The sequence below is a fragment of the Molossus molossus genome, unplaced genomic scaffold (assembly GCF_014108415.1).
Source record: "Molossus molossus isolate mMolMol1 unplaced genomic scaffold, mMolMol1.p scaffold_m16_p_13, whole genome shotgun sequence".
NCBI lineage: Eukaryota > Metazoa > Chordata > Mammalia > Chiroptera > Molossidae > Molossus > Molossus molossus.
In genome coordinates this window covers 2,468,364-2,540,452 of record NW_023425348.1, presented here as the reverse complement: position 1 = coordinate 2,540,452, position 72,089 = coordinate 2,468,364, and the positions used below count along the sequence as shown (strand labels likewise).

The 72,089-nt window shown below is 38.3% G+C and overlaps 1 protein-coding gene across 1 annotated transcript; it reads right to left on the bottom strand.

The window, feature by feature from the left end:
- Positions 1 to 25,899: 25,899 nt before the first annotated feature.
- Positions 25,900 to 51,865, bottom strand: CARD18 (caspase recruitment domain family member 18). Its single transcript, XM_036258185.1, has 3 exons — positions 51,733 to 51,865; positions 27,165 to 27,437; positions 25,900 to 26,050 (listed from the first exon to the last, which is right to left on the bottom strand). The coding sequence occupies exons 1-2, from the start codon at positions 51,863 to 51,865 to the stop codon at positions 27,166 to 27,168; spliced, it is 405 nt and encodes a 134-aa protein (XP_036114078.1). The 3' UTR covers positions 25,900 to 26,050; position 27,165.
- Positions 51,866 to 72,089: the final 20,224 nt, after the last annotated feature.

The window sequence follows — 72,089 nt, the reverse complement described above, 5'->3', positions numbered from 1 at the left end:
TTAGGAAACCGTTATCGTCACAGCCCCAGTACTCCAGCCCGTCCCATGTGAATGCTGCTGTTGGGGGGCATTCCCATTGTGGCCAGTTCCCCACACCCAGAGGCTGTGCCCTGGGTTCTTTCTGATTTTCTTCCTAGGGATGTTCACCAAAGTATTGAGGACTGCTCAGCTGTGAGCATGCACAACCAGAAAAGTGAATGTAAGAGCTCCCACTGGGGACAAGCTTCAACCAGAGGAGGAGAGCAGTCATTTGATAAATGCCCCTCCCTGAAATTCTCCATCTTCTAGAAGGGTAGACTTTAAACCATTTCAGAGGATCCCCAGGAAGATTGAAATCTGGTTGCTTAGAATAGTAGTTAATTCATTAATGCAATTTTGGAGAGTAATTTTCTCCTTCACTACTGCTTCCTGGGAACCACTTCCAAATAAGCTACCTGCATACAGGCCTCCATCTCTGTGTTTGCTTTCAGAGCATCAACACTGAGACCTTTAAGATCACCACCACCACCGCCATCATCATCATTTTTATGGAGCACTTTCTGCGTGGAAAGCATCTTCATTTCCTACATATGTCATCTATTGTAACCCTTACTACACTATGAGATCGGTAGTATTAACTACCTCACAGATGAAAATCTGTAGCTAAGATGAATCACTCCTATAATCACACATCTAATAACAAGGATGTGGCAAAAGTGGATCTGAATACATATCTAGATTAGTTTAATTCCCAAGGTCCAATCTAAACAAAGCACTAGATTTATTTATTGTTAATAACATACATCTCAGCACTACTCTTTTTACCTTAGCTTTTAAAGTCTGAAACTATGTTTCTAATGTGTCTTATGAGATGTATTCATCCCCCAGTGCACTCCACAATATTTATTCATTAACTTTAGGGAAACCAAAATGCTACATAATCTCTATAGTAATTGTCTTATCTGACTAATAAGCTCTAAACTTTTAGATTTTTAAGTTTTGTTTTGATTTTGTCTGAGGGACCTCTATGTATTTATTGGTAATTCTTCCATTACTCTTAAAACAGACTATTAAATGACGGCTAAAAAACATGTAGCAGGAACAGGTAGGCTTATTTTATGTGAATAAGCAGAATCAAGTACAACACAGGGAGGAATATATAAAATAATATGCGAAAGTCACTGAAAAGTAAGATGCCCCTTTCGGCTGTGTAAGGCTCTGCAGGTATGCCTACACATTGCATGGCATCCTGCTCCTTCCATTTGGGATTCATTGATGTTAGAGTATTGGTGACTTCAACTCACAGAAGATGTCTAGAAAACTGCTTCCTTGAGATTGAAGAAAAAAGAGAGAGAAAGAGGGAAAAAAAACAAAACAAAAAAAACTTCTACCCATGAGTTTGGTTAATGGAATCATCTGGGTCTCCAAGGAAGTAATGTAAGGTACTTAAGTGACTTCCATATCCCTACATGTGTGTGCTTTTGTTCAGAGCAGATACTTTTTATTGCTTACTAGCTACTTAAAAGAATCAAGAGAATGATGTCATCATTCTCATATTTTCTTTATCTCTCATGGTCTTCTTTTTTATTTTAAATCCTCACCCAAGGATGTTTTTTCATTTATTTTTAGATAGAATTGGAGGGAGGGGGAAAGAGAGAGAGAGGGAGAGAGAGAGAGAGAGAGAGAGAGAGAGAGAGAGAGAGAGAGATATCGATGTGAGGGAGACACATCAATTGGCCACTTCCTGCACAACCCCGACCAGGGCCAGGGATAAACCATAACCGAGGTACGTGCCTTTGACTAAAATAAAACCCGCAACTCTTTGGTTCTCAGGCCAAAACTCTAACCACTGAGCAAAATTGGCCAGGGCTCTCATGGTCTCCTTTTATCTTCATCATTGCCTCCACACTCTTTCTCCAAGCTCCCTTCTCTCTCCCACACACACACATGCACATACACACCCACTCACTCAAAACCTGCTGCCACACTCTCACAAGTGGTTATATTTTATTCTTCTCCCCCTTAGAAGAATGTTAATTTACCACAATAAACTTTGAAACCAGATATAACAAACTCATGTCCAATACAAAATACTGGATTAAACATTCATCCCCAAGTTTCTCAGTTACTCAATAGTGAGATAAATGCAGCAGGAAGGTGAGGTTGCCAGAGGCACTGGACACATTCTTTAATCTTCACCGGACTGTAAATACCATTAGATCCATTGATAAACACTGGATGACAACAGGAAAATTGCAAATTTTATGTCCCCCGCACTAAAGTAACAGCACTCACCCAACATAGGACTAGATGATGATAATCTTGTTTATATTTAAAATTGGGGACAGTTCAAGGCATCCCATATTTAGAAGTTGGTGTTGCAGCAATATTGGAACATCCACTACATCCTTAGTAGTCAAACTCATGCTTGCTCTGGCAGCACTGAAATCAGCCATAGCTCAGTAGAAATGCAGAATCCCACACCCCACCAAGACCTGCTGAATCTGAGTCTGCATTTTAACAAGATCACCTGGTGGCTTTGTTGTCCATGTACATTTTTGAGAACTATTTTACATGCTTCTTCCCACTAACACCCCGAGATAGTACAAGATATAAATACAAGAAAAATTACCAATAGCAATCCAAGGTTCTAGGCAGGTGGCAGAAATCTTTAACATGAGAGTCAGATCTTGCAAAGATTCCAGAACCACTGAATTTTGATGCACCCCAAGTACAATTTACTTGTTAAAGAGAATAGAACAAATGGTGAATGAATCTTAAATTAGTAAATCTTCTCACTTAATATCAACGTTCCATTTATCCACTTCCTGATGGACAACTGTGTTTTCTATTAAATAACTCAAAAGACAAAGAGTTATTTGTTTTATATTTTATTTCACTACAGCAAGAAATAACATAGACTTAAAAGATTGGCAAATTTTCTTCTAAGAAAATGGAACTATCTTTCATTTCCTGGAAAAAAAAAAAAAAAAGAGGGAGAAAGAATTAATCTGGCAATCTTGCCTTAAGCCATTTCTCGAAATAACAAAACATGCACTATTAGTTTTCCATCACCAAAAGTGTCATTATTAATTTAACAATTATAAGAATTGACAAAAAGAGATTTGTAGTGTTGTGTAGCAACATTAACCTCAAATGACTAGGAATGTTCATTAAATCTTGACATAAATGCTAACAGATGTTCTGGACTGATTATTTCTGTGACTGAGTGATTGATGAGAGACACTAGGAGGCACACAGGTGACTGAGGAGCGTGAATTTAAGATGGTGGCATAGAAAGAACCTGACCTCACCTTCTCTCACAGACACACCAAATATACACAAACATACAGAGAAGTTCCTTGTGAAGAAGGACTGAGGGCTGATTGAACAGCTTCTGCACAAACGAGAGGGACCACATCAAGAAACATCGGAGAAATGAAGGCATCGTTATCATAGAATACCACTCCCAACTGGCAACTGGCAATAGGGAGGGATATCACTGAGGAGCCCACATGTATGCTTGTCTGCCCTGGAGCACAGCAAAGAGAAGAAAAGACATGAAAGAAAGAAAGAGAGAAAGAAAGAAAGAGAGAAAGAAAGAAAGAGAGAAAGACAGAAGGAATGAAGGAAGGAAGAGGAAAGAAGAGAAAGAAAGAAAAGAAGGAAGAAAGGAAAGAAGAAAGAGAAAGAAAGAAGGAAGGAAAGGAAGGAAGGAAGGAAGGAAGGAAAGAAGAAAGGAAGGAGGAAGAAAGGAAGCAAGAAAGAAAGAAAAGAGAAAGAAAGAAAAGAAAAGGAAAGAGAGGAAAGGAAAGAAGGAGAGAGGAAGAAGGAAAGAAGAAGGAGAAAAGAGAAAAGAAAAAGACAGAAAGAGAGACAGAGAAAAGAGAGAGAAAGAGACAGAAAAGGAAAAGAGAAAGAAAGGAAAGAGAGGAAGGAAAGGGAGAAAAAAGAGGAAAAGGGGGAAGAGAAGGGGAAAGGGAAGGGAAGGGGGGGAGGGGAAAAGAGGAAAGACAGAAAGAAAGAAAGAAAAGAAGAAGAAGAAAGAAAGAAAGAAAGAAGAAAGAAAGAAAGAAAAAGAAAGAAAGAAAGAAAAGAAAGAAGAAAAAAAGAAGAAAGGAGGGAGGGAGGGAGGGAGGGAGGGAACCTGGACTTCCCTGGACAGATTGATTCAGCAGTTAGAGCATTGGCCCAGGGACCAGTGAGACCCAGGTTCAGTTCCCACTAAGGGCACGTACCTGGGTTGCCATTTGTCCCCAGCCCTAGTTGGGGTCGTGAGGGTGGCAGCCACTCAGTGTGTCTCTCTCACATCACTGTTTCTCTCTCTTTCTTCCTCCCTCTCTCCCTCTCACTCAAAATAAATGCAAATATGTCCTCGGGTGAGAATTAAAAAAAGGTATCTTGACTGTACCGGAAATCCATTTACTAACTTCATCTACTAAGCATGTGGGAGCTGCTGGAACTGCAGGATCTGAGGTGTGGAGGTGGATGCCCCCCTTTGTGTGGCCATGGCATACTGGGATGCTCTGGCAGTCTCTAAGCAGGTGCAGGGCTCCTGGGGCCTCTCATGTCCTCCCTCTCCAGCAGTCCCCTTCCCCTGGCATGGTGGGCTCTTCAGCTCATGCCTGCTTCAGACACCTCTTCCCACACCTGCATCATCCAGCCCTGCTGGGGCAGCTTGGTGCAGTGTGCCCCCGTACGTCAGACTGTGCTGCTGCATCTCTAGCTGCCCCCTCCCCGGGAGGCTCGCACTCCCTCCAGCTCAGCCAGCTCAGCCAGCGCTCGGGAGCAGTTCGCCCGGGTCTGCTAAACTGCTGTCCACTCCAGATCAAAGTCATTTTTAAAAAAGTTTTTGTTGGAGTAAATTAGTGCATTGCCATAAAGTATAGTGAAGATTTATTTTTAATTGTTGGGAGAGCGTAACTGCTTATGGATGATTTCTCTTTCACAGAGACTCTCACAGTAGACCACAGGTGCCTAAAACAGAATGGCAAAGTGGATTTAATTCTGTTGAAGAAAGTCCCAACTTCTTTTCCATGATAAATAAGGAACTTACCTTTTCTATGCTTGTATTTTTTTATTCATTCTTCCTTGAATACCTATGTCTAGAATTTTCACAGGTGGAGAACAAGGGTGTCATTCTATTGGTCATCATTTCTGTAATGATCAGTTTATAATTTATATTCCCCACAACTTATCTTTGGATATTTCAGTGGCTTCATGCCACTCACCATTATTACGTCAACAAAACTCACTGGGTTGAACTTCCTCCATGTGCTCCCCATGGGCTTTTCTGTTCCTTTTATATTGTGTATGTCTTTAGAAAGTTTGTTTTTAGAGAAACATCAGTTTCTATCACCACTTTATGTATATCAATGTATTTAAAGTTTCTTTTTTGTGACAGGTATACAACTTGAATGACTTATCTTAGAGAAGATGGCTGCAACACTCAAAATCTTTGTTTGTAGGACACCGGGATAGCCAGGTATTAAGTAAAGGCAAAAATGTTTCTTATACATGTTAAGTTGACTCTCAATTAACATTTGGTACTTAGTTATTACAATTTCACACACTGTTTCTGTTCAACCAGTTTCAGAACTTCATGAAAACATTGAGCGGTAGGTTGGGTAACAGGAGGGCAAGGGGAGCCTTCTTCCTAAGGCTGGCGTGGGACTCGGGTGCCAGGGCAAAGGGGAGCCTTCTTCCTAAGGCTGGCGTGGGACTCGGGTGCCAGGGCAGGGGAGCCTTCTTCCTAAGGCTGGCGTGGGACTCGGGTGCCAGGGCAGGGGAGCCTTCTTCCTAAGGCTGGCGTGGGACTCGGGTGCCAGGGCAAGGGGAGCCTTCTTCCTAAGGCTGGCGTGGGACTCGGGTGCCAGGGCAGGGGGAGCCTTCTTCCTAAGGCTGGCGTGGGACTCGGGTGCCAGGGCAGGGGGATCCTTCTTTCTAAGGCTGGCGTGGGACTCGGGTGCCAGGGCAGGGGAGCCTTCTTCCTAAGGCTGGTGTGGGACTCGGGTGCCAGGGCTCCTCTCTCCTCGTTCTGCATTTTCTCAGCTCATGTCCGGCTGTGCCGCAGCCTCTCTTGAGGATGTGAAACTGCTGGGTAAACACAAGGAAAACAACAAGAAAGCAAAAACAGTTATAGGACATACCACAAAAAATCAATAAAATAAGAATAATTGGTGCTTTCTGTCAATAAGTACTTTAAATGTAAATGGATTAAACTCTTGAATCAAAAGGCATAGAGTAGCTGAAAAAACAATGACAACAAAATCACACACACACACACACAAAATAAGATTTAGTATATACTGTCAATAAGCGATCTGTTTAATTTTAAAAATATTGTTTTAGTGTGGCATGAGAGAACCGAGAGACCACCAGAGCCAAATTAAAGCCAAATAGAGAGCAAAGCCAGCCAGTAACTGATCCCAAGTTTTCGGAGATCAGCCCAAACTTCCAGCTACATTTTTATTTTGTAGGGGGCTTGTTACACATTTTTGCAATTGGCATTTCTTGTTGGCCTTGGGGGAGAGTGAGCAAGTACAGAAGCGGAGGCAGTTGGTGATAAGCAGGAGGGAGCAGAGGTGAAAGGGAACTGGGTGAACTGGTCATCACACATCTATCCTGCTATTTATCCTATTTTCTAAGTTCTAAAAACTAACAAATTTACTTAGAAATCAAATTTGTTTCGAGGAGTACAGGCCAGCTGGTACTTCCTCAGTTTGCCTCTGAAAGCCCCACAGTCGGCCTCTTGTTTATTTAATTCTTCTGGCATAGGAGTCAAAATATAAGTTCGGGGTTCCATAGGATGTGTTAGTGGTAATGACATGTCCACCATGGGTCCGACTAAGGCTTCACAGATATTGAGTCAGCTGATGAAGATTTCCCCGAGTCAGAGAAACAGAGGTCCCAAACAGCAGGGTCAGGATCAGAACAATTTTATCTTCAAAGGGTTGTCTGTCGATTGAAGGGTTCATTTTTCTGGTATCTGGTTGGGGTGTACCTTTTTTACCTGGGAGTGATGAATCCAGAAACAGCACCCTGTCACCTTAAGGGCCGATGGAGTGATGAACATTACAGGCAGGTGACCAGTCCATCTAGGTTCCAGTGAAGCAGGTTGAATTTTTTTGATCCAGATCCAATCACCGGGCTGAATATTGTGGAGATCTGAGTCACCTGGAAGAGCGGGCTTATGGAGAGAGTCTCTTATCATCTGATGTTTTTTCTGCTGGACCAATTGCAGAGCCTGTAAGGACTTAAGAAGATAATGGTTAGTATTTAGTTCAGTTAGGGCTTCTTCTCCCAATTTGGGGAGAAGCAGTGGTGGTCCCCTGTACATTATTTTGTAGGGAGAGAGACCCCTAATATAGGAAATACGTCGGACCCACAATAGGGCAAAAGGAAGGAAGCTGACCCAATTTTCGCCTGTCTCTAATTTTAATTTAGTAGTAGTCTCCTTTAATGTTTGATTCATTCTTTCTATCTGTCCTGAGCTCTGAGGCCTGTATGTACAGTGTAATTTCCAAGTAATTTTTAAAATTATAGCTAAGGCTTGTGTGATCTGTGTGATGAACACCGGGCCATTGTCGGTCCACATGGCTAAAGGGAGGCCAAATCAGGGGACTATTTCTGATATTAGTTTCCTAGTTATTGAGGTGTCTGAGGTGTCTCAGATTTAGTTGGAAAGCCTTCTGTCCAACCTGAAAAAATGTCAATAAAAATGAGGAGGTATTTGTAGCCAAACTTTCCTGGAACTATTTTAATAAATTCTATTTCCTAATGTTCCCCTGGGTTCTGTTCGCATAGTCAAATCCCCAATTGAGCATTTCCTTGTTCTTTTGTATTTATTTGAGCATAAGTAGGACAGCGGCTGCAGTTTGCTTGGCATAATGGCGAAGTCTTGGAATGTAATCATCTTGATGAAGAAGTTCAATCAGTTTAGTTCCCCCTAGGTGGGTACTCTGATGAGTCTTAAAAATAAGATCTTGTCTTACTGCCTCAGGTAATAGAATTCTTCAATCAGGAAGTAAGTACCAACCAGAAAAGTTTATGTTCCCTTTTAGTTTAATTCTGAGTTCTTTTTCCTCTTTTTTATAAGAGGGAACTTTAGGGAGATTTTATGGAGGTAGCACAGGTAAAATCTGGAAAGGTCCCACTGGTGTTTAGGCAGTCTCTCTTGCAGTCCAATCTGCAAAAGCATTTCCCTGGGCCACCAGGTCATTGGTTATCTGATGTCCTTTACAGTGAATAATGGCAACCTTTTGAGGTAGCCAGAGGCCCTCTAGTAGGGCTAGGATTTCATCTTTGTTTTTAATTTTCTTTCTCTCTGAGGTGAGGAGTCCCCATTCCTGATACAGGGCCCCATGTACATGAGCAGTAGTGAATGCATATCTACTGTCAGTGTAAATGTTTATAATCTTTTCTTTTCCCCAACGTAGGGCTTGTATTAAAGCTATGAGTTCAGCCCTCTGTGCAGAAGTCCCATGTCCCGATGCCTGTGCCCAGAGTACCGTGTGTTACCACAGCAGCTCCTGCATATCTGGTGCCATTTGACATGAAGCTGTTCCCGTCTGTGTAGAGATCAGCATCTGAGGTAGGCTTGAAGATTAGTCAAGGAAGCCAGGTCTTGGAGGCAGTTATGAACAGGTTCTGTTGGGTCATCATCAGGCAGCAAGGTGGCAGAGTTTAGGGCAGGAGTCTTTAAAAATGTAATCTTTAGGGGGTTTAACGAGCACTTGATGTTGGACAATTCTGGCATGGGACATCCATTGTTCAGGGGGATTCCTGAGTAGTGTTTCAACAGCCTGGGGTGCTATAATTTGTAAATTTTGTCCCAGGATCAGCTTAAAGGCTTCCTTAGTGAGCAGGGCTGTAGCCATTATAACCCTTAAGCAGTGTGGCCACCCAGAGGCTACTCGGTCTAGTCTCTTAGATAGGTAGGCCACTGGACGTTTCCAGGGACCGAGGACCTGTGTGAGTACCCCTTTAGTAATTCCCCAGTTCTCAGAGACAAATAATTGGAAAAGCTTATTGAGGTCAAGTAGGGTCAGGGCCGGGGCGCTGAGGAGAGTCTCTTTCAGTTCTTGGAAAGCCTTTTCCTCAGCATCAGTTCAAGTTAAATCGTCTGTCTTTCCCCCTGTACTGGTGTATAGGGGCTTTGCGATTCCCACAAATTGGGGTATCCAGAGGTGTCAGTGCCCAACTGCTCCTAGAAATTCCCAGAACTATTTCTTTGTTTGTTGTCAGGGTATTTTCATGGCACCAAATGGCTTGTGGAAAAGGACCATTTCCTCCTCTCAGTTCATAGCCTAGATAGATGGCATTCTCAGAGCATAACTGAGCTTTCCCTCAAAACCCTCTAATTTCTGTAGTTTCTTTCTAATGTCTGGGGTTGACTGGGTAACAAAAGCAATATTAATAGCTCTCTTATTATTAGGGGCTTCCGGGTCTATGGGTGTAGACAGCCGTAAGCTTCCATCAAACGCTCTAAGAAAGCAGCTGGTGGCTCTCCTGGCTTCTGAATAGTCTTGCTTACTTTAGATAAATTAGTTGGTTTTTTAGTTGCTCCCCAGATGTCCCATAATAGAGTCAAGCGATATTGTTTGAGAGCCTCCTTACCTTGGGGATGTGGGTAGCCCGTGATGGAGACGGTCGGGATCAGATGTGGGTTCTCCATCTGGCCTGAGAACAGCCTTAGCTGCTTCCCTATGGACTCTGTCCCTTTCTCCAGGGGTGAAAAGGACCTGCAGAAGCTCTGACGATCACCCCAAGAGGGCTGGTGGATGTGAAACATAGTTTCTAACAGAGATTAATCCTTGAGGTTTGTCAGAGAAAGAAGGGTTCTGTTGTTTCCAGTTATATAGGTCTTAGTGGAGAAGGGGACATACACCATAAAAGGCCGGCAGATGACAGAGTAATAAGTGATCCAGGGGCCAGAACATCAATAGGCCAACAGCTCGCCTGTGAGAATGTTAATGAGCTTGCAGAGAGGCGTTGAGCGCTCACTGCAAAGAAGCCGGTACATCCAAATACATCCATATCCGTGCAGAGACCGGGTCCTCCCGTACACAGGGGCCGCAACAGCTGAGGCTCTGAGGGAAGCCTCCCCGCGGGCGCGGCAGGAGGAAGCGGCAAACAGTCTTCATCTTTTTTCTTTCTTTTATGTCAATTTTTTATTTTCTCATTCATAAATCTTAAATCGTTATTTTTATAATTTCCTTTCATAAAGCCCCTCAGGTGGAAACCCAAAGTACATCAGAGATATCATTTTATCCATGCTATAGTAACCATAGCTCAGATCCATTTTTCCCTTTTTACATGTGAGTAAACTGTAGCATCAGGAAAGAACAAACTTTCTCAGTTAAACCATAAAGAGCTTGATCTTCAGGCCTCTGGGGCTTAATCATGTTCTTTCTTTAAATAACCCAAGCGTGACTTTACCAAATATCTTATATTATAAGCCCTTTGAGAGTGAGGACTGTGTTTGTACAGCCCACAGCATTAGCAGAAACCCACATATAAGATGCTAAGTGAACAAATAATCACTCTTAGTAGTGTGTATGCTCTTACATTTAGAGTTTGTGTTTGTTTGTTGTCTCCTTATCCATACTTCAGTGGGGAAACAGACTGTGTTAAGCCATCTGCACTGATTTGGTTTCCTTTCATAAGGAGAGAAAACAAATCTTTGAGGAATTCCAGGTCCTATTGGAATAATCCAAAACTGATTCTAGGTCAAGAAAAAGTTTCTTAAAATCCAAATCCTGGGAAGGCTGTCAAACATATTTGACCAAAAGATTACATAGTATTATTATGAAACAGTATTTAATTATTTATTCATTTAAAGTGATAACAGATGTTAAATATAAACATAGGTCAGTGAAACTTCAGTTCTTATAATTATGAAAATGGGTCTTTAAGGAATCAAGTACCTGATTAACATAACATAGAACCATTTCAATAATACATATAACTTCTTTCCCAGGCAAATACTGGGGAAAAAAACTTTTTCCCTTTTAATAGGCTGAAAAAGAACCAAATAAATTCTATATTAATTTATTTTAGATTTTATGTATCTTATTAAATTTATTATTTATCTTATTTATGATTTCTTTCCAAGATTTCTCTTATCAAATCTTTTAACTTTCATAACCCTTTTTATCCAACCAGAAATAACCAGTTTTAGAACAATTTTCTTTCAAAGAATATATATATATTCATATATATATGTTTATATATAGATATATACATATATATGTTTCTATATCATCTTTTTTCATTAAAACCATATAATTTCTTTCTAACTTAATTTGCACTTTTAATTCTTAGAAATGTTGATTTTCTTCTTTTTTGTGACAAGTAATTAACATTCCTCAGATTAGCAAATAGATTCATATTTTCAATAGACATTTTTTGAATCAATAGATCATTAACAGATCCAAATCAATCCTCTAGCTTTTCTGTAATAAGAGCCCAAAGTAGGCAAACTCAGGTTAATTAACATTTTAGTATATCCTCAGGAGGTCCTGAAGGACAGGATATAATCTCCTCAGGGGGCTGGGAGGAGTTAAGTTTCTTCAGGGCAGACTGAAGCATTGTTAACAAAACTGTTTTTTCTTTCTTTTGAACTTCTGGACACTGACAATTTTTAATATAATTGGGTTTGTCTGTAGTTATGTCAATCTAAATATCAATATATGGCATTTGATTTGGGCGTCCAGGGTGCCCGTATATTTTCTGATGGACCATAAAAGCCAATTGCAAATTGAAATTACCTTCGGATGGACAATTAATCATAGGTAGGCCATTCGAGTTCACATTGGGTCTGTAAGGTCCCAGAGCTTATTAAGACATTATAGCTTTTTGCTTGAGCTTTGAAATCTTTAAAATTATCCAATAGGCATTGGAATGGAGTTTTGTACCAGATTGACTTTGCCCATGCCAACAAAGGGAAGTGCAACCAGACAACAACAGACAATCAGGAGGGCCAATAAACAAACAGAAAAGCAATACAGAACTGACTGAAACCGAAGTTACTGAAACCAAAAAACAGAACTGACCGAAGTTTTAGAACTGACCGAAGTTCCAGAGCTGACCGAAGTTCCAGAACTGACCGAAGTTCCAGAGCTGACTGAAGTTTTAGAACTGACCGAAGTTCCAGAGCTGACCGAAGTTCCAGAACTGACCGAAGTTTTAGAACTGACCGAAGTTCCAGAGCTGACCGAAGTTCCAGAACTGACCGAAGTTTTAGAACTGACCGAAGTTTTAGAACTGACCGAAGTTCCAGAGCTGACCGAAGTTCCAGAACTGATTGAAGTTCCAGAGCTGACTGAAGTTTCCTGTGATGTCTCACTAAGGAACCTGGCTGGGGAGGTGATGCGGCATCCAGCCTTCCCTCTTGCCACTGACAGGCTCCCAATAGAACAGAAAGCAGTACTCACCGGTGAGATTCCAGATGACTCAGATGAGTCCAGACGCTCTCTCAGAATTCGACTTAGAGCAGGATTTGAGACCAGGCTAAGAAAGCTGGGAGGGCAGGCTTAATCTCGAGGCAGAGGAAACGTCCCTCCGAGGCCTTCCCCCAGACCAGCCCCATTGCAGTTTGGATAGCCGGTCTAGTGGTTCGGTCTGGGGCTTCCCAGTAAAGGAAGAATCTCGCTGAGTACTCCAAATGTTGTGGCGCGAGAGAACCGAGAGGCCACCAGAGCCAAATTAAAGCCAAATACAGAGCAAAGCCGGCCGGTGACTGATCCCCAGTTCTTGCAGATCAGCCCTGACTTTCAGCTACATTTTTATTTTATAGGAGGCTTGTTACAAATTTCTGCAACTGGCATTTCTTGTTGGCCTCAGGGGAGAGCGAGAAAGTACAGAAGTAGAGGCAGTTGGTGATGAGCGGAGGGAGCGGAGGTAGGAGGGGGCTGAGGCAGAAGGGAACTGGGTGAACTGGGTCATCACACATCTATCTTGCTATTCATTCTATTTTCTAAGTTCTAAAAACTAACAAATTTGCTTAGAGGACAAATTCATTTAGAGGAGTACCAGGCCAGCTGGTACTTCCTCAGTTTGCCTCTAAAAGCTTCATAGTTGGCCTTTTGTTTATTTAATCAGGACAAGGTGATAAGAGCAGGCCAATACAGTTCTATTTTATTTTTTTCCCATTGATTTTAGAGAAGAAGGAAGGGTGAGAGAGATAGAGAGAGAAATATTGATCGGTTGCCTCCAGTATGTGTGTCAACTGGGAATGGAACCCGCATCTTAGGTATATGCCCTGACCAGAATCAAACCTGTGATCTTCTGGTGTACAGGATATTGCTGCAACCAACTGAGCCACACTGGCCAGGGAGAGACTCACTTTGGATGTAAGGACATATGCAAGATGAAGGTAAAAGGATGAAAAAGATAGTCCATGCATCCCAGCCGGTGTGGCTCAGTGGCTGAGCATCGACCTGTGCACCAAGAGGTTGCTGGACCAATTCCCAGTCAGGACACATGCCCAGGTTGTGGGCCAAATCTCCAGTGGGAGGCTTGCAGGAGGCAGCCAATCAATGCTCTCTTTCATAGATGTCTCTATCTCCCTCTCCTTTCCTCTCTCTCTAAAATCAATATAGAAAAAAATAATAAAAATAAATAATAATTAAATAAAAGATAGTCCATGCAAATGTTAATCAGAAGAGAGCAGAGGTGGCCATATTAGTATTAGACAAGATAAACCTTAAATCAAAACTCTTACAAGAAACAAAGAAGGACGTTACATGTAGTCATGCGCTACATTAGGACATTTTGGTCAATAATGAACCGCACATTCAATGGTGGTATGTCATATAGCATAGATGTACCAAGGTCTGTGTAAATACACTCTGTGATGACCACACAATAATGTAAATGCCTAACAATGCATTTCCCAGAATGTATCCTCCTCATAACCTGCTGCATGACTATATTGACAAAAGTGTCATTTCACCCGAAATATAAAACAATTATAAATATATATGCTTCTAACATCAGAAAACTCAAATATATAAAGAAAACATTGACATAATCAAAAGGGAAAAAGGTAATATGTTGTAATAGTAACAAATTTTAATACTCAGTAATGGATAGAAGAACCAGAAAGAAGATCAATAAGGAAACAGAGGTCTTGAACAATGTTATAGACCAGTTGAACCTAACACACATGCAGAACACTTCACCCAACAACTGTAACACACATTCTTCTCAATCTCAGGCAGAACATTCATCACAACAGGTAACATGTTAGGGCCAAAACCAAGTCTTAACATATTTAAGAAGATTAAAATTATGTCAAATATATTTTCCAACCACAATGGAATGAAAATAGAAATCAATTGCAAAATAAAAATACTCATTCAAAAACATGAAAATTAACAAACTCCTAGACAACAAATGGATCATAGAAGAAATCACAAGGGACATTAGAAAACTTGAGACAAAGAGAAGTGAAAATATAGAAAACTAAAAATTATCAAACGCAGCAAAAGTGTTGTTGGTGGGTTGCCCTCTGCCCTCTGTTATCTGGTAGAAGTGGAGTTCCTGGAATGCTATGGGAACAAGAATTTCCTGAGGCCCCCATGGGAGGATGAGGCATTGTGGAAAGCTTTATCAATGATGTAACATTGAGGGAGTTCCCCTCCAAAGTCCCATCTCCCTCTGTCTTCCTATGGAAAAAGTTCAGCCTTGTCTTCAGCAGAGCTAGGATTAAAGCCACTGCCCAGAGTTTCCACTCTTTATTAAGCACAGTCCAGTCCAGCACCTGGATAGGTTAGTTTGTGTTCCCAGCTGCAGTCATTGCATGGAGTTATCTGCATGGCCATGGGCCATGTAGCTTCTAAAGCCACACAGCTATGGAGGCGAACAGGTGAGTGTGGATCATGGAGCAAGTGAGAAACAGGAGCACGAGAGTGAACAAACAAGAGAGAATTCTTTGTCTTGGGATTATAACTGGGATTTTAACCAAATAGCTCTTCAGGATTTCAAGTGCTCTCCGTGGCCCTGCCCCTCTAGCCAATTATCTCTTTCCCAGGTTAAACTGACAGGCAAGCACCTTCCCTACACCTACCCAACTTCACTGTTCATACGCCAATTTCCCACTTTGTTTGATCCCTTCCCCCAGAGATCTGCAGGGAATGGACAGGTGGTTCCTTGGAGTATAAAGCTGCAGCTTCCTGGTCAAGCTACCAAGATGGCCAGATGATCATGCCTGGCCTCCCTTTTGCTCTCTCCCCTTTATTAATATTAACTAGCTAGTAACAACAGTAACAAAAGCACTACTAAGAGTGAAGTTCATAGCAGTAATGTCTAGTTGGGGATATACCTGTAAAAAAGGCAGGCATGTTCATTGTCCTCATTCATTAGAACTTAAGAGTCTAGTGAAAAGAATAGATTTAAAAATGTAACTGCAATATATGTTATGGCAGAGGAAATGAGGCATGATACTGTAGAAACATGGATTCTAAAACAGGGTGATGGTAAGAAGGATGAAAAAAATGGGATACAGTTGATTAAAGAATAAAAAAAAAAATACCACTGTTTAAATGCTAAGAATGTGGGAGAAAGAAAAATCCAGGGTGAACCTAAAGTTTCTCTTTGGAATGCTGGGTAAATGATGGTTCCATTTGTAGATAGGGTAAATTGAAAAAGGGACAGCTTTGAGGAAAGATGATGAGTTTAGCTTTGGGCATGTTCAGTTTAAGGTGGTTGAAGATGTCTGGTAGGAAACTAAAGAGAGATGTAGGAAACTCTGAAATGTGGTCTAGTCTTGAGAATTTGATGTGGGAAAAAGTAATATATCATTGAAAACTTAAGCCATGGGAATGGATGAGGCAGTTCAGAGAAAACATCCATAAGTAAGGCTTTGAATCAATCTCTGAGAAACCTAATTTTTCTTCTCACCATGGGATAACATCATGGATAGGTGATTAATACCAAGTGAGAGGGCCTCCAATAGATGCATCTTGCTTTGGAAACACCGTTCACGACTGGCAAGGATGGATCATTGCTGGGGAGCCTTTGTACATGGTAATTTCCATAATGGGTTTCTGGGGAAATATAAATGTATTTAAATAGTAATTTATCAATTCAAAAGATTATTTCCCCCAGATATTCCTCATGGACAATTTCTTTCTTAGGCTGGCTGATAATCCATTACCAGGTAATAATGGAATTTGATGATGTCTTAAAACCCATCTCTTGAAATGAGTATGTCTTGGTAGTTCCAAAACTAACCTCCCGTTCATGACAATGATCTCTAACACAAAGCTATGAAGCTCAAGCCCATGAATAGGCTATGGGAAAGAGATATGAATAAAAGAGGCAACTTGGGGTTGATTAAAAGCACACATTGTTGAGCTGTGTCAGGACTGCAGTGATCAAGTCAGATTATGTAGCACAGGGCAACCAGGAATGTGCTGTTCCTTTATGTCCTTCTTTTCAGGGACTTGTACAAATATCACCGCTGATTGACTGCTGCTATCCAGCAGGAATTGCAAAGGCATGCAGCTCCTGTTGGCTCTAAAGTTGTCACTGATGATGGGATAATCTAGAGACACTGTAATCTTTGCATAAATTACATAACTAGAAAGGTTTTTATAATCTTGATTTGGTTATTTGTAATTTTTGTACTATACATGGAGTTAAGAAATAAATATTTGTGGTGTTTACAATATGGGTTACAATTCTTATTCCCTGGACTTTCTATCCTTCACTCAGTATCATGATTTTGTGTCTCTATGAACAAAAATAACAATCAAATGATTATATGTAAGTGCAAAATTTATTGCTTTTTAACTCAATGGGTTACAAGCTAATTTAATTCTTTCAGGAACTCTATGTGGATGGTGCTGTTAACTCCATTTTCTGAATGAACAAACTGAGCCTGAGAAAGGTTAAGTAACTTTTCAACTGATCATATTGCTATATACAGATCTGTCTTGACATCAAAACTGTACTCTGGAACACTGAGCACATTGGAAGACCACCCTCAAAATATGATTTCTCCAAAAGAGTGTGTTTCTTCAAAGAAACTATCTGATTACATGTGGAAATGGAGCCCTGACCACAATCCCTGATATCCCACAGTCAAATACAAGCTGTCAGTGACATATGCCTCTTACGCATGTAAGAAAAACAATGAAAATCTTCACCTATTGTATTTGGTATAAATGTTCAATAATTATTTTTCTCCCCTGGCCAGTTTGGCTCAGCGGTTGGAGCATCCGTCCACAGACCAGAGAGGCCCAGGTTCAGTTCCCGCTAAGGTCACGTACCTCAGTCGCAGTTTGTTCCTGATCCCAGTTAGGGTCGTGTGGGTGGCAACCAGTCAATGTGTCTCTCTCACGTTGATGTATCTCTCTTCCTCCCTCTCCCCCGCTCCATCTGAAGATAAATGCAAAAGTGTCCTGGTTGAAAATAAAAAATAATTATTTTTCCAACTTATTACTGACAAATTCAGAAAGGAAAAAAAACATGTTAAGTTTTACTTTAGCTTTGTAAAAAGCTCATTAAAACTGCCCAAACCTGAAAAATACAGTAAATATTTTGGTTTTAGTTTCTCGCACCCAATTCTTGCCTATGCTACAAATTTTAGAAATTAGCATGAGATAACAAATTAGAACCCTCTAAGGCTTCTTGAAGGTAATAATCTATTATTTATTACTATATGCACAATGAAAATACAGCCTAGGCAGAATGATTGGCCATTTCTCTTCTCTGAAGGGTGCAGAGCTATGACGTGCCATGATGCTGTAGTGACTCCACAAATTTCATGCCTTAGGCAACAAGCCACATGTTGTGTCCCCCTCCCGCCCCCAGCACATTTAGGCTTGAAAGCCTGTATTTACTATCAGAATTTTCATGAACACTTTTTTTCTTCTGCTTTTTAAAAAATCTTTATTGTTGAATGTATTACAGATGTTCCTCATTTTCCCCCATTGACCCCCTCCTCCTCACTCCTGCTCCCCCTCCTGCCTTTCCCCACACTGCTGTCTGTGTCCATTGGTTATGCATGTAAGATCTTTGGTTTATTTCTTCCCAACCCCAACCCCCTTCCCTTTGAGGTTTGTCAGTCTAGCAACTAATTTGTACTTCTTAATCCCTTCACTTTTTTCATTCATTCCCCCAACCCCCCTCCTATCTGGCAATCAACAAAATGTTCTCTGTATCTATGAGAATATTTCTGTTCTGCCTGTTCATTTTGTTTGTAGATTCAATAGTTGATAGATATGCATTCATTGCCATTTTGTTTGTTTATATATTTTATCGTTTTCTTCAAAAAGACCCTTCAACATTTTATATAATAACAGTTTTGTGGTGACAAACACTTTTAACTTTTTCTTGTTTGGAAAACTCTTTATATGACCATCGATTCTAAATGACAGCTTTGCATTATTTTCTTTTTGCTGTTCTGATTGGGTGTTTTTTGCTGCCTTCTATTCCAAATTGATGATCTGCTTCTTGGCTTTACCTACTCTACTATTGAATCTGTGTAAATTATTCTTTATTTCAGTTAGTGCCTCCTTCGTTTCTGACTGTGCATCCTTCATTTCTGTTTTTTTGTTTGTTTGTTTGTTTGTTTGTTTGTTTGTTTGTTTTTAATGCTCTTGGGGCCCTCACTAAGTTCACTGAGGTTCTCACTGAGTTCATTGAGCATCCTGATAAGCAGTATTTTGACCTCAGCATTTTTTAGGTTGCTTCTCTCCATTTTGCTTAGTTCTTTTTCTGGGGTTTTCTTTGTTCTTTCATTTGTGGCCTGTCTTTTGTCTCCTCATTTTGGCTGCCTCCCTGTGTTTGTTTCTGTGTATTACTGAACAAGAGGTTTGGGGCTAGCTGAGACTAGATGCTGCTTGTTTGAAAGAATTTAGAAAAACCTGAAGCAGGATCCAAGACTCCAATCCTATGGTTAAGCAACTGGCAACAGCTTGGGTGGGCCTGAAAGTTAGATGGGGCAGGGCCTCAGGGAATTACCAGGGCGGGGGAACCAATGTGAGCCAGGTGCTGGAGTCCCAGATATGGCAACTGTCTGCAGCCCCAGGGAAGGGCTCACCAAAGGAACAAAGATCTCTGACACCACGTTTGTCCCAGAGCAAGCTCCCTCTCCAGCCCTTGCTCCAGAGCCAAACAGCTCAGTTCTTCTCTGTATGTCTCTGGCACCCCTCAAGCTGCCTCCCCTCCAAGCTTAGAGGGAGTGAGTCCAATAAGTTTGTGAATAGGCCCTTTAAGAGAAGCTGCCGGTGGCTTCAGCCTCCTCAGCCTCCCTGAGCCTCAGTTCCTGGTGGTTTTTCTAGTCATAAGTTATGGGGACTTATCCTCCTGGCATTGGAAACCACCTGAGTGGAGTGCCTGGTGTGGGACAAGGAACCCTTAGTCCTCAGGGAGGACATTCCCAGCCGAGGTGTGCTCCTGATTTTTATCCGCCACACGTGGGTGTGGGACAAGCCTGTCCACTTCTACCACTCGCAACAGTCTTGATGTGGCTCCTTCTTTAATTCTGTAGTTGTAGGACTTTCATTAAGCTCGATTTTAGGTGGTTTGGAATGATGGTTGTTCTGTAATTTAGTTGTAACTTTGATGTGATTGTGGGAGGACGCAATACCACGTTCACCTATGCAGCTATCTTGACTGGAATTCAGAACTTTCACGAACACTTTAAAAAAAGCTTGGGTAGTTAGCCTCCTAGGGGCACAGGAGGAGCAGCACAACATAACCATACACTAAGGATTATAGTAGACCCACTGTATGGCACATAATATGTGCTCAAAAAATATTTGTGAACAGAAAGTTTAAATTTCTTAGTTTAAAATACCAAGTTCTAGAGGAAAATGGTGGTGGAGTGAATGGAAGCTACACAGATGATCTCTCAGGACCAAACAAGAATTAAACTAAAATAAAAACAAATCTTCAGAAAAAAGCAACAAAAAAGGAGTGGGACAGGACCATATAACCAGGGACACTGGTAGAATCTACAGAGTCAAGAGAGGGTGGCAGGCTGAGAGCCCACAGACAGCAGTGGTCTTAGCTGTGAGCAGTGCCCTCAGGGATAAAGGGCCATGCCTGCTCCACAGCACAGAGGGCCAGAATAGAGTACTGGTTTGGCTACAGCCACTCACCTGGGGCTCCAGAAGAGGAAAGGCATATGGGACTGGAACTCTGTGGGGACACCTGGGATTTGGAGGGCACACAGAGTTTTTGCTGAGTTGTGGCCACAAAGGACGATGGCCAGTGTGCTGTGAGGAAAAGCAGCAGCCCCTCCCTCAGATATTCAGCCTTTTCCAGGTGAAGCAAAGAAATGCAAAATGAGGCTCATTAGCAACCTGTATCTGTCCCATCGTCTGGAAATTCTCTTACACCAGGGCTACATTCCTACACCTTGAGTAACTAAGACTACTAACCACCAGGCAAAAAGCTAGAGGATAACTGAACCCTTTCTGAGGTTGCAAATCTACTCAGAAAAGTAAGACATGACATTGGGGTTTAATGTGGGCCCAACCAGCCTCATCCAAACAAAGTAGAAGGAGCCACAAACAGTAGAACACCAACGCCCAGAGGGAAAATTTGGCAGGCTCCAAAACCCACTGAGACAGCCAAAATGGTAAAACAAACAAATCCCAAATGAAAGAACAAGAGAAATCTATCAAAAATGAGATAAATGAAATGCAGTTAAGCAAATTATCAGAGGTAGAATTCAGAGCCATGATATTGAGGAAGCTCAACCGCATGAGTAAGGACATCAGCACCATGAGTAAAGATATAGAAACATTGAAAAACAACCGAGTGGAAATGAAGAATGACATAGCAGAAATAAAGAACAAAATGGAAGAACTAAATATCAGAGTAGAGGAAGCTGAGGAAAAGATCAGAGAATTAGAAGACAGGGTAGAAAAAATCAACCAATTAAAAAACCAAAAGGAAAAAACAATTAAAACAGGAATAGAGTAAGAGAACTGTGGGACAACTGGAAATGTAATAATATTTGCATCATAGGAGTCCCCGAAGAGGAAAAAAATGGGCAAGGGTTAGAGAATATACTTGAAGAAATAGTGACAGAAAACTTTCCTAACTTGGTGAAGAAAGAAGGCATTCAAGTTCAAGAAGCACAGAGAGACCCAACTAAGAAGAACCCAAACAGGCCCACACTAAGACACATAGTAATTAAAATGCTAAAAATTAAGGCAAAGAGAGAATTCTAAAGGCAGCAAGAGAAAAGCAACAGGTTACCTACAAAGGGAACCCCATAAGGCTCTCAGCTGACTTTTTAACAGAAACACTACAAGCCAGAAGGGAGAGGCATGAAGTAATCGAGGTCATGAAAACCCTGCATTTGAATCCAAGACTACTCTATCCAGCAAGGCTATCATTCAAAATAGAAGGTCAAATAAAGAGGTCCCAGACAAGAAAAAACAGGCTAAGGGAATATAGTAATACCAAAACAGCACTGCAAGATATGCTAAAAGGACTGCTGTAATTCATAGAAAAAATAGGAAGAAAAATATAACCACACTAAACAAAAAAGGCAATAAATAAGTACATATCAATAATCATCTGAAAGGTAAATGGTTTGAATACTCTGATAAAAAGACACAGGGTAGTTGACTAGATAAAAAAGCATGACTCACATTTATGTTGTTTACAAAAGACCCACCTCACAACAAAAGACTCACATAGGTTGAAAGTGAAGAGATGGAAAAAAATCTTTCAAGCTAACAGAAAGGAAAAAAAAAGATGGAATAGCGATACTCATATCTGATAAATCAGATTTAAAAATGAAGGCCATAACTACAGACAAAGAAGGCCACTACATAATATTGAAAGGATCTATCTAACAGAAAGATATTACCTTGGTAAACATACATGCATCCAATATAGGAGCACCAACATATATTAAATATCTTTTGGAAGACTTCAAAGGAGAAATCGACAGCAATACAATCATAGCAGGGGACTTCAACACCCTGCTGACATCACTGGATAGATTATGGAGACAAGATATTAACAAGGTAACACAGACTCTAAATGAAGCGCTAGATCGAATGGATTTTATAGATATCTAAAGAGAATTACACCCCGAAACTGCAGAATTCAGTGCACATGGGACATTCTCAAAGATAGACCACATTTTAGGACACAAACTAAGTCTCTACAAGTTCAAGAAGATTGAAATCATATCAAGCATCTTCTCAGATCACAATGGCATGAAACTAGAAATCAATTGCAACAAGAACAGGCAAAGACATTTGAACATGTGGAGGCTGAATAGCATGTTATTAAACAATGAATGGGTTACCATGAGATCAGGAAGAAATGAAAAACTTCCTGGAAATCAATAAAAATGAACAAACAACAACACAAAATCTATGGAATGTAGCGAAAGCAGTTCTGAGAGGGAAGTTCATAGCACTACAGGCCTACCTCAAGAAACAAGAAAAAATTTTAATAGACTATCTAACCTCACAACTTAAAGAATTAGACAGCAAACAAAAATAAAACCCCAGAGCAAGTAGAAGGAAGGAAATAGTAAAGATCAGAGTAGAAATAAATTACTTGAAGACCAAAAAAACAATTCAAAGGATCAATGAAACAAAAAGCTGGTTCTTTGAAACGATAAACAAGATTCATAATCCCTTAGCTAGACTCACCAAGAAACAAAAAGAGAGAATCCAAATACACAAAATCAGAAATGAAAGAGGAGAAATAATAACTGACCCCACAGAAATACAACAGATTGTTAACAAATATTATGACTAATTATAAGGCAACAAATTCGACAATCTAAGCGACATGGACAAATTACTAGAAACACATAGTCTCCCAAAACTGAACCGAGAAAAGATAGAAAACTTGAACAGACCAATAACAACAAAAGAAATTGAAGATGTAATCAAGACTCTCCCAGCAAACAAAAGCCCAGGCCTGGACTGCTTCACGGGGGAATTTTATGGAACATTCAAAGAAGCACTAATACTCATTATCTTCTAACTATTTCAAAAAATTCAAGAAGAAAGAAGACTTCAAAACTCATTTTATAAGGCCAGAATGATTCTAATTCCAAAACCAGAAAAAGACACTACAAAGAAAGGAAACCATAAGCCAATATCCCTGATAAACATAGGTGCCAAAATCCTGAACAAAATACTAGGAAAATCAAATCCAGCAATACATCAAAAAAATTATTCATCATAACCAAGTGGGATTCATCCCAGGGATGCAAGGCTTGTACAATATTTGTAAATCAATAAAGGTGATACACCACATACACAAAATGAAAGTTAAAAATCATATCATCATATCAATAGATGCTGGAAAAGCATTCAAAAAAATCCAACACCCTTTTCTGATAAAAATGCTTAGCAATCTGGGAATAGAGGGATCATATCTCATTATAATAAAGGCCATATATGAAAAACCTACAGCCAACATCATACTCAATGGGCAAAAATTAAAAGCATTTCCGTTAAGAACAGGAACAAGACAAGGATGCCTATTTTCGACACTCTTATTTAACATAGTACTGGAAGTCTTAGCCATAGCAATCAGACAGAAAGAAAATGTAAAAGGGATCCAAATTGGAAAGGAGGAAGTGAAACAGTCATTATTCGAAGATGACATACTACACGCAAAAAACACCAAAGACTCCATCAAAAATTTACTAGACTTAATAAAGTAGCAGGATACAAAATTAATGTCAAGAAATTGACAGCATTCTTATACACCAATGTTGAACTCAGAGAAAGAGAAACAAAAAACAATCTTATTTAACATCATAGCAAAATAATTAAGATACCTAGGAATAAACTTAACCAAAGAAATAAATGACCTATTCACAGAAAACTACAGCTCATGGAAAAAAGTAATAGCGAAAGATATAAAAAAGTGGATGCACATACCTTGTTCATGGACTGGAAGAATTAACATCATTAAAATGTTTATACTGCCCAAGGCAATCTATAGATTCAATGCAATCCCCATCATAATTCCAACAACATACTTCACAGAACTAGAACAAATATTTCAAAAGTTCATATGGAACCAAAAAAAAAACTCAAATAGCCATAGCAATCTTGAAGAAGAAAGACAAAGTAGGCGGGATCACAACACCAGATATCAGGTTATACTACAAAGTTGCTGTAATCAAAACAGCCTGGTACTGGCACAGAAACAGTCACATAGATCAATGGAATAGAACAGAGTACCCAGAAATGGACCCAAAACATTATGCTCAATTAATATTCAACAAAGGTGGCAGGAGCATACAATGGAGTAAAGACAGCCTCTTTAATAAATGCTGTTGGTAAAATTGGACAGCTACATGCAAAAAAATAAAACTAGACCATCAAATTACACCATACACAAAAATAAACTCAAAATGGATAAAAGACTTAAATGTGACTCATGAATCTATAAAAATCCTAGAAGAAAATGTAGGGAACAAAATTTCAGACATCATACACAGCAGAATTTTCACTGATACATCACCTAAGTCATCAGAAACAAAGAAGAAAATGAACACATAGGACTACATCAATCTCAAAGCTTCTGCACAGCAAAAGAAGCAACCACCAAAATGGAAAGGCAACCCACTCTATGGGAGAGCATCATTGCCAATGATAAATCAGAAAAGGGGTTGATTTCCAAAATATATAGAGTGCTCATACAGCTCAACAATGGAAGACAAAGAACCCAATTAAAAAATGGGCAGAGTGACTAAATAGACACCTCTCCAAACAGGACATACAAATGGCTAAGAGACATATGAAGAAATGCTCAACATCACTAATCATCAGAGAGATGCAAATTAAAACAACAATGAGGTATCACCTCACACTTGTCAGAATGGCCGCCATCAATAATCACCAAACAACAAGTGTGGAGAAAAGGGGATTCTAGTACACTGCTGGTGGGAATGCAGCCACTATGGAAAACAGTATGGTGTTTCCCATAGAATTAAAAATCGAATTTTGATATTTAACCCAGTGATCTCACTTCTAGAAATATATCCTAAGAAGCCTGAAACAGCAATCAGAAAGAATATATGTACCCCCATGTTCATATCAGCATTATTTATAATAGCTATGATCTGGAAACAGCCCAAGTGTCCATCAGTAGATGAATGAATAAAGAAGCTGTGGTACATATACACAATGGAGTACTATGCAGCTGTAAGAAAGAAAGATCTCTTATCCTTTGAGACGACATGGAGGGACCTGGAAAGTATTATCCTAAGTGAAAGAAGCCAAATAGAGAAAGACAAGTGTCATATGATATCACTTATTTGGAGAATATAATGAACATAACAGTCTGTAGAACAGGGTAGTCGCAGAGACATGAAAGTGGGTACAGACTGACAATCCCCAGGAGAGAGGGTTTGGGGGAAGATAAACCACAGAACTTATATGCATGTATGCATGACCAATGTACACAGACAACAAAGCCGGGTACAGGGCAGGGAGGGAGGGGGAGGAAGGTGTCAATGGGGAAAAAAGAAGAAACATCTGTAACAAAAATAAATAAATATAATAACAGAAAGAAATGAAAGCTCGGTTTCTTGCGATAGAATATCTGTACATACGTTCTCTTTAGTATCCTCCCAGCAAGGAAAGTTTGTTTCTTACATAGACTATTTGTCATATAGATCTGGTGCTGAAAACTAGCAAAAGGATGAGTGCATTATGAAGAGTCAGTGCTATTGAATATTCTGACTGAGGGTTTCATTTGTTTCCCATTACAGCCCAACCCAAAGTGAGCTGTATGCTTGTCTATAGTATTGTAAGGGAATGGAACAAAAAACAAATAGAGGAGAAGGGACATTCTCAATTAGATTACAACTATCTATGGCTCTTATTGTTATTGATGGATTATCACGGGTTGGGATGGGGAGAGGTAGAATAAAAAACAAGCATTATAACAGAGTGAGATATTTATTTAAAATAGATGACCACTGGAGACATTAATTGTCTATGATAGAAGGAAACTCTTTTCTCCCATAATAACTAACACCTTCACTCCTTGAAGTGTCATGAGAAAATGCTAGAATTCTAGGTAGTCCACCAGAGGTCCCATCTTCATTCTGTGGAGAGAATAAAGGGTTATAAGAATGGACCGGCTCAGACACTAGTACTGGAACTGGGTTCTTAGAAGAACCCAGTGATAGAGAAAGTAACCCTCAGGAATCCCAGTACTTGAATTCTTGCTAAAAAAAAAAATTCAGAACCAAGACTCAAACTATAATAGAAAGTTTATTTAGAAAGTCAAAGAGGGAGAAATGAGCCATAGAAGAAATTGGTCAGGAAACAAGTTACAGAGGCAAAAAAAAGCAGGGGCCTTGGAGCTTAGGAGAGAGGAAGGTAAAGGCAAAGCTCATGGGGCAAAGAAGAGAAGGAGGGGGAGGAAGATTTATCAGGGGTGAGCATGCTTCTAGGAAAGAGAGCTCTCTGGGCATTTATCTGGATGTTCCAGGGGAGGACCCAATAGTATATTCATTACCTTTCCAGGTCTGTCTTTAGAGTTGTGGTCTCCACTGACTAGGGTAGGGTATCATGAGTCATTGCAACTGTTCCTGAGGTCAGCCAGGGAGTCACTTGTTTGGTTTTGCTGATTTCATGGGAGTGGAGCTGAAACCCAACTAAGGCCTAGACATATTTGATGCAGGTCAGCACCTCACTGTCCTGAGGGCTTAATGCTTAAGGGCTGTTATTGGGCCCCCTTGTTATTCTTCTCTAACATGACTAGCAATATGCCAGGAAAGCAAAGGTCAGGACCTAATGACCAGAGATATGTAAGGTGAGGGGGTCTAAGTGCATGACTAGTGATATGCTAGGGGAGCAAAGGTTACCCTTGGAGCAAGGTAGTTGTTTTCTCAGTTTTGCCATGTACCTGGGGCTTTCCATCTGGTGACTTTCTGTACCTGGTCCAGCATCCTCGCTATGATCATGTATGTCTAAACTACCTACACATTTTGAAAAGTACATTAGTAGAAAGATAAGGTAAGATGAGAGTGATAGGTAGAAATAAAAGCTTATGTCTAGAGACAAGAGAACATGCACTAGGTCCACACAGTAATAGAGCCTAAGGCTGAGATGATAGGAAGCTTATTCTAAACTGATAAGACAAATGAAAATAGCAAGTACTGAGCTCAAGATACAGGGGCTACTAGGACTTTAGGTTGAATCATTGGACCTTACCTTAGCAAAGATGGACCCCCATCTTACATGCAAGTTCAGGGTCTTCTTCTTTGAGATGCTGAATAAATTTCCAGCAGGCATGCCTTCCTTTCCCAATAATAAGGTCAATCAAGACTCGAGCCCTATCCATGACTGTGTGATTTTCGTCTTTCACTTTGCACATCTCCTCCTGGTTAATCACCTTGTCTTGTAATAGATCATCCAGCAAAGCATTTATTGTACCATGGCCCACTGAACGAATAAACAGTCTTCTCTTGTTAATCAGTTGTTGGTCTATTGGAAACACAAAGATTCCCTAAGTAATGAAAACAGCCCAATTCCTCTCTCAATTCATAAACAAGGAAGCAATCATTTTGGTCTTTTGCAACCACACTTTTCTCTCCACGGAGTTCAATAGTCTTGAGGAATGATCTGATGGCTTTGAATGTTGAGGCATCTACTCCATATACTTCTTTCTGATTCTAGCATTATCTGCATATGGTCATTGAGTAACCTAAGAGAGTTGATTTCATGATTTTTCTCTTAGCTGCCTGAAAATCAGAGGTCATTCTGCTCTGACACACTCCAATTTTGTAAATCCTGAACAGGTTTGACAGGCTGTTTTCTTTGGAAACAACAACTGGGTGATATGCTGATATGCATCCTGTGCCCAAGTGACTCCTAGTTTCAAATTCAGATATGACTAGCAAAATAATAGGATACCAGTAGAATCCCAGATTCTTCCTGGCCTTTACATTTTATTTCAAAAATGCCTTGAGAGGCTGGCTTCGTTACTTCCCTTCTTTTTCCTATTTCCTCTCCATGTAAACCTTTTAGGTTTAGGTTGCTCACACAAACCTTAACCCAGCCTAATGAAAAAGGCAGCCCTTTCCCAAATGATTTCTTCCCCATGAGCTCTCAGACTAGAAAAGACTCACCAGCCATGAATCTTCATGGTTGCCTTGGGTTTGCAGTTGAAATAGCAAGCAAGTTAGGCCTATCTCTCTTTATATAGGGTGGGTACAGAGATTGAGAAATACTAGTTACGTCTACCTATACTGGTTAATGATTATTATTTAAATATATATATATATATATATATATATATATATATATATATTCCTCACCCAAGGACATTTTTGCATTTATCTTCAGATAGAGCAATAAAAAAAAGAGGGAGGGAGAGACATCGAGTGGTTGCCACTCCATATAACCTCAACTGGGGCTGGGGACAAACTACAACCAAGGTACATATCCTTAGTGGGAACCAAACCCAGGCTGATGCTCTAACCACTGAGCAAAAACCAGCCAGGGTTTCATAATATGTTTTTCATTGTGATTTTGAAAGAACCTCTACAAGAGGAAATTAATCTTGAGACAGACTGAATGTTTGCTAACCATGTTTTCTCCAAAGCCCACAAAATCATTTTACCTGCCTAAGACCCCACTTTTTCACCTCAAGAGGAAATTAATTTAAAGAATAAAATTAAGCTTATAAAGGGATGGAATTTGTTTCTTTATCACTCTGTTAAGAGGACAAGAATTTTCTTGTAAACTTATTTTTTTCTTAAAGCAATTTTGAAAATTCTATCTTTAAAAACAATATTGAGGCATTTATATTTTTCCCTGTACCCGACCCTCCAAAATTTGAAAACTCTTAATGAGTATTATTACTTTCATAGCAGTATGTTTGTTTGCATAAACTCAATAAGGATCTGATATCTTTATAATAGGACATATAAAACTAGTTTCCAATTGTGGTTTTATTACCCAAGACTTTGACTGGAATATCATGTGTAAGAGAGACATGCCTAAACTCTGCATGTCACCCAAAGGTTTTAAGCAATTCAGATTGATTTTTGAAAGTCAATAAAAGCCCTTTGGGAAAACAGCCTGGTACTTTGCTTATTTACCTGGTTTATGACAATCTTTTCAGGTAAGGAACAATGGTTGCATTCCTGGAAGACTTTAACAGGGAATAAAACCTCTATACTACTCTGGCTAATCATGAAAGAGAATTAGAATAAAATGTACTAACAAATGGGTAAAAAGACTTCACACTGACAGTTTCCTTATGAGAATATTGTAGATACCAACAGTTCCAGTTTCTGCTTGTATGGCCTTAATCACTTTGGCTGATGCAGATTGCCCAAGTGCAAAAATTTGGCTGGCACTGACCCAGTCCAGTTTGCTGACATTATATATTTATAACTGTACCAGCAAGGACACTGCCTGAATGTCCAAGCCTGTCCCCCATATCTCTTTGTTCTTCTTTCCCTCTCCCTCCTTATAAAACCTTGCCTGCACTGAGATATTAAGACAGACTTTGGGATGAGAGTCCCCTATCTTCTCAGGTGGCTGGCACTTGACTAAACCACTTTTCTCTCACCAGCCCCTGTCTCACAAGTTTGGCTTTTGTTGCAACAGGGAGCTGAACCTGCATTCAGTAACAAGATGGCAAGAAAAATCTCAACACTTTTAGGGACCTCGAGAGCTTGAAAAACTTACCAAAACCTATAGCATTGCAGGCAAAGCCTGATGGCAACTGTGTTGCTTGACATTTTTCCCTGAGAGGCCAATTAAAACTCTATGTGTATATTCCTTATGACATTACAGCAAAGACAATTTGACAGATTCTATATGTTCAATTGTTAATCTTGTTGTATTTATGCAAATTATCAGGCCATATTGAAACAGGACTTAACGCAGTAAAGGGGTAGTGTTAGTTTGGCTCATTAATGAAAATAAGGGTGATTTCAGTGGGAAAAATATGCTTCAATATAATCGATAATGCACGACTGTTGATATTACACTCTAGTTCAGTTAATTGTCTTCAAATTTTTATTTTTCACCTATGATTTGAAACACATCCTAATTTTTTCTAATTTTCCCAGATATTTACCTACAACCCTCTAAACTAACGTTTTATCTTCCATCCCTTAACTTAGAATTATTAAGGACTAAAACTTTTTTCTTCCATTGGATTATTTATAATTTATATTATTCTAGATTTTTCCCCAATAATCTTGAATTTTATTACACAGTTTGTCTCCTCCAGGTTACAAACCCTATTTGTACTATGGGAATATGATAATACTGTTTCTCACCAACTCTAGACACCATTGCCACCTCCTTTCATGCCCAGGCCTCATCAACCCTCCGACAGAGAGAAAGGATTTCTTTTTAGCTCTGAAGGAAAATGTTGGCCCTCTTCAGCAGGAAGCATCTACCAAAGAAACCCTGTGACTCGTTTCCTTTAAACAATTTGGAGCCGAGATCCTTGAGTGGGGACTATGTTAGGCAGTCACACAGGCATGATCAGAGCAGAATGATAACAGCAGTATGGAATGTCACCACGGCAGGGAGTTTCAGGCATTTAGCAATGGATACCTAGCAACAGACAGATCTGGAAGAGCAAGTATTGGGAATGATTATTGTGAATTAGGGCCTCACTTCTGAGGCAAACTTTCCATCCCTAGATCATATTCAGTCATGTAAGTCAAATCCTCCCCCTGACCTTTCTCCTCTAACTTGTAATTAGTCATGCAGTAGACCTTTCTCAGAAAAGAACAAGGGAGCCAAGAAAATAGTCCTTAAGCACTAAGACTCCAAGACAGAGGTTCTGACCTGTATCAAATACATCTAGGCCTCAGTTGTGTTTCAGATGAGATGACTGACATCAAGACCAGCTACTTTGATTCATGACCCCCTGACACCCACCAAATTGGTAGAGACCACAATCCTGAAAAGACATATCTGGAAAGCTGATGAATATTCTATTGGCATCTTTTTCTGAGACCTCCAGATAAATACCCTCAAGACAGAAGTACCCATACGTGAAGCAAGCCTGTGCCCTTACCCACCCCCTTCTCCTGGCACATTTTCTTGCCTGTCTCTTTCTCCTAAGCATCAAGCATCCTTCTTTTCCTCTATAACTTGTTTCCTGAGCCCACTTATTCTACAGCTCACTTCTTCTACCTCTGTGACTTTCTAAATAAACTTTCTCTCATAGTTTGAGTCTTGATTCTGAAATCTTTCTTAGCCAGAACTCAAGTACCAAGGTTGTTGAATCATGATTTGGTCTGATTCCATAGTTTTAATACCTGATGCTGTTGCACCACCACCAACAGTGTTAAGAGTGATAGATTCAAGGAGACAAAAATAAAGATGCAGAAAAAATTTTGAGGGAGGGCATTGAATTATAGATTGAAGGTTCAAAGAAAGTTGAAATAAGAAATTCAGTTAATTTATAACATGCATTTGATTAATTATCTCAGAAGTAAACTCCATGTGGCCAACAGTTTCATTAACATATATTTTCAAAAGCTGAGTATAGTTTAGACACAAAATGCAGATATTAATCTTTAATACTTAGCAAATGTTTTAGCAAAAATTTTAAAATTCTCATAATATTTTTTAAAATTACATTTTTTATGAATAGCTAACATGCTAGAAATAATTTGATATATACTTAGGTTCTGGACCAGTTGCCACAATTCAACAGATCATTAGCCAAGGAATTTGCCAACTGACTGAGGCAGGTTGAAATGGGCAGGTGTGTGCTGAGCTGGAGTCCTGACCACAATCAATCACTAAATTATACTTCTAGGAAGCAAGACTATAGGTACCAGGATCCCTGATTCTCAGTTTTCTGGAAGCCCAGTAGAGAGTTAGTAGATATAAAAGTCCATTACTGGAATTATACATGAAGTATATATAAATATATATGAAATATATATAAGTCGGGTAAGACTTTAAGAAGAGGAGGAGGCTCCTAAAATAGCTAATATTGGAATTACCACTCTGGATTGACATTCAGAATATAATTTGGATTCAGATATAATGATCAAAAAATAAAAGATTGATAGACTAAATGATAAGTAATTTTGTAAATGACAAGTAATGACTTGTAAATGTAGATCAGGTCGTAAGATTCCTAGAATTTGATTTGCTTCTGATAATTCAGATTTGTGATGAAGACAATAGTGTAGGTGTGGAGAGTAGTTGTGACATAGGAGGCTGTAGATGTGGACTCTTTGAGAGACCCAGTTTTTCTCTCTCTTTCATCTATCTATGACAAAGACATTCTAGAAGAAATTTGGTAAATACATCCCAGTGGAAAGACTAATACATCTTTTCTTTTCTAGAAAACGTCCCCTTTTCTGAATGAGTTTGTTTACCTAAGCCTCAGTTTCTATATGTGTGTATAAGTTTCTCATCTCTATTATTTTCACTACATAGATTTGTTTTGATAGTTTGGCATAATATTTATAAAACTATTGCCTGGTCATAAATGAAAGTGATTGCTATCATGTTAGCAATATTTTTGAAGTAAAGTATCCTTATATTTTACATTTTTTATAGAGTGCTTATCAGTTCTTTATATCACTTATTTCAATCTCTTTTTAAAATGTCTGCTATGTTAAGAGAAAATATATCTCTGTTTTATGAAGAAGAATATGAAGCATAAGTGGTTCAGAGACCTGACCAGCACAAGGGCCCCTCACTCAACACTAGGCTCTGTGTGAAGTACTGCTTGCTCTCCACCCAGCACTGTGGTAGGAAACATGGAGAACATGATCAGATAAAATAGAACTCAGACCATACTCTTAAGGAGTTTAAAATAATTTGGAGCTAATAAGACATAAGTATAAGAAAAGATTACATTACCAAACAGGGGAACACAGACTAAAAGTGCTATATCAGAAAAGGAAGAATTAAAGATTCTGGTTCACACAGGAAGAGTCCGCACAGGTACTAGAACATGCTCCTGGAGCTGTAGATTGAAAATATCTATGTAAGTATTGGAAGGAAAGAGAAGATTAATGATTTGCTTATAGCTTAATTGTTTTCCTAGGTACTGTAACAGCTTGTTGCACCCACCCAACAACACTGAGAAAGTGGCATTTGTATCTTACCTTTGCCAATGAGCAAACTGAGTCTTCTTCAGGGACCTATGATGTCTGGTTGTCTCTCCCTTTGTATGTTAACCATGTTCAATGATCAGTTCCCAGATTAATTCATTAGTGGTTACCAAATGATGATTTTATTCCCTCTCTCATCCCTTCTTCTTTTATTTGATGAAATATTATTATAAAAAGAAATTCTCTCTCATCAAATAATTGAGTATTTTGGAAAATAAACCTCTTTCCCAAGATCAGAACACCAGTGATTATGACTTTGGGCTGATTTGATATATACCCCTATTGAAAGTCACTTTTGGGCACCTACTTCTGTAACTGGAAACAAAAGGGTTTTCTAGGGCTTTTTATGCTCCACAATAGCCAGGTGTTAGTACTTCACTATCTACGAGAAATTATTCAGGGGCTTGGTCTGAATGGTTGGGGATTGGAGCCTGATAATGTGGAGTGAGCACCTGGGCTTTGGAGTGGAAGGGAGGGCGTAGAGTAAGAATCAGGGAGTTTGAATAAATCGGCAGACATCTAGGAGGGGTGGTGCCTTTCAGAGGCCAATTCTTATAGTGGGATTTCTGGGGGATGTTGAAGGTGAAAACTCAGCATGTGACTTGCTCTACATCAAAGCCTTTGAGAGGTAGTAAATTTGAATGACCATGAATCTTATGTGTTGATTATTGGCAGAAATATAAGCAAACACACTTGGGTGGAAAGTTTCGTTAGGCCCACTGAAATATCAAGAGATATAATCACCTTAAATATATAAACACACATTAAAAATACACTAGAGAGCAACCCCTATGAATAGAAATAATCAGAAACAGAAACCAGGAATTTAGAGACATAAGGATTCGCAGATTTTGGACTAATCAGATAAAAAAAATACACATGATCTATATGGAAAATGCTCAAACTCATGATGAGAGAGATGCATAAGTATTATGAAGTAATCACTTTTTGTAAACCTTATCTTTATTGTTGAATGTATTACAAATGTTCCCTCTTTTTTCCCCATTGACTCCCTCCTCCCTCCTACCTTCCTCACACTACTGTCAGTGCCCATTGGTTAGGCATATATGCATAGTTCTTTGGTTTATCTCATCCTACCCTCCCTCCCCACTCCTCTTTGAGGTTCATCAGTCTAACAACTGATTTGTACTTCTTAATTTCTTCACCTTTTTCACCCTCCTCCTAAGCCCCTCCCATCTGTCAAGCAACAAAAGTTTCTCTGTATCTATGAGTCTGTTTTGGTTCTGCTTGCTCATTTTGTTTGTAGATTCAATTGTTGATAGATATGTATTAATTGCCATTTTATTGTTCATATTTTTGTTGTTCTTCTCCTTCAAGAAGATCCTTCAACATTTCATATAATACTGGTTGATGGTGATGAATTCCTTTAACTTTTTCTTGTCTGAGAAACACTTCATATGTCCATTGACTCTAAATGATAGCTTTGCAGGATAGAGTAATCTTGGTTGTAGGTTCTTGCTTTTCATCACTCTGAATATTTCTTGCCACTCCCTTCTGGCCTGCAAAGTCTCTTTTGAGAAATCAGCGATGGTTTTATGGGAGGTCCTTTGTAGATAACAAACTGTTTTTTTGTTTTGTTTTGTTTTTGCTGCTTTTGAGACTCTCTCTTTGTCTTTAAACTTTGGCATTTTGATGATGATGTGTCTTGCTGTGGCCTCTTTGGGTTCCTCTTGTTTGAGACTCGCTCTGCTCTCTGGACTTGTATGTCTGTTTCCTTCACCAAGTTAGGGAACTTTTCTGTCATTATTGTTTCAAATAGGTTTTCAATTTCTTGCTCTCTCTTCTTCTTCTGGCACCCCAATGATGTGAATGTTGGCACGTTTGAGATTGACCCAGAGGCTCCTTATACTATCCTCATTTTTTTTGGAATCTTTTCTCTTTTTGCTGATCTGACTGGGTGGATTTTTTTTTTTTTTCTTATATTCCAAATTGATTGCTTGCTTCTTGGCTTTACCTACTCTACTATTGATTCTCTGTAAATTATTCTTTACTTGAGTTAGTGCCTCCTTCATTTCTGACTGGTCCTTTTTTATGTTGTTGATGTTCTCACTAAGGTTTTTGGAGGTCTCCTTAAGTTTCTTGAATTTCTCACTAAGTTCCTTGAGCATCCTTATAACCAATGTTTTGATCTTCATCTGATTGATTGCTTATCTCCATTTTGCTTAGTTATTTTCCTGGAATTTTTTTCTGTTCTTTTACTTTGGACATGATTCTTTGTCTCCTCATTTTGGTTGCTTCCCTGTGTTTGTTTCTATGTGTTAGGTAGAGTTGCTATGTTTTCTAGGCTTCGTAGGGTGGCCTATTGTTGGAGGTGTCCTGTAGGGTCCAGTGTCATAACCTCCCTGATCACCCCAGCTGGGCCCTCGAGGTGCCCTAATGTGGACTGTACACCCTTCTGTTGTAATTGAGTCTTGATTGCTGTTGGCCCATCAATGGAAGGGCTTTACTCAGGTTGATCAGCTGCAAGGACTGGCTGTGCCCACAGATCACTGATCCCTGACTACCCCGGAGGATCAGCTGTGTAGGGGCCCAACACACAGAGCAAGACTTCCTTTAGCAGGATTCTTGTACCCACTGAGTCCACTCATCAAGCGTGTCACTTGTGGAGGTGGTTGGGTGGTTGTGCTTCGACATGGTCTAAAGCTGTCCACTTGGTGTGCTGGCTCTGGGGCAAGGTCAACCACTGCCTGTGTTCTATTCTATCTGGGGACACCTGGCATAAGCCACAAAGTGATCTTCAGATGGCTGCTTGGAGGTGCCAGGAAAAGCCAAGTTGTAAAACAAGACTGGCTGCTTCTAGTGCCAGGCCTGAGAAGCATGGGGCTCACTGAGACCAGATGCTGTTTGAGACATTTTAGGAAACTCTGAAGCAGCATTTAAGACAGGCTAATCCTATGGTGAATAGCATGTGTGGGTTCATAACTTGGGTGGAGCAGGGCCTCAGAAAATCACCAGGGTAAGGCAAAGACTGTGAGCCAGGTTGCTGGAGGCCCAGATATGGTTCCCATCTGTCGGCCCCATGGGGGAAGGGCTCACCAAAGCAAAAAGTCCTCCACCAGCACCTCTGTCTGAGAGAAAGCTGTCTCTCCAGTCCTCATCCCAAGGCTAGACAATAAAGTTCTTCCCCGCACATCTCTGGTGCCTTTCAAGCTGCTTCCCCTCCATGCTGGAGCCCAGAGGAAGTGGGTCCGAGTAAGTCTGTGTTCAAGCCCTTTAAGAGGAATTGCCTGGGGCTCTAGAAGCCTGAGCCTCCCTCAGCCTCATTTTCCACTGGTACAGTCAGAAGTGATGGGGATTCTCTTCCTGTCACTGGAACCCTGAGCTGAGCACCTGGTGTGGGATAGAGATCCTCACTCCTCAGGGAGGACCTGCCCGGCCGAGGTATCCTCCTAATTCTTATCTGTCACACATGGGTGTGGGACCAGCCCGTCCACCTCTGCCCCTCATACCAGTTTCAGTGTGGCTGCTTCTTTAATCTCGTAGTTGTAGGACTTCCATCCAGCTTGATGTCAGGTGGTTCTGAAGGATGGTTGTGCTGTAGTTTAGTTGTAATTTTGATGTGGTTTTGGGAGGAGGTGGGTAACGCGTTTACCTATGCCAACATCTTGACTGGAAGTCTGAAGTAATCACTTTTAAAAATTTAGATTTTATTTTGGCACATGCCCCTAGCAGGAACCGAACCTGGGACTCACTGGTCGGCAGGCCAATGCTCCAACCACTGAGCCAAACCAGCCAGAGCTAAAAATTTAGATTAAAATACATGAAACTTGGCAAATATATTTTATAATTGTTAAAATAAACAACAAGTTAAATACACACACTGATAAAGAGAGAATTGATGGGCTAAAAGATAAATATAGTGATCTATCCAGAATATAGCAAACAGAGATGATACATTAGGATTCTGACAGAAGTTTTACTGGACTAAAAACCAAGGTCTCTGCAGAACCGTGTTTCTTACTGGAGGATGTGGGAAATAACCTACTTCCAAGATCATTTAAGTTGTTGGTTGGATGAATCCAGTTCCTTTGGAGGATTGAGGTTAAACGTGTTTTTCCTGACTGTCCTCTGGAACTGCTCTTAGCTCCTCATGGCTTCCCTCTGGTCCTCTGACACATGGCCCTACATCTAGAACCAGAATGGGTATGTCCAAATCTTCTGGATCTCTCTGACTTTCCCATTCTGCTGTATCTCTTAGGCTTCCAGCTAGAGTGGGTCTCTGCTTTGAAGGACTCAGGTGATAACATTGGGCCCACTTAGATAATCTTCCTAGCGAATGGTCAGTTGAGCAGAAAGCTTTATTACATCCACCTGGGCTCTTTCCCCATGAAACACTGAATACTCACAATTTCTAGATGAGTGGGTAAAGACCACAGGGGCAGAAATTCAGCATACCTCATCTCAGAGCAACTTAATTGAAAAAATAAAGAAAATATAATATTTAAAGAGAAATTTTCTGAATTATGCCAGAATTCACAATATTAGAGTTCTTTTGGGGAAAAAAAATTAATTTTTTATCACCATTTATCTTCTCTATGCCCTCTTCCACCTTCACTCACCACTCCCCTCCACAGTCACCACACTGATGTCCATGTCCATGAGTTCTCTCTTTCTTTTTTCCTTTTTACTCAATCTCTCTACCCCCTGGCAACATCCCCACCACCACCAGAGCTGTCTGACATCTCTCTATCTATGAGTCTGTCTCTATTTTGCTTGGTAGTTCAGTTTTTTCATTAAATTCTACATATGAGTGAAATTATATGGTACTATCTTTCTCTGACTGGCTTATTTCACTTAGCATAATGTCCTCCAGGTCCATTCATACTATCATAGGGTACATTTTTCTTCCTTTTTATGGCAGAGTAGTATTCCATTGTGCAAAGTACCGATAATCTACTGACATACAGACCCACAGATAAATGAAATACATTTTAATAAGCACAGCAACTACAAAGAAGGCCAATGCCTTACAACAGCCTTATGAGATATACATTGTTGTTCGCACTTTCAAAGTGAGAAAAAAAGAGTGAAGAGAGCTGTTTGTCGAAGATCACCCATGTGGTCTAATTCACATACAGAGTGTTAGAAGGAGAGTCCTTTGTACCTCTCTTCTCATGAAATTAATTGTGAATAAAGAAAATGATAAAATTCAAATCTGGCTCATATGTGCCACAGAGCACACAGAATATAAGCTAATGCATAGTAAGTCCTTTGGTTATGATTCATTTGTAAACAGAAACTCCTTTAGCTAGTTTAATTAGAAAAGAATTTATTACTCAAACACATACCTCACAGTTACTAATAGGGCCTGCCTCTTGCTTGTGTGCTCTTGTGTAATACCTATTCTTTGAGTACAGGTTGAACTTAGTAATTTGATTTTTATAAATAGAATATAGCAATATGATGACATTTTTCTTAATTTTTATTGATTTTTGTTTTTTAGAGAGAAAGGAAAGGAGAGAGAGATAAAAACATTTATGTGAGAAACACAATGATTGGCTGCCCTCTGCATGCCCCCTACTGGAGAAGGAGCTGGAAACCAGGCACCTGCCCTGACCAGGAATCAAATTGGACCTCTCAGTCCATGGGACCTCTCAATCCACTGAGCCACACCGGCTGGGCTTTTTTTTTTTCTTTTCAAAGTTAAGTAACAAAAAGACTAGTTTCTATCTTGCTCATTTCTCTTCTCTTAATTGTTTGCTCTGATGGGAGCTATGCTGTAATCAGCCCTGTGGAGAAATTCACATGTTAAGGAATTGAGCAAAGCTTCTGACCTACAACCAGTGGAATAAATCCCGTCTACAATTAGAATTTAGCTCACTGTGAGTCTGGAGGCAGATCTGACTCTCTTATTGAACCTTCAGATGACACCACAGCCCTGGGTTATATCTTGCTTGTCACATACTACTTAGATTTCTATCACACACAAATGGTGAGATAATTGCTTATTGTTTTAAGCCACTTAAATGCGGGCAATATTTACATAGCAATTGATACTAATGCATGATGTGTCATGGATAGCGGACAGAAATCACTTTTAGAAGTTTGTGAGCAGGATTAGACTGAGTTTGTAAGGACAGTTGCTACTCTCGGAATCAAATAGTGTCTGGAATAATTGTGAAAGCTACTGCCAGAGACTGCTGAGTCAGAATCAGTGAATATGTACGTTCTTCATCCATAGATATTCTTCTTTCTTTCACATTGATTCTATTCATTTCTTACTTCTCCGAAAATAATCAATCATGAATAAAACCACCCACATATCTTTCTTAACAACTGAGTCACTTCCTCTTTCTTCACTATCCATACACCCTTATATTTTTCTATATCTTTTGACTGTTTGTCTTACAAACACATATACACACAGAGACAGCTTTAATTTTTTCTATAAACATCTGAAGGTGTTTTTCCAATTCTCAACAGAATGCTGATTTAGCACAATAAATTTTGAGAACAGAAAAAAAAAAAAAATATATATATATATATATATTATGCTAAAATTCTCCACATTGAAAATACTCACAAGAACAAAGGAGAGTACAGCACAAAGGGATGGTCCCAAGAGGTAAATCCTCCAAGCACAGGGACCAGATTATTACAAAACACTATGTAAAATAATTCTGCAAATTATTTTATACTCCCTACACTAAGACAACACAAAACTTTTTATCCATTATCTGGCCTGAATAATATTCTTCAGTTTACCCTTAAAAACAGGAGCTGCTGTCAGTGGTCAGCGCTGGGAATGCGGTGTGCTTGCTCCATGGGGTGTACCCCCTAGACGATTCCTGTCATGGCTGCTTTCTGAGATACCACAGAACTAAAACAATAAGAAAGTAATCAATCAACGGGAGTTTAAAGTTTGGGGGAAGAAATGAATGACTTCTATACTAACATGTCTTTTTTTTTTTTTAATCCTCACCCGAGGACATTTTTTGATATTTAGTTCAGATAGAGTGGGGGAGAGAGAGAGAGAGAGAGAGAAACATCGATGTGAAAGGGATACATCGAGTGGTTGCCACCCACGCGACCCAACCAGGGCCGGGGACAAACTGCAACCGAGGTACGTGCCCTTAGCGGGAACCGAACCGAGTCTCTCCAGACCACAGGCCGACGCTCTAACCGCTGAGCCAAACTGGTCAGGGCTATACTAACATGTCTTAATAGAACTCCAGAGTCACTAACTTGGAACCACATGAAACACTACAGTAAAATTAGCAGAAATGAAGTTTATTAGATTAAATTTATTCAGCAATTTGTCTTTATTCTCCAGACTACACAATAGAGAAACATTATTTTTTTTTCTTTTATTGAAATACAAAATGATTTCTAAAATCATGATGAAGGCCAAATTTCCTTCAGGAGGTATATAGACAAAAACTGGTCTCCTGCAATTTCTGGTAGAAGAGAAAGAAATGAGAGTGAGTAGCTGTGGCAGAAATTGCTCAAGGTAAACCCTGTAATGAGTAGTGTGAACATTAAGTCTCAAATATGTCTCTATTAGTTCAAGAAAATAAAGAATGCACAGAGGTGCTTGTAGGTGTTTCCAACCCCTGCCTACACTTATACAACTCTGAACTTAGAAGACCTACACATCTTTCAGAAAAGCAAAGATTATTTTTGCTGGACTGATCAAATCTATATTAAGGTGACTGATGCAATAGATATGAGGGGGGTAATTTGGGTGGGTTACTAGTTGCTATAATAAGTAAAACTTATTTTATTTATTTATTTTTTACTTTAAAAAAAGTTTTTAGCTTATTGAAGTATAATTGACAAATCCAAATTTTATATACTATTTAAGGTATACAATATGATGATTTGATATATGTATACATTGTAAAATGATTACTACAATCAAATTAACATATTCATCAACTCATAGTTGCACTTTTTTTGTGGTGAGAAGACCTAAGATCTACTCTCTTAACACATTTCAAGTGTACAATACAATATTATTAATTATAGTTACCATACTGTACATTAGATCTCCAGAACTTATTCATCTTATAATGGAACTTTGTGCACTTTGATTAACATCTCCCCATTTCCACCCCTCTGGCTCTACCCCTGGTAACTACCATTCTACTCTTCTGTTTCTACGGGTTTGACTCTCAGATTCTCATAAATGTGAGATCATAGAGTATTTGTCTTTATGTGTCTGCCTTATTTCAATTAGCATAATGTCCTCCAGGCTCACCAATGCTGTTGCAAATGGCAAAACCTTTCTTTTTTTAAGGGAGAATAATATTCCATTGTATATGTGTGCCACAATTTCCTTATTCATTTAACCATTAAAACACACTTAGGTACTTTCTATATTCTGGCTATTGTGAATTAATTAATGCTGCAATAAACATGGGTGGGCAGATATCTGCTTGAGATTGTGATTTTATTTCCTTTGGAATATATACCCAGAAAGGGCATGCCTAGATCATATGGTAGTGTGATTTTTACTGTTCCTAATATACATTATGACCAACAGTGTACAGTGTTCATATATTCTTTTGGATTGGTGTTTTAGTATTCTTCATGTATACTTCAGTATACTCCCAAGAGAGGGATCACTGAGTCAAAAGGCAGTTCCATTTTTAATTTTTTGAGGAAACACCAAATTGGTTTCCATAGTGGCTGCTCCAGTCTGCATTCCCACCAGCAGTGCACTAGAGTCCCCTTTTCTTCACACCCTCGCCAACACTTGTTCGATGATTTGTTGATGGCGGCCATTCTGACAGGTGTGAGGTGATACCTCATAGTTGTTTTAATTTGCATCTCTCTCTGATGATTAGTGACAATGAGCATGTTTTCATGTCTCTTGGCCATTTGTATGTCCTCTCTGGAGAGTATCTATTTATGTCCTAATTAGATTTTTGTCTTTAAAAAATTGTCTTTTAGATACCTTTTTAAAAATGAAAATAAAATGTCTTTTAAAAAAATGGGAGTTCTCATTCTGCAGATTTAAATTTTCTGGGGACTTTTTCTTGCACCTGAAGAATTTTCTTTATTTTGCATCTGTTTTCATTTACTCACTGTGGTATGGTTTATTGGCTCTTCTATTTTGCTTGGTTTTGTAAGTTTATGTCACCTTTATTTTTTAATAATATTTTAACTGGAAATAGTAGTCTAGGCTATTATTTTGCTTACTTTTTAGCATTTAAAAAATTGTCATTTTAATATGTTCTCTTTTGCAATACTTCTGACAATAAGTTTGCAATAATTTAAATTTTTGTTCCCCTATATTTAATTTGTCCTTTTCCCATGGCTTAAAAATATCTTACTGGATTTTTGGATTAGGATTCATTGAGTTTTTACTTCTGTGAGTTCATAATTTTTAGCAATTTTGAAAGTATGCTGGCCATTATTTATTTGAATATTTGTTGCCTCTCTTTCTAAGGTTCTAATTACACAGATATTTGTCAGATCATCTTTTATTATTCCATAGATTACTGAGGCTCTGTGTCTGTTTTTTTTTCCCCCTCGGTGCTTTAGTTTGAACAATTTCTATTGCTAAAACTTTAAGTTCAGTTTATTTTTCTTTAGTTTTTAATATGCAATTAACTACTTCCAATGAATTTTTACTTCATATATTACTTTTTTAAGCTATTCAAATTCAATTTGCATTTTTTTCAACATTATTCATCCTCTTCCTTTATGGTTGTGGTTTTCTTAATATCACTAAGCCCATTTTTAGTATTCTTTTAAAGACTTGTCTAATTTCTTCATTTTAGTCAATCTATATTTAATAAAATTTTTATGGTATCAAGTAACACTGATGATTCTATAAATATGTAATATTTTTTATATGTTGCCAGATATACATTGGAAATATATATTTGTATGTTTAGATTTAAAGACTTTTATTTAAAGACTATTGACACTTGTTTTGGCAGGAACTTGAATTGATTTGTGTATCACTTTTATTCTAGGATTTGTTAGTCCGCTACAAAGGCATGACCACTCTGGGGTCTCTACTGTTTTGAAATGAATGAGCCCTGTCCATCTGGCATGGTTAAAATGTAAACATCTACCAGTGCTGTGTGAATCACGTGTATTATTGATGTTACAATTTCTGAGCAGTGGCTTCTGGTCATTCTGTAAAAGTGGAGGTAGATATTCAATTGAACTCTCAACAGGGCCACTCTGTAGCTATTTAGAGATATTTTTTCTGCTTATCTCCCTCACCTCTAAAATTCAGTTTTTCACAGTTCAGTTGATTCAACCTGCTGAAATTAATCTATGTCTTCTCAACTCATTGACTGTCATATTTTGTTTGTTATCCCTCCCTGCACTATGTAACAGAAATTTTGTCCTAGCATAAAACTGTATGGTGTGGGCATCATTGTATGGTTTGTCTGGTTCCCCTTCTTTTAGCAAAAGTAGTCCCAAGTTTCACACTGCCTAATACCTGAAAAACTGTTTCCATTTTTTTGCCTAGTTCTTGAATTATTTATGGCAGAAAGACAGTACCAATTACTGGTCCATGGCCAAAAAACAAAGGGTTTTTGTTTTGTTTTATTTTCTTTATTGATTTTAGAGAGAGAGGAAGGGAGAGGAAGAAAGAGAGAGAGAAACATCAATGAGTGAGAACATCGATTGGCCACCTCCTGCATGCCCCCCACTAGGATTTGGCCCACAACCTGGGCATGTATCCTGACTGGATATCAAACCAGTGACCTCTTGGTTCATGGGTTGATGCTCAACCACTGAGCCACACCGACCAGGTAACTATTTTTGATGGACATTAGAAGGCAAGAATAAAACAACAAATACTAAATACTGTGTAGTTATATGCACATACCTGTCACAACTTTTCCCTACTTCAGTCAGTTTTCTGATTTGCTGACATCAGCTATGGGTATCTACTAATTTTAAAAGCCTGGAAAGAGTTAAAAATATCTGGTCATAGTTTGTCTTTGAAGTGGAGGCATCTGGGCTATATAACACCTGCTTTTTCAAATGATCATTGAACTTGAAAACGAAAAGAACGTTTTGGGTCCTTCACCTTGGGCAGAAGCAGAGAACCCATGAAACCATTAGCCAATGAAGGTGGTTGGGATTAAAGATATTTGTAGAGATGTCAAAGATCTATAATAATCCTAAACAGGAATCAAACCTTTAATTTTGCTGTCAACTCCCCATTCACACCTATAACTTAATACTCTAAAACAGAGCCTAAAATTCACCTTCAAATACATTTACACTAAATCCGAGACATCAGCATTACAATCTAAAGTGTGTTTCCCCAAATTCCATGTGCTGAAGCCACAACCCCTAGTACCTCAGAATGTGACTGTATTTAGAGATAGGGCCTTTCAAGTGGTTGGAATGAGGCCATTAGGGCATTTCTATCCCAATATGACTATTATCTTTATAAGAAGAGAAAATTTGGACATAAGGAGAGGCATAAGGAATGTGGATACACAGACAAAAGGTCATGTGAGGATACAGCAAGGAGGAGGCAATCTGCAAGCCATGGAGAGACCCCTCAGAAAAAAGCACTTTCCCCACACCTTGATCTTGGGCTTCCAGCCTCCAGAACTGTGAGAAATAAGTTTCTGTTGTTTAGTTATGGCAGCCCTAGCGAATGAACACACCATTAACCTCAATTATCCAATTAACTCTATTTCTGATCCCCAGGTTTGAAAAAAAAGGAGGAGATTATATAATATACAATAAACTGTATATATTTAAAATCAACAATCTGATACATTTTAACGTATATGTATACTAGTAAATCATCACCACAATTAATATAATAAACATGTCTGTCACACTCAAAAGTTTTCTCATGACCTTTTAAAACACCTTTTTCTCCAAATACCACTCTTCATTTTCAAGTAAGTAATGAATGTTCTATAACCTGTACCTGTCAATATAGATTAGTCTGTATTATTTAGAATGTTGTACGAATAAAATTATACAGTAGGTATATTTTTTATTTTACTTTTTTACTCAACATAAATATATTTTTTAATTCACCCATGAAGATATATGCATAATAGTTTATTCCTTTTTTATGGCTGAGTAGTATTCCACTGTATGAATACACCATTATTTGTCCTGTCAACTGTTGAGCTGCTATAAATACTCACATTCAAGTACTTGAATGTGACCATATACTTTCATTTTTCATGGGTAAATATGTAGAACAGAGATATTTGGATCAAGTGGTTGGTATATAATAAGTGATTTAAGAGCTTTCAAAAATATTTTCCAAAATGAATATTCCATTATACGTTTCCACCAGCAGTTCATGAGAATTTCAGTTCCCACAAAAACACTCCAACTATGCCCTGGCCAGTTTGGCTCAGCGGTTAGAGTGTCGGCCTGCGGTCCGGAGAGACCCGGGTTCGGTTCCCGCTGGGGGCATGTACTTCGGTTGCAGTTTGTCCCCGGCCCTGGTTGGTCGTGCGGGTGGCAGCCACTCGATGTGTCCCTTCACTTCGATGTTTCTCTCCTCTCTCCCTTCCTCTCTCTCCCTCCCACTCTATCTGTACAAAAAAAAAAAAGGAAGAATGTCCTCGAGTGAGGATAAAAAAAAAACAAAAAAAAACCAAAACACTCCAACTATCAGTGTGCTCAGTTTTAAAAATTTTATCTGTTTAAAGGTATTTATTATTAATCATTTTTAGTTTTAATTTGTTTTTCCTTATTACTTATGAACATCTTTACACACACAGATTTGCTATGAGTTTTATGTGTATGTGAAGTGTCTGCTCAAATGTTTGCAGTTGTTGTAGTTTCACTTCTCATATTTGAATATTGAGAGGTATGTTCTTACACTTTATGAATAAAAGCTTTGTGTATTATAAAGCTTTATATATTGTGAATGATAGCACTTTTTTATATTATGAAAAATATCAGATATTTTCTTCCAATGTATAATTATCTCTTGAAGCTCTTAAATGTTTTTAGAAAAGGAGAAAGCCTTATGTTTGATAAAATCAAATTTATTACTTTTAGTGGAACATGCTTATGGTAATTAATTCATAACCCAAGGTCACAGAAAAATTCTCTTCTAAGTTCTTTCAAAGGATTTATAGTTATAGATTTTATATTTAGGTTTCAGTACATTTGGGGTTAATTTTTAATTATGATTTTAGAGTGAGTAGTGATTTACTGTTTTTACATATGGATATCCAATTGTCCTTGTACCATTTGTTGAAAACACTATTCTCTACTGAATTGCTTTTATAATGGTGCCAAAAATCAGTTGGCCAAACGTTTGGCTCTATTTCTGGGCTCCAAATTATCTTCTCCCAAACTGTTTAATTATATGCTGCTATTGTTTTGTCAACCATACAGAAAAGTGGGGGAAAAGTACAGTAACCAACAGTATGTTCAACTCCAATTGTTAACATTTTCTTATATATTTTGTATCTCTATTTTTTTTTTGTATGTGCCCCTAGTGGGAACCGAACCCAGGACTTTGTGGTCCGCAGGTCAATGCTCCAACTGCTGAGCCAAACCGGCCAGGGCTTATATCTCTATTTCTTTCTCTAAGTTTTTCTATGTAACCCTTTCCTACTCTCATAACTGTGCAGCCTGCCACCAGCCTTACTTTCTGGAAGACATCCTATGTGCCAGGACCTGTGCTAGGGAATTTGTGTGCAACATCTCATGAAATCCACACCTCAACCCTACTAGGCAGGTGCTACTGCTATTCCTATTTTTATAGGAAGACTTGGGTATGGAGACATGTCATTCCAGATCTTAGGAGATAAACATTCAGCCTACAAACATTCTATATGGTATTAGTGGTAGTGTTTTTATAGATAACTTTCATAACTATAAGAATGTTCTCCTCCTAGGTTGTTGGGTTTTGTCAAATGGTTGTTTGTCCCTACTAAAAAGTTCATCCCATTTTAATTTCTCCTTTGAATCACATGTTGCTTTGAAGTTTATTATTTAATTTCAAATATTTACACATTCTAGTTTTCTATCTAAAAATACAATTTATATTTTATTCAGGATTTTCTAGAGACCGTCCCAGTATTGACTTCTAATTTGTTTCTATTTTGGTTAGAGAACATATCCTGTATGACTGGGATCATTTTAAAATCACCAAGACTTGTTTTATGATTCAAATGATGGTTTCTTTTAGTAACTATTTCATGTGCACTTCAAATGACTGTGCACTCTACTATTGTATATACAGATGGGGTCAAGTTCTTTGATGATTTTTTCATATCTTCTCTATCTTCTTTGGATTTTTGTGCCCATTTTCATCAGTTATTCAAAGATGGGTAATAAAATCTCTGGCTGTGAATTTGTCTATTTCTCCATACAGTTCCATTCATTTTTGCTCCCTATATATTATAATTGTTTTTAAGAGCCTAAATGTTTAGAATCGTTATGTCTTTCCCATGAATTGATCTTATCACCCTTGCATACATTTTTATTCTGCTATTATACTCTGATATAAAATTTCTTTTATATAAATCTAATAATTTATTCCAGTTTATTGTTGATTAGTGTTAACAGAATACACTTTTCCACCATTGCACTTTTAGCCTATTTGTCTCATCATTTCTAAAGTGTGTTTGATGTAAGGAGCATATATTTTCCTTTTTTTTTTTTTTTTTTTAATGCAGTCTCACACTGCCTAATATTTGATTGGTGTGTTTAGACCATTTACATTTAACATGACTATTGATAAGGTTTGGTTTAAATTTTGCTACTTTTAAAATTTTGTATTTTTTCCTCTTTTCAGTTTTTTTTGCAGTCCCTTGGTTTGAGTATTGTTATGATTTTTTAATTTTCTTTGTTGGATGGATTATTAATTGTAAATTCTAATTTTGTTCTTCTAGTAGTTCATTCAGGGTTTATAATATTGTTACTTTAACTTGTCATTATCTCACCACAAGTACTATTATTTTTATTTAAACCATCAACTTTTCTGTTAAAGAGTTTTTTAAAAGAAAAATATATGTATAATTGTCCATGTAGTTACTGTTTTCAATGTTTTTATTCCTTGTTGTAGCTCCATATTTTTATGTAATATCATTTTTCTTCTGCTAATTAACTTCCATTAACATTTCTGGTGATAGAATACTTCAGCTTCAGCATGGCTGAAAAACCTTTACTTTGCCTTTGTTTATGAAAAATAATTGTATGTTTTCTGTATTTAAAATTTTAGGATAACTTTCTTTTGGCTTTCTTTTCTGTTTTCTAGCATAAATTGTTTCTGACAATTAGTCAGCTGCATTCCTTACTTTCTTTCTCTACATGTAGCCTGTCTCTTTTTTCTCTTAAGTTTTAGGGTTACCTTTTTAACAACAGTTTAGAGAATTTAGACCAATATGAGTTTGCTGTATTTATTCTACTTTATTAATACTTCAGGTTTGTTGCCCTTCTTAAATCAGTAAACTTATGGATTCATTACATAGGAGAAAATTTGTCTATTATTTTTTCAAATATTATTTTGTTCCTTTCCCTTTAGGATACCACTTAAATGTATTTTAGGCCTTTTCAATTGATCTCACAGTTCACTGATGCCTTGTTTATTTTAATTGTATTTTTGTTGTTTGCTGTGCTCTATCTTATATAGTTTCTTCAAGTTCATTATTTTTTCTTTTTACAGTATCTAATTGCATGCTATTAATGTATTCTTCAGGTTACACATTCTAGTTTTTCTGTCTCAAAATACAATTTAAATTTTATAATATCTTCCAAGCCTCTACTTAACTATTGGTCATATTTAATACTCTTCATATTCCTTTTTAATTAATCCTAATACCTGTGCCAGTTATGACTCAGTTTTGATCATTCCGCTGATAGTGGTGTTTATTTTCCTAATTCTTTGTATCCTTGGTAATTTTTATTTGATTTTATATATTTTGAAATTTATATTTTCAAGTGCTAAATATTCTTGTACTTATTCTTGTGTTTTGTTCTTAGATCCATTGTGTTACATGAGAACAGTTTGATCTTTTTGAGTATTGGTTTTAGATCTGTTGGGAAGGACAAGATAATTATTTACTTCAGGGTCTTTTATTCCATGAAACTTAAATCAGACCCTTCTGCATAGTCAACAGGCAAATTATGATATTTTTCCAGTCTGAGTAGTGGCAATAGGCACTATCCCTGGCTTTGCATGAGTACCATAGTATTTTTCCCAGTAATCCCTGAGGGTAGCTCTTTCCCCTGACCCGGTAGTTTCCTCACAAACATGCACAAGCTCAACATATTCCACTAAACACTTCATGGGGATCCTCTGAAGATCTCCAGAGTTCTCTTTGTGTAGGTGTCTCTTCTTTGGTATTCTGTTCTGGGAACTCTAGCCACCTCGTTCTCCCTGGACTGTCAGCTCTGCCTCTTTGACTGTGGGCATCTACCTGGTCTGTCTTGTTTCTGCCTCCCTGTGCAGTGGCCTGGAAACTCTCTCAAGACAGGAAGTTGACATATTTAAGCAAATGTTATTCCATACCAAATGTATTCTCATAGGTCATATTTTTTTTCTGTAATGTTCTATATTCAATATTTCTTTTTTTCTTATCTGCAAATATTTTAATATTTGAGTACAGAAGCTTAGCATGTATTAACTTTTTTGCCTACTGGAGCTTAGAACTTTGGAAATAATTAAAAAGCAAGGTGTGCTACAATGTGAATATTATATCATTTATGTAAAGTACACAGGTGGATTATCATATACATTTCTTGACTTTATGAATAAGTGGACAGTTTAAAAAATAATATGCTACTTACCATCACAACTATTTCTGTTAGATGACAATGCCAAGAATATTCTTGAACATGATTTATTAGTTTCGTGATGAAGAAAGAACCACTTGCTCTCTTCAGGAAACATTATCTGTGAATAAAGAACATAATAAATTTAGCCCAGCCGGTGTGGCCCAGTGGTTGAGCATCGACCCCTGCACCAAGAGGTTGCTGGTTCGATTTCTGGTCAGGGCACATGCCCAGGTTGTGGGGGCCGATCCACAGTGGGGGGCATGCAGGAGGCAGCCAATTAATGTTCTCTAGGTGTTTCTATCTCCCTCTCCCTTGCTCTTTCTTTAAAATCAATCAAGAAAAAAAAAATTTTAAAGAATATGATAAATTCCTGGTCAGGGCACATGCCCTGGTTGTGGGCCAAACCCCCAGTGGGGGACATGCAGGAGGCGACCAATTGATGTTCTCTCTCATCAATGTTTCTATCTCTTTCTCTCCCTCTCCCTTCCTCTCTCTCTAAAAATAAATAAAGAAAAAAATAAAGGTCATAGACTGCAAATATCTCCAGACAATCTTAAGCCTATAGGAAAAATGAAGACTAAGATTTCTGTGCTTGGCTTTATATACAGTGTGACACGGTGGACTTTGACCTATAAAAGATGTCACATAAGGGTTATAGCATCTCAGATGAAAGAATAGAGTTCTAGAATCATAATTCTATGGTTTCTATGGTTCAAAATCTAAAACTGATATGTCTAAGTTGATTATATAGATCATATTTTCTAGCAAAGATTTTCTCATTTAATCTTAAAACATTTTTTTAGACCTACGAGCTACAAATTGATGAAGCAGTTATTGAACTCAAATCTGTCTGGTTTAGAAGATACTTCAATACTACACCATTGATGCCCTCTTCCGATAATAGATCAGTCAATAAGTTACCCTAAGGGTTCTTTCTTAGCTAACACTGGTTGGCTCAATTCCTATATCAGTCATACATGGACAAAGACTGCTTTTGCTAAGACTGTTGTATTCTGATATTTCAGTAGCCCATTCTTGGGCACAAAAGTCTATATGGTTTTGACAATGGAATGGTCTAAATGCATAAATAATATAGCTTCTCTATTGTTTTATTGGGTTTGATAAAATAACCTAATTTGGGTTTATATCTGAATACTAATATGAATACTAATATGAACTTGGGTTCATATCTGAATACTACTAGTATTTGTTCAGGCAATTGTTATGATTGTGTGAGCTTTAGTTACCTTATCTGGGTAAATGGGATAATACTATTTAGCTGATGTAGATGTGCTAGAGACTATATATAATAGTCTCTATAATATAATAAAATATATTAAGTAAGAATAAGCTGTTGCTTTAGCATGTTAGAAATTCTATCTGCCGTTGTGCAGGCCTGGGAATTCTCTTCTCTTTACTATACAATCTTCATTTTCAAAATATATCATCTTAAATATGATGGTTTTTAGAATTGAGTCTTTAAAACTTTTTACTACCCCTAGGTCGCAATCTCACTTTACCAGGTCCTACTAATGAATTGCTAATCTTTTAACAGTATTTTCTACCTAGATTTCTTATTTTCTAAACTAGAAAATATATTTTCTACAAAGAAGCTTACATCCTCTTTTTCTTTTAGTCATTTCCTCCCTGGTGAAATCAATGCCATTTTGCATAATAGACTCACACCACCAACACTATTGTGTGCCTACTGACTGGTCACTTAGAGCATATGCAAGACTGGCAGCTGGGTAGATGTAGAGCCTGAGGGAGACTGGATGACCATAGGAAGCTATAAAAGAATGATGCAGAAACTTGGATGGGCTCTTCATTCCTTTATAAATGCTTCACAAAGACTCAGCCTGTGTTCTTTCCTAGGATATTGAGTAAAACTATGAAAGTAGGCACACCTCATCCCCACAAGACTTTGCTTACAAATGAAAGACACATACATAGGCCTGAGGAGCAGAAAGCAACAAAATCCTTCTCCACATGGGTGATGTGGACACCTTCATCTTTCAAGTTCTCTGGAGACTGTAAGGAGCTGTATGCTGAAGCTGCTAAAGAGTCACTGACCCACACCATCCTGCTGATTATTCACTGCTAAACCCATTTTAGCAATCTTTTGACAAGTAAATAAATAGGATACCCTAATGAAGAGGTTCCAATTAATTACAGAGAGGGAGAGAGAGAGAGAGAGAGAGAGAGAGAGAGAGAGAGAGAGAGTATAGGCTCAATACAGCATTATCTCTACTCACATCTAACAGGATGTCAATAAATGGCAACCACCCTCTGGACCTGGAATGTACCTACTGATCAGGGAGAGTAATGGTGCTATAAACCACTATTGACTCTTCCTAAGTAATCAGTTTTTGGTCTCATGATAGTAAAATAACATTCCAGTGTCAAGGAAGGGAATATCTGTTTGAACAACAAACACAAGATACTAAGACAATTTTCCCCTTTTCTTTCCCATTGATTCTTATTCCTTCTAAGCCATTCCCCAAGTAATATAATTATATTAAAGTTTGAAGTAAAATATTTATGGGAAAAGGCAATATCATAATTATTTGTTTTTGTTGTTGTTAATTGAGGTATAATTTACATTAAGTAATATTCACTTATTAATTGAATCTTGGGGGGTAACACTGGCTCACCAAACCATGCAGGTTTCAAGTATATAACTCAACAAAACATCACCAGCACTCTACATGCTGTGTGCCCATCCCCCCAAGCAAAACCTCTTTCCAAACCCATTATCACCCACTTTGATCACCTCCACCTACTTCCAATGCCCCTTCCTTCTGGCTACCACCACACTGTTGTCTGTATCTATGTGATATACAAATATGGGGTTTTGGGTTTTTTGCTTAATCCCTTCAACTTCTTTCATCCAGCCCTACAAATCCCCAATGCAATCAAGAATAGCCTTTCCAGATTCAAGTGAGAACCCAAGGCTCTTCAAGTAACCCTGACTGACAGCCTCCAGGCAAAAAGCTAAAGAATAACTGAACCATTCCTGGTCTTGCAACTCTATCCAAGAAAGTAAAACTTGACAGTGGTTTTTAATATGGGTCCACCTACACTCATCCAAACCCAGTGAAGGGAGCCACAAACAGCGGAACACCATCACCCACAAGGAAAATTTGACACACTGCAAAACTCAAAGCGTTAGCCAAAATAATGAAGAAAAAAAAAGAAACAAATGCCAAATGAAAGAACAAAAGACCTGTACCAAAGATGAGATAAATGAGGTGCAGTTAAGCAAGTTAACAGAGCTACAATTCAGAGCCATGACCTTGAGGAAGCTCAACAGCATGAGTAAGGATATTAACACTATGACTAAAGACATAGAAACATTAAAAATCAACAAATTGGACATTGAAAACCACCAAGAAGAAATGAAGAATGACATAGCAGAAATAAAGAACACATTGGAAGGTCTAAACAGTAGAGTAGAGGAAGCAGAGGACCAGATCAGTGAATTAGATGACAGGGTAGAAAAAAAAATCAACCCACCAGAAAACCAAAAGGAAAGAACAATTAAAAAACAAGAAGACAGCTTAAGAGAACTGTGGGACAACTGGAAACGTAATAATATTTGCATCATAGGAGTTCCCGAAGAAGTAAATGAGCAAGGGTTAGAGAATATAATTGAAGAAATAGTGACAGAAAAATTTCCTAACTTGGTGAAGAAAAAAGACATTCAAGTTAAAGAAGCACAGAGAACCCCAACTAAGAAGAACCCAAACAGGCCCACACCAAGACACATAGTAATTAAAATGCCAAAAACTAAAGATAAAGAGAGAATCCTAAAGCAGAAAGAGAAAACAATAGGTTACCTACAAAGGAACTCTCATAAGGCTCTCAGCTGACTTCTCAACAGAAACACTATAGGCCAAAAGTGAATGGCACAAAGTAATCAAGGTCATGAAAAACAAGGATCTGAATCCAAGACTATTCTACCCAGCAAGGCTGTCATTCAAAATAGAGGGTCAAATAAAAAGCTTCCCATACAAAAAAAAAAAAAAAGGCTAAGGGAATACATTAGCACCAAACCAGCATGGCAAGAAATATTAAAAGGAATGCCGTAATTAGCAGAAGAAATAGGAAGAAAAATATAACCACACTAAACAAAAATGGCAATAAATAAGTACATATCAATAACCACCTTAAATGTAAATCAATTGAATGCTCTGATAAAAAGACACAGTGTAGCGGATTGGCTACAAAAGCATGACTCATCTATACTTGTTTACAAGAGACCCACCTCACAACAAAAGACTCACATAGGTTGAAAGTGAAGGGATGGAAAAAAATCTTCCAAGGGAAAAGAAGCTGGGGTAGCAATACTCATATCTGATAAAACAGATTTCAAAATGAAGGCCATAACTACAGACAAAGAAGCCACTACCTTATCCAACAGAAATATATAACATTGATAAACATATATGCACCCAATATAGGAGCACTAACATATATTAAAAATCTTCTGGAAGAATTGAAAGGAAAAATCGACAACAACACAATCATAGCAGGGGATTTCAACACCTCCCTGACATCACTGGATAGATCCTCTAGACAAAAAAAAAAAAAAATGAGCAAAGAAACAGATACTCTAAACGAAGCACTAGAACTAATGGATTTAATAGATATCTACAGAGAATTACACCCCACAACTGGAGAATTTACATTCTTCTCAAGTGCACATGGGATATTCTCAAAGATAGACAACATGTCAGGACACAAACTAAGTCTCTACAAGTTCAAGAATATTGAAATCATATCAAGCATCTTCTTAGATCACAATGGCATGAAACTAGAAATCAATTACAACAAGAACATGCAAAGACATTGGAACACATGGAGGCAAAATAACGTTATTAATCAATGAATGGATTACCATGGAGATCAAGGAAAAAATTAAAAACTTCCTGAAAACCTATTAAAATAAACATACAACAGCACAAAGTCTATGGGATGCAGCCAAAGCAGTTCTGAGAGGGACGTTAATAGCACTACAGGCCTACCTCGAGAAACAAGAAAAAATTTTAATAGATTATGTAACATCATAACTTGAACTAGAAAGCAAACAAAAAGAAAACCCCAAAGCAAGTAGAAGGAAGGAAACGGTAAAAATAAGAGCAGAAATAAATGACATAGAGTCCAAAAAAAAACACAATTCAAAGGATCAATGAAACAAAGAGCTGGTTTTTTAAAAAGATAAACAAGATGGTTGGACCTTTAGCTAGACTCACGAAAAAAACAAACAGAACCCAAATACACAAAATCAGAAATGAATGAGGGGAAGTAACAACTGACACTGCAGAAATACAAAAGACCTTAACAACTACTATGAACAATTATATGGCAACAAATTCGACAAACTAAGTGAAATAGACAAATTTCTAGAAACACATAGTCTCCCAAAACTGGACCAGGAAGAGATGGAAAACTTAAACAAACCAATAACAACTGAGAAAATTGAAGAGGTAATCAAGACTCTCCCAGCAAACAAACTCCCAGGCCCAGATGGCTTCACAGGGGAGTTTTACCAAATATTCAAAGAGGAACTAATACCCATTCTCCTCAAACTATTTCAAAAAATTCAAGAAGAAGGAAGACTTCCAAACTCATTCTATGAGGCCAGCATAATTCTAATTCCAAAACCAGAAAAAGACACTACAAAGAAAGAAAACTACAGGCCAATTCTGATGATGAACATAGATGCCAAAATCCTGAACAAAATACTAGCAAATTGAACCCAGCAATACATCAAAAAAAGTATTAACCATGACCAAGTGGGATTCATCCCAGGGATGCAAGGCTGGTACAATATTTTTTTTTTTTTTTTTTTCAGATAGAGCGGGAGGGAGAGAGAGGAAGAGAGAGAGAGAGAAACATCGATGTGAAGGGACACATCGAGTGTCTGCCACCCGCACGACCAACCAGGTCCGGGGACAAACTGCAACCGAGGTACGTGCCCTTAGCTGGAACCGAACCCGGGTCTCTCAGTACCGCAGGTCGACGCTCCAACCGCTGCGCCAATCCTGCCAGGGCAAGGCTGGTACAATATTAACAAATCAATAAATGTGATACACCACATAAATAAAATGAACAATAAAAACCACATGATCATATCAATAGATGCTGAAAAAGCATTTGACAAAATCCAGCATCTATTTCTGATAAAAGTGCTCAGCAGTTTGGGAATAGAGGGATCATAAATTGACATATTAAAGTCCATATATGAAAGATCTGCCAAAATCATACTCAATGGGCAGAAACTAAGAGCATTTCCATTAAGAACAGGAGCAAGACAGGTATGCCCACTTTCGCCACTCTTATTTAACTAAGCACTAGAAGTTTTAGCCACAGCAATCAGATATGAAGTTAAAAATAAATGGATGCAAATTGGAAAGATTGAAATGAAACTGCCATTATTTGCAGATGACATGATATTATACATAGAAAACCCTAAAGACTCTATCAAAAATTTACTAGACTTAATAAATGTATTTGGCAAAGTAGAGGATACAAAATTAACATAAAAAAATGATGGCATTCTTATACACCAATAATGAACTCACAGAAAGAGAAACTAAAAAAACAATCGCATTTTCCATCGTGGCAAAAAAATTAAGATACCTAGGAATAAACTTAACCAAAAAAGTAAAGGACCTCTTCACAGACAACTAAATGTCATTGAAAAAAGAAATAGAAGAAGATATAAAAAAGTGGAAGCACATACCTTGTTCATGGATTGGAAGAATTAACATCATTAAAATGTCCATACTATTGAAAGCAATCTGTATATTCAGTGCAATCCCCATCAAAACACCAATGACGTATTTCACAAAACAAGAACAAATACTTAAAAAATTTTATATGGGCCCTGGCCAGTTTGGCTCAGCGGTTAGAGCGTCGGCCTGCGGTCCGGAGAGACCCGGGTTCAGTTCCCGCTAAGGGCACGTACTTCGGTTGCAGTTTGTCCCCGGCCCTGGTTGGTCGTGCGGGTGGCAGCCACTCGATGTGTCCCTTCACGTCGATGTTTCTGTCTGTCTCTCCCTTCCTCTCCCTCCCTCCCACTCTATCTGTACAAAAAATGGAAAAATATCCTCGGGTGAGGATTAAAAAAAAAAAAAAAAAAAAAAAAATTTTATATGGAACCAAAAAAGAACTTGAAGAGCTACAATGATCTTGAAAAAGAAGGACAAAGTAGGTGGAATCACAATACCAAATATCAGGTTATAGTACAAAGCTACTGTAATCAAAACAGCCTGGTACTGGCACAAGAACAGGCATATAGACCAGTGGAACAGAACAAAGAACCCAAAAATGGACCCAAGACATTATGCTCAATTAATATTTAACAAAGGAAGCAAGAGTATACAGTGGAGTAAAGACAGCCTCTTCAATAAATGGTATTGCGGAAATTGGACAGCTACATGCAAAAAAATAAAACTAGACCATCAACTTACACCATACACAAGAATAAACTCAAAATGAATAAGAGACTGAAATGTCACTCATGAATCCATAAAAATCCTAGAAGAAAATGTAGGCAACAAAATTTCAGACATCATATGCAGCAGAATTTTCACATAAGGCAACCGAAACAAAGGAAAAAAGGAACATCTGGGACTACATCAAACTAAAAGGCTTCTGCTCATCAAAGGAAACAACTATTTAAATGGAAAGGCAACCCACTGTATGGAAAGCATCATTGCCAACGATACATCAGATAAGGGGTTAATTTCCAAAACATATAGGGTACTCATACAACTCAACAAAAGGAAGACAAAGAACCCAATTAAAAAATGGGCAGAGGAGCTAAATAGACACCTCTCCAAACAGGACATACAAATGGCCAAGAGACATATGAAGAAATGGTCAACATCACTAATCATCAGAGAGATGCAAATTAAAACAACAATGAGGTATCACCTCACACCTGTCAGAATGGTCGTCATCAACAAATCATCAAACAACAAGTGTTGGCGTGGGTGTGTAGAAAAGGGGACTCTAGTATACTGCTGGTGGGAATGCAGACTGGTGCAGCCACTATGGAAAACAGTATGGTGTTACCTCAAAAAACTAAAAATTGAATTGCCATTTGACCCAGGGTTCCCACTTCTAGGAATATGCCCTAAGAAGACTGAAACACCAATCAGAAAGATTATATGTATCCCCATGTTTATAGCAGCACTATTTACAATAGCTAAGATCTGGAAACAGCCTGAGTGTCCATCAGTAGATGAATGGATAAAAAAGCAGTGGTACATATACACAATGGAGTACTATGCAACGGTAAGAAAGAAAGATCTCTTATCCTTTGAGACGACAAAGAGGGACTTGGAAAGCATTATCCTAAGCAGAACAAGCCAAGCAGAAAAAGACAAATACCATATGATCTCATTTATGGAATATAATGAACATAACAGTCTGAGCAATGGGATAGACCCAGAGACGCGGAAGTAGGGTACAGACTGACAACCCTCAAAAAAGGGGGTGTTGGGGGGAGGGAAGAGATAAACCACATGTATGCATAACCAATGGACATGGACAACAAAGTCAGAGACAGGGTGGGGAGGATGGGGAGGAGGGTGTGAATGGGGAAAAAAAAGGAGAAATATCTGTAACTAAAATAAAATTTTGTAATAAAATTTTAGTTACAACAAAAAAAGAATAGCCTTTCCATCCTTCCCCTCTGACAATCATTGACCTGATTTTGTACCTATGCTTTTGCCTTTTTCTTATGCCATTTAAATAGATTATATAATATGTAGACTTTGGGTCTTGAGTCTTTCACTTACTTAGCATTGTATATCATGTAAAATACTTCTCAGGTCAGAGATAATAAAATTTTGATTATCAAATGTTGAAATTAAAATCATTTTCATGCTATAATTATAATTCCACAAAATAATAATTTAGAGTTAGCATTAATATCATTATCACTAGCTAGGGTTCACCGAGAGTGTATGGCATTTATATTTATTTGTATATCAATTTCTCTATTGTTATCACTAGGGATTCTTTCCAAAGATATATATTTGGTATAACTGCACTAAAGGGAGGCAGGCACAATTCTATTTTTATTAGATATAAAACACCCAGTAAAACCTTGCATGATACACATTTCCATGACCTCTAGACCCCATCAGAACTCACCACCGCTGCAGGCCTGGATGATGTTGGCCTTGGGTTTGTCCTTAAGATGGCAGCAGTTGCAATTGTTGAAAATCTGAAATATTGTGTTATAATGTAGCAGATCTGATTTTTCACTACAGAGTCACACAGATTCTATCCAGGAGCCCATGAGATACCAACACCAAGAATGTACTATCTGAGGTTCTGTGCCTTGGGTGAATAACAAATCTCTTTAGCACTAACTCCATGGCCTGAAAGAGAGTAAACCTTTAACCATCAGATCATAATATTTGCCCTTTCTACCACTGATGCTTTGAGGAATAGAGAGAACAAATGGCAACTTCCTGGCACTTTACAGTGCCCAACACATAGAAGGTACCCAGAAGTGGCCATTGTTATTGTTATTTTGCTGTTGTTGCTGTTAGTGTGATAGTTACTAGAATAATTCTGGCAAATATTTCACAACATGCATAATATAGTAATTATTATTTTAATTATCCATGGTATAATTGAGTGGCACTAAATACATTCATAGTATTTTAAAAACATCACCATCATCTATATTAAAAACTTTTTCATCATTCCCAACAACATCTTTATGCTCATTAAACAATAACTCCCACTTATCCTCATCTCTCACCTCTGGGTAACCTTTACTTTCTTTTTCTATGAATTTGCATATTCTAGTTACATCAGATAAGGTAAATTACATAATAGTTGTCCTTCTGTTTCTAACTTATTTCAGTAAACATAATATTTTTAAGACCCATTCATAAATTAAAATTTCACTCCTTTTTACAGCTGAATAATATTCCATTTTAATTATATACTGTCTTTTGTTTATCTATTCATTTGTTGATGGACACTTGGACTGTTTCCACCTTTAGCTATCGTGATCACTGCTATTATGAACAATGGTGTATGGATATCTGTTCAAATCCCTGCTTTCAATTCTTTTAGATATATACCTAAAAGCACCTATCGATGGGTTGTATCTACAGTAGTACAACATTTTGAGAAATTGCCAAACTGTTATCCACACTGGTGGAACCATTTTACATTTCTACCAGCAATGCACAAGGTTCCAATTTCACCACATCCTGACCAATAGCTGGTATGTGTGTGTGTGTGTGTGTGTGTGTGTGTGTGTGTGTGTGTAATAGTCTACCTATTAGGTGTGCAGTGGTATCTCATTATTCTTTTGACTTGAACTTCCCTAATAGCTAATGATACTGAGCAGCATCTTTTTATGTCATTATTGGCCACTTGTATATCTTCTTTGGAGAAATGACTATTCAAGTCTTTTGCCTACTTTTGAATTGGGTTGTTTGTATTTTTGTTTTTGTTGAGCTTTAGAAGTGTTTTATCTATTCTGAATATTAGTCCCTTTTCAGATATGAGATATGTAATCATTTTTTCCCCATTTAATAGATTATCTTTTCACAGTATTGATTGTATTCTTCAAGGCACAAACATTTTTAATTTGGATGAAGTCCACTTTATCTACTTTTTTTATTTTATTGCTTGTTCTTTTGGTGACATTCCACGAAGTTGTTTACAAATCTGATGTAATGAAGATTTTCTCCAATGTTTTCTACTAAGAGTTTTACCATTTCAGCTCTTAAGTTTAGATCTTTGATTCATTTTGAGTTAATTTTATATATGATGTAAGATAAGGGTCCAACTTTATCCTTTTGCATGTGTATATTCAGTTTTTCCAGCACCATTTGCTGAAAGACTATTCTTTCCCTTTTCAATAGTCTCGGTACAATTGTCAAAAATCAATTAACCATACATAGGAGGGTTTATTTCTGTATGTTTTATTATATTCCATTGATCCATATGTCTGTCCTTATACCAGTACCATTACTATTTTAATTACTGTAGCTTTGTACTACATTTCAAAGTTGAGAGGTATAAGTCCTCCAACTTTATTATGTTTCAATTCCATACAATTTGATGATTGACTTTCCTATGTCTAAGAAAAAATAGGCTGTTGGAATTTTGATCAGGATTATGTTGTGTCTGTAGATCACTTTTGGTAGTATTGACAATATTTTTATGAATATGGGTTCCATTTTCATTTATTTAAATCTTTCTTAATTTATTTCATAAAATGTTTTAGTTTTCAGTGTACAAGTCTTTCACCTCCTTTGTTAGATTTCTTTCTAAGTATATAATTGTTCTTGGTGCTAATGTAAATAAAATTGCTTTTCTAATTTTCTTCTCAAATATTGATAGCTGGTGTATAGAAACAACACTAATTTTTGTATGTGTTGATATTGTACCCTAAAATTTTGCTCTATTTGTTTACTAGTTCTAATAGATTTCTGTGACTTCTTTGGGATTTTCTCTATGTAGAATATGTCATCTGTGAATGAAGATAATTTTATCTCTTCATTTATAATTTGGATGTTATTTATTTATTTTTCTTGTTTAATAGCTCTGTTGAGAATTTCTATTACATTGTTAAATAGTATCAGTGATAGCAGTTACCTTTGTATTTTTCCTGATTTCAGTGGAAAATATTTCAGTCTTTCATCATGGTATATGATATTAGTTGTAGGCTTTTCATGAATATTCTTTATCATGCTGATAATTTTTTCTTTATTTCTAGTTTTATGAAAGTTTTTATTATGAAAGAATGTTGGATTTTGTAATATGTAATTTTATATATCAGTTGAGATTATCATTTGTTTTTCTCCCTTTATTCTATTAATATGATGTATTACACTGATTGATCTTCTTATATTAAAACACCTTACATTACTGGAAAACTCCTTTTTGGGCAGGGTGACTATCCTTTTAATATTTCATTTAATATTATTTTGATGAGAATTTTTACATCTATATTCATAAAGGATATTGCCATGTCATTTTTTACTTGTGATATCTTTATCTAGTTTCAGTATCAGAGTAATTCTAGCCTTATAAAATATGTTAGGAATTGTTTCTTTCTCTTTAATTTTTTTTTCAAAGAGTTTGAGAAAGACTGGTGAGGTTTTTGATTAGTAATTTAATCTCTTTACTAGTATAAGTAATTTTTAAAATTTCTATATCTTTATGATTTAGGTTTTGTGTTTCTCAGAATTTGTCTACTTCATCTAAGTTATCTACTAGCTGATGTTAAAAATGTCTCATAGTGCACTACTCTTATAATCCTCTTTATCTCTGTAAGTAGACGTGATGTTCCCTCTTTCACTTCTCATTTTTTTATTTGAATATTTTTATATTTGTTAGTTTACCTAAAGATTTGTCATTTTTGTTGATTTTTTTTTTAAGAGCCAAGTTTTAGTTTATTGGTTTTTCTCACTTGCTTTTCAGCTCCAGAGATTCTTTTTGGTTTCTTTTCATAATTTCTATCGCTTTATTGATATCTTATTTTGTTCATATATCTTATTCCTGTCTTTGCCATTGTCTTCCTTTAGCTTTTTGAGCATTTGTAAGATAGTTGTTTAAAGTATTTATCTAATGAGTCTGCCATCTGGGCTTCCTTGTGGATGATTGTTTTCCTTTTATTTTGTTCCTTTGAATGGCCTGTGCTTTCCTCCTTCTTCATGCGCCTTGTGATTTTTATTTTGTTAAAAACTGGATATTTTAATTTTATAATCATTTTAGAAGTCAATTTCCCCCTTTACCCCAGGGTTTGCAGTTTTTATTGTTGTTGTTGTTGATGATGATTGATGATGATAATGATGATGATGGTGATGATGATTTTAGTGTATCTCTGTGCTAGAAATTAGCCTGAGGCAAAAGCTTTGTCTTCTCAGGTATTTTTTGAATACCTGAGCATAGATGATAGCTTTCTAAACCCTCCCATATTCACAGTTGTTTTTGAATATCAAAAACTTTAGTCTGGGCTACTCTCTCCTTAGAGGTAGTCCGGCAGGCTGATACCTAATAAACCTGCACTTCTGAGACTCTGCACGGCCTCATTCCACCTCGTTCTTACATAATGGTGCCAAAACCCTGGAATGGGAGCTAGGTAGCCTGGATGATCCCTGGCACAGACCACCCTTAATACCTGGTGAAGCAGTGGGCAGCAGAAGCTCTCCTGGGCTAACTCCCAGATTCTGGGTGGACTGTGGTTTGGGTTGATTGGCCAGCTCCAACCCGTCTGGGACCTCCTCTTACCTGCAGAACCAGAAGGCCTCACCTATCTCACCTCAGTAGCAGCCCTAGGAATTGGGGGGACTGGACTCGGTCACAGCCTTAAAATGACCAAACAAATCCAGGCTGATTTAGAACGAGGTTTTGAGAACTCAGCAACCTCTCTAGCCTCCCTACAACAACAACTCACCTCCCTAGCAGAAGTCGCCCTCCAAAACCGACAGGCCCTGAGAAAGGAGGTACCTGCCTTTTCCTCCAAGAAAAATGCTGCTGCTATATCAACGGATCAGGTGTAGTAGAGGAAAATATTAACTCCCTCCAGGAGAGGCTCTGTAATTGCAGGCCCAATGAAGCATCACCACTAAGCCAATGTAGTCAAATTCCCTCTTTAACATCCTACTCCCACTTATAACTCTACCAATAATAATTTCTCTCCTCTTACTGCTTCTCCCATGTTTTCTAAAATTTCTACGTGCACGGGTGACCAAGCTCACCAGGGTCGCCCACCATCAACTTCTACTCCAAACATACACCCCCCCACTCCAGGGTGACCCCTAAGGAAGAGCAACCCATAGGGAGAACAGCAGGAAGTAGCTACAAAAGAACACTCTTGTCTGAGAGGCCCTACCTAGGTGTCAACCCAAATTTCCAATCAACACAAATTTTTTCCCAACTTATATTAACTAAGAGTCGGGAAATATTAGCTCTTAACTTCCATATTACTGCCCTAAACCTCTCATTCCAAGAAACCAAAACCATCACTCCAGTCAGGCAGAATGGAATGATGGAACCAGAACGAAATGATGGAACCATCCTAACCCACCCCAAACTGCAAACGGTTGCTCGACAAGAAAAACAAGTTTCAAGAGACCCCAGCCCCTGACCAATCAAGAACTCAGGGAACCCAGCCCCCAATCAATCAAGAACTCAGGAGACCCCAGCCCCCGACCTATCAAGAACTCGGGAGACCCTAGGCCTGACCAATCAAAGACGATCATGTCTTCTCAGCTGAACGACCCCCACCCCCCCAGCCTTGAGTTTAAAAATCCCTAGTCTATACAAGCCGGTTGCTACTCTCTCCTTAGATGTAGTCCGGCAGGCTGATTCCCAATAAACCTGCACTTCTGGAGACCCTGAAATAAAAAACAAAAAAAAACTTTAGTCTGTGGGGATTGAAACAATGTCATTCAGCTTCTGTGGCCACCACTGAGCAATCTAAGCAGCAATGCAACAAAGTACCCTGTTATTTGGGGCAGAAGGTCCTATCGCCCATGGTGGATTCATCAGGTGGCACCATAAATGTAGTATGCAGTCCCCACAGCTACCTGCTGTACGACTGGGAAGTAATCAATGGATACTCAGCACTGTACTCTCAGCTATGGCTGACTAAAGTTAGTGTCAATTTATTAGCCAAGATATACCCTGGAAGCTGTAAGTGTTCAAATGAAATCCCGGATTCCAAACTAGTTACCGCAGACTATTTCTGTTGCACATTTGTTCTGCAGGTGGAGAGAATGATGAATTTCTGGCATTTTATACTCTTCTACCTTTCCTGATGTCACTCCTCTGGGTTGTTTATCTGTTGGAAACATAGAAAGGTTGAGACTTATAAACAACTTAAGATCACTGTTACCTTAGTAACTGGGATACTCTTTTTCCTATCTTTCCTCTTTTAGGTTAGATGTTTCAAGGAATGAATTACATACTGTATTCAAGATTTATTTTATTCTTTCTAAGCCAATGGGTACCCACTCTAGAACTTTAATCCAGATAAGTCAAAACAAGGGTGTACGTGTCCAAACTGCTCTTATTTTGCTTTGGTTAGTTACAGGCAGAACTCAAGGAGCTACACCTGTGCTATTGCTTTGATGATTGTGTTTGTGGAAATCATAATCAATAATCATCATATTCATGTCATTTTTATTTCTCTTACTTAGAAACAATAGCTCATGGTGCTCTTGTCATGCAGATTCTGAACTTCAATCATGTTTCCATACTTGAGCATTCAGGGAAGATCTACAAAAGAAGCTCATCCCTCCCCTAACCCTGAAACAAGTTCTCAAGCTTTTCTGAAGAAAAGCTTTTCTTAAGCTTTCTGTCACATTTCTGTAGCAATGACCTTTCCCTACACCATTTACTGAAGAGACTATCCTCTCCCACTGAGTATTCTTGACTTATTTTTCAAATATTAGTTGACCATACATGCTTTGATTCTTGTTTCTGTTTCACTGATATTTGTCTATTTTAATGCCAGTGACATACAGTTTTTATTACTATAGTTTGAAATATAATTTGAAATCAGGGAGTGTGATCCCTCCAGCTTTGTTCTTTCTCAAGAATGATTTAGCTACTTGAGATCTTTTGTTAATTAATCCCTGTAAGTAAGGGGGTTAATATCCAAAAAATATAAGAAACTCATACAATTCAAAATCACAAATAATATGATCTAAAAATAGGCAAAGATAGCACATATAGGCCCCACAGGTACATAAAAAAGGTCCTTAATAACACTAATCATCAGAGAAATGCAAATGAAAACCACAATGAGATATCACCTCACATCTGCTAAAATGGCTATTTTGAACATGACAAGTAATAACATGTAAAGAGAAGTCGCCATGTAGAGAAAAGTAAACCTTGTGTACTGTTAATAGAAATGTACATTGGTACAGCCACTCTGGAAAAAAGCATGAAGTTTCTCAAAAAAAAAAAAAAAAATAGAACTACCAAGTGATTTAGCAGTCCCATTTTTGGGTATATACCTACAGAAAATGAAATCACTATCCAAAATAGATGTCTGTACCACCATGTTTATTGCAGCATTTTTCCCAATAGCTGCCCATGGAAATAACCTAAGTGTCTATCGATAGTTAAATGAATTAAAATTCAATATATATTTATATATTATATAATAAATATATATTAATATATATTATTCAGCCACAAATAAAGAAGGGAAGTCTGTTATTTGAGACAACATAGATGAATGATGAGGGGATTATGCTTTGTAAGTCAGATGGAGAAAAACAAATACTGTATAATCTCACTTATATATGAAATCTAAAAATGCTGAACTCATAGAAATAGAGAGGAGAGTGTTAGTTACCAGATCTTTGGGAATGGGGGAAATAAGGAGATGTTGGTCAAAGGGTACCGATTTCCAGTTATAAGATAAGTTCTGGGGATTTAATGTATAATATAGTGACTATAGTTAATAGTACTGTATTGGATACTTGAAAGTTGCTGAAAATAGAACTTAAATGTTCTTACCAAAAAAGAGAGAGAGAGAGAGAGAGAGATAATTGTGTGAAGTGATGGATGTTAACTAACCTTATTGTGGTGATTATTTCACAATATATACTTATATCAAATCATTATATGTACATCCTAGACTTACACAATGTGATATGTTAATAATATCTCGGTTAAGCTAGGAAAAAGGTAAAGTAGCAGATTTAAGCATTGACCCTGGAGATTTCTGAACTGAAAATAAAATCAGTGGAATTTATTGCAAGCTCCCAGCCCACGGGCAGCTCCTCTCCGCTTTGGTCGGCCGGCAGCCAGCCGCCAGAGGACGGCTCCAGAAGCAGCTGCACGGAGCCGACCTGCTTGCCACCTCCCGAAACTGAAGCCTCTTATCTTCCAGAGGCTCCTTTCACCTTGCAAGACAGATGTAAGTGACCTTTCTAGCCAGTTTAATAGGTTGTTGTCTCATATGAGGCTCATGAAACACTTTCTGTTGCTCATCTCCTTTACTCATACACGTTCTGTTTATTGAAGAAAATAAGTCCTATGTTGTCCTTTAACTCAATTTGCAATTTTAATGAAAAGGAGTATAAAAAGACTTTAAAATGATGTTTGTCTTTGTCTTCAGTCTTTATTTTAGCAGTAAAAACCAAAACAATTATAAAAACAACTATAAGATGGGTTCTTTGGGCAGGCCTGGTACCCAGTAGCCAGATGACTGTAAATGTTGCTATAGACACAGAATGATTCAATGTCTCCAAAGGCCATTTGTAACACAAGATCAAGTTCAACAATTTTCTGTTTGTAATTAGTCATTGGCTTCTTTCTAATCATTGCTCATGTCCTTATGCCAAATTTCTGAATCAATAAATTAAGGGCTATAAAGAATGATAAAAAGTCATTGGTCTGTGAATTATGATATTTTTTATCCTAAACCTGGTGTTTTCAACTTTGCAGCTCCATGACCATGAACACACAAATTAACCTTTCTGAGTCTCATTTTGTAAACTGTAAATAGGGGGTATTTCATTACCACCAATTCATGGAGTTTTTGTAAAGAGCTAATAAGGTACTTTATAGCTAGCAAGATTTAGCAAATAAAAAGGTGTGAATCCTGGTTAAATATATCCCAAATATTTCATGTAGCATATTTAGCTAAATATTTGGATCCTCTTTATACTAAAAAGATTATATATTACCTAACTGAAATTTAAATTTAACTACTGTTCACTGTTTTATCTCGGACAAACCTTGGGTCTTCCCTCTACAACTCCCTTCAAAGAATATCAAGTTCTCCAATCACTAGGCTAAAAAATGATAAGACAAAGCATCATGTCAAGCTCCTTTCTTCTGGCCTGGCCCTGTTCATTTATCCAGTGGAACAAACTCAGAGGGCAGACAGGATAGCTCAGCAGTGGTTGGGTTTTACTGATAGATTTTTAATTTCCTTCCAAAACATATCTTAGTTTCTCAGATTTCCCCCTGAACACCTTACTTTTTCATGAACTTCCAACACTCCTTCCAAAATGAAGCCCAAATGATGGAAGTGTCTTCCTTTATTTTTATTTTTAATTTTTAGTTTTTTGGTACATGCCCTTAGCGGGAACTGAACTGGGACTCTCTGGTCCGCAGGCCTACGCTCCAACCATTGAGCCAAGCTGGCCAGGGCGTGTCTTCCTTTACAATCCACTGCGGAGGCAATCTATGCCACGCAGACTGAGAGACCAGATCGACAGAGACCAAACCCAGTCACTGGAAGGGCCCATGAATTGAATCACACCTTCCTGGAAGTCAGGAGGCCACACAGAGCAAGTCAGATGCAGTTTATCTGTGTGAAACTTTATTCTGGCCTCATTTGTCTTGTGGGGTTCCCCACAACAGCCCCTCCGGATGTCCTGTCAAGAGGTAATAGGGCAGCTGGATTCTTCTTACCACTGCCGATCACCATGTCGGAAGACGTTAACCTATACTTTTGTTAAAGAAATAGTGTAAGGGGGTAGACAGGCTTTACTGGAGAGCTAGAGACAGAGCTGCTGTTTAGGGCTTCCTGGCCTGGTTCTGCTTTTCCCTCCGGAAGCAAGTTTGATTTGAGAACCAGCAAGTGCTTCTCTGCCTGTGCCATTGTTTTCTCCGGGTGCATACCCTTTGACACCTCCCAGCAGGGAGGCGTGCCAATGTCCTGGGCTGCCTTCGGGCATTCTTGTTTCTTGTCTGTTAACACATGATTGTCTTAAAATTACAAGGAACATTTCAATACGTACTGGAAGCCAAGTATTCCCAATAAGCCAATTTAAATAAAGTGACTGAGCATTTTTATGATTAATATTTTCAGATAAGTGTACTCTGAGAGACATACCAGGGTGATCCTGACGTAGCCCTCTGTTTTAGATACTTTCTATGTTAAGAACCTTAAAAGTTCTGAAGTAAAACAATGCATTGCTAAATAAGTCTAATTGTAAGAAACATGGTTTACCATACATGTAGGCAAACCTGCTTTCCAGTAATTTTCATGTTTTGTAACTTTTTTAAACATTTAATTCACAAAATAGCAGGCATGTGTTATCTATAGGAGTGCTTCAAACACTTCAGGAAACTGGTCCTCCTTAAGCGTTCTCTGGGCTACGCAGCCCCAAGCTGCAGGCCACACGTGAGGGAGATGTGGTGATGAAGCAGGAAAACGTCATCTGAGTCCTGGCCCAGTGTTCCTCCCATGATCCCATGGCTTCTCTGAAGGAGCTCCCAGCACCCTGACTCTTTTTTTTTTTTTAACTTCAGGCATTTATTAGTGTGATAAAGAAGGCCACATTTTATGAGTTCTATCATTTTTATATTTATTTATTTATTTTTTATTAATTTATTTTTGTTACAGATGTTTCTCCTTTTCCCCCCACTGATTCCCCCTCCCCCTCCCTCACCACCCTGTCCCCAGCTTTGTTGTCCATGTCCATTGTTCATATATACATGCATATAACTTCTGTAGTTTATCTCTCCCCCACCCCCTCTGCTGGAGATTGTCAGTCTGTACCCCACTTCCACGTCTCTGGGACTACCCCATTCCTCACACTGTTATGTTCATTATATTCCATAGATAAGTGAGATCACATGATACTTGTCTTTCTCTGTTTGGCTTGTTTTGCTGAGGATAATACTTTCCAGATCCCTCCATGTCATCTCAAAGGATAAGAGATCTTTCTTTCTTACAGTTGCATAGTACTCCATTGTGTATATGTACCACAACGTTTTTAGCCATTCGTCTGCTGATGGACACTTGGATTGTTTCCAGATCTTTACTATTGTAAATAGTGCTGCTATGAACATGGGGGTACATATACTCTTTCTGGTTGGTGTTTCAGGCTTCTTAGGGTATATTTCTAGAAGCAGGATCACTGGGTCAAATGGAAGTTCAATTGTTAATTTTTTGAGGTAACACCATAGTGTTTTCCACAGTGCCTGCACCAGTCTGCATTCCCACCAGCAGTGCACTAGAGTCCCAAGAAGGCCACATTTTAGAGTATTGTCTTGTTACAGCACCATTATGTGTCAAGAAAAGTCACAACTAGACTTTTCGTCATGATCTCTTCCCTGTTTCGAACCTTGAGAGCAAGAAAAACGTTGAAGTCTCTGGTCTTCAGCTCTTGGTAAATTTCAGTTCTTGGTGATGGTATTCAAGTTGTGACTGTTATGTGATTTTCTGACTTCAAACTCAGCCCTGAGATGTAGTTAAATCTCAGTCATTGAGAAAGCAGTTCTTAACTTATTTTGAACTTGAATTATGCTTGGCCACAAATGACCATTATTATTATTATTATTATTAGATTAAAGAAACCTAGAATACAATTCAGAAAAGGATCAGAGCCGTGACCGGTTAGGCTCAGTGGTTAGAGCATTGGCCCGAGGACCAGAGAGTCCTGGGTTTGGTTCCCACTAAGGGCAGTACCTCAGATACAGTCTGTTCCCGGCTGGGTTGGGGTCATGTGTGTTGCGACCACTCAATGTGTTTCTCTCACATTGATATTTCTCTCTCTCTCTTTCTCCCTCTCTCTCTCCCATTCTATCTGAGGATAAATGCAAAAATGTCATCGGGTAAGGATTAAAAAAAGAAAGAAGCCCTGGCCGGTTTGGCTCAGCAGTTAGAGCGTCGGCCTGCAGTCCAGAGAGACCCGGGTTCGGTTCCCGCTAAGGTCACGTACCTCTGTTGCAGTTTGTCCCTGGCCCTGGTTGGGTCGTGAGGGTGGCAACCACTCAATGTGTCCCTTTCACGTCGATGTTTCTCTCTATCTGAACAAAATATCAAAAAAAAAAAGGATCAGACTGTGGCTGCCTCTGACAAAGTGGGCCTGTGTCGGCTAATGAGCTGGAACTGGCTGACACCTCTCATTCTTCCCAGTGAATGTGGAAGGAAGGACTAAGTTTCTGTTTCTCTCTAATGAGAGGACTGAAACAAAGACACCCTGTCATCGGCACATACATTTGACTGCTGGATGAAGTTTATGTATCAGGGCTTCAGCAAGATAGAATTTTATTTCCTTCTCAATTAACAGTCTGTGTACAGTGTTCCAGGGCTGATAATGTTGGGGTGTTGGGAATCCAGGCTTAGACCATCTTGTTAGGGTTTAAGGCAGCTGCTTCAGCTTACATCAAGTTCAGCCTGCAGACCATTATGAAGAAACAGAACCAGGGGAAGAAGAGAGTATATTTCATTTACTTTAAGTACATCAAATAGACATAGCATATGTTGGGAGTGGGGAGATTTCTCCCATCTACCTGTCTTTAGTTCTTATGGCTGGACTACTGATAAAACAATAGAACTGACAGAAGACTAGATTGACAAGAGAAAAACCAATTTAATACATGTGGATGGGTGGAAATCACAATGCGATGCCCAGATCACAAAATGTGGCTCAAAGGAATGATCAAACAAGACACAGTTTTAAACGTTTAGACAAACAAAAAATTTGAGAAATTAACAGGACCAAGAAAGTTAGTGCTCTTGAGAAAGAAATCTAAACAAGGTTTAGACTTGGAACGGGAATTACGAAGGCATTACTGGGTTTGTTGATACAGGCTTTTTAAGTCCGGTTTGCACGAAGCTGTGCTAAGGTGTCTCAGCCCTCAGGAGCGGGAAAGGCACCTCTCACATGGAGTTTGTTCCTGCACTGAAAGAGGTAGGACAGTAAGGCAGTTCCTCTAGCTCCTGCTATTTGTCAAGTAATTTTAATCTGAAATAATCAATACGCCATTGTTGGGCAGCCATCCCTGGGCCCAGACACACATAAATTTCACTAACTTCTCTTTGGGAAAAACCTAATCATTTGGCTAAGGATAGCTGCAAGAGAGTTGGTAGGGAAAACAAAGAAAAATACAAACTTTAGCTGGACTGACATGAGTTCAATCAAAAGTTCTATTACTATACAAGAATGAGAGATAGCCCTGGCCAGTTTGGTTCAGCGGTTAGAGCATCGGCCTGCGGTCCTGAGAGACCCGGGTTCGGTTCCCGCTAAGGGCGCGTGCCTCGGTTGCAGTTTGTCCCCGGCCCTGGTCGGTTGTGCGGGTGGCAGCCACTCGATGTGTTCCTTTCACATCGATGTTTCTCTCTCTCTCTCTGTTCCTCTCTCTCCCTCCCACTCTACCTGAACAAAAAATGGAAAAATGTCCTCGGATGAGGAAAAAAAAAGAATGAGAGATAGATACTGATTAATAGTCTCTTTCACAGCCTCTGAAAGTGCCTGACAGATTTATGCCTGGCAATCTGAAGGAGTAGCAGGCTGTTAGATGACCTTGTCACCTGAAATTCTCTCGT

Coding starts and splice junctions, on each gene's coding strand:
- CARD18 (XM_036258185.1), bottom strand. CDS start 51,865: ATGGTGTGGGTCAGTGACTCTTTAGCAGCTTCAGCATACAGCTCCTTA. Junction 27,438..51,732: donor TTTCTGCTCCTCAGGCCTAT/GTATGTGTCTTT, acceptor TGTTTCCAATAG/ACCAACAACTGATTAACAAG.